This window comes from Humulus lupulus, chromosome 8 (genome assembly GCF_963169125.1).
Source record: "Humulus lupulus chromosome 8, drHumLupu1.1, whole genome shotgun sequence".
In the NCBI taxonomy this organism is placed as follows: domain Eukaryota; kingdom Viridiplantae; phylum Streptophyta; class Magnoliopsida; order Rosales; family Cannabaceae; genus Humulus; species Humulus lupulus.
This window is the reverse complement of record NC_084800.1, coordinates 520,030-592,118: the sequence shown is the minus strand read 5'-3', so window position 1 is coordinate 592,118 and position 72,089 is coordinate 520,030.

The following is a 72,089-nucleotide window of genomic DNA, read 5'->3' as shown; positions in this document are numbered from 1 at the left end:
AAAAAATTCCCCTTTTTTAGGGCAATTTTCACAAGTTTTTTCCTTATATTCGTACGTCTCTCAGTATTTTGACTGTATCACCCTATACACACCTCGGATTTGCACGAAATTTTATACATAGAACCCTAAGACATAGGTGTACAACTTTTGTGCCCATGACCCTCGCATATTCTTTAGTATTCACTATGAAAACAGTGCTCGAATCCATATTAGAGACATCGAAGATTTCTGAAAGGGGTACCCCTTTGGTGAATTGGAGATTTCACTAATTTCTCCGAATTGTATTACCCTCGTGTTCAACTCGTTCGATATTTTTCCACAAGAGATCTCATGGTTAAATGAATATATTGGAGTCGAAACGGAGCCTTAATGAAACATTTAAAAAAAAATTCCCCTTTTTTAGGGCAATTTTCACAAGTTTTTTCCTTATATTCGTACGTCTCTCAGTATTTTGACTGTATCACCCTATACACACCTCGGATTTGCACGAAATTTTATACATAGAACCCCAAGACATAGGTGTACAACTTTTGTGCCCATGACCCTCGCATATTCTTTAGTATTCACTATGAAAACAGTGCTCGAATCCATATTAGAGACATCGAAGATTTCTGAAAGGGGTACCCCTTTGGTGAATTGGAGATTTCACTAATTTCTCCGAATTGTATTACCCTCGTGTTCAACTCGTTCGATATTTTTGCCCAAGAGATCTCATGGCTAAATGAATATATTGGAGTCGAAACGGAGCCTTAATGAAACATTTAAAAAAAAATTCCCCTTTTTTAGGGCAATTTTCACAAGTTTTTTCCTTATATTCGTACGTCTCTCAGTATTTTGACTGTATCACCCTATACACACCTCGGATTTGCACGAAATTTTATACATAGAACCCTAAGACATAGGGTTACAACTTTTATGCCCATGACCCTCGCATATTCTTTAGTATTCACTATGAAAACAGTGCTCGAATCCATATTAGAGACATCGAAGATTTCTGAAAGGGGTACCCCTTTGGTGAATTGGAGATTTCACTAATTTCTCCGAATTGTATTACCCTCGTGTTCAACTCGTTCGATATTTTTCCACAAGAGATCTCATGGTTAAATGAATATATTGGAGTCGAAACGGAGCCTTAATGAAACATTTAAAAAAAAATTCCCCTTTTTTAGGGCAATTTTCACAAGTTTTTTCCTTATATTCGTACGTCTCTCAGTATTTTGACTGTATCACCCTATACACACCTCGGATTTGCACGAAATTTTATACATAGAACCCTAAGACATAGGTGTACAACTTTTGTGCCCATGACCCTCGCATATTCTTTAGTATTCACTATGAAAACAGTGCTCGAATCCATATTAGAGACATCGAAGATTTCTGAAAGGGGTACCCCTTTGGTGAATTGGAGATTTCACTAATTTCTCCGAATTGTATTACCCTCGTGTTCAACTCGTTCGATATTTTTCCCCAAGAGATCTCATGGGTAAATGAATATATTGGAGTCGAAACGGAGCCTTAATGAAACATTTAAAAAAAAATTCCTCTTTTTGAGGGAAATTTTCACAAGTTTTTTCCTTATATTCGTACATCTCTCAGTATTTTGACTGTATCACCCTATACACACCTCGGATTTTCACGAAATTTTATACATAGAACCCTAAGACATAGGGATACAACTTTTGTGCCCATGACCCTCGCATATTCTTTAGTATTCACTATGAAAACAGTGCTCGAATCCATATTAGAGACATCGAAGATTTCTGAAAGGGGTACCCCTTTGGTGAATTGGAGATTTCACTAATTTCTCCGAATTGTATTACCCTCGTGTTCAACTCGTTCGAAATTTTTCCCCAAGAGATCTCATGGTTAAATGAATATATTGGAGTCGAAACGGAGCCTTAATGAAACATTTAAAAAAAAATTCCCCTTTTTTAGGGCAATTTTCACAAGTTTTTTCCTTATATTCGTACGTCTCTCAGTATTTTGACTGTATCACCCTATACACACCTCGGATTTGCACGAAATTTTATACATAGAACCCTAAGACATAGGTGTACAACTTTTGTGCCCATGACCCTCGCATATTCTTTAGTATTCACTACGAAATCAGTGCACGAATCCATATTAGGGAAATCAAAGATTTCTGAAAGGGGTACCCCTTTGGTGAATTGGAGATTTCACTAATTTCTCCGAATTGTATTACCCTCGTGTTCAACTCGTTCGATATTTTTCCACAAGAGATCTCATGGTTAAATGAATATATTGGAGTCGAAACGGAGCCTTAATGAAACATTTAAAAAAAAATTCCCCTTTTTTAGGGCAATTTTCACAAGTTTTTTCCTTATATTCGTACGTCTCTCAGTATTTTGACTGTATCACCCTATACACACCTCGGATTTGCACGAAATTTTATACATAGAACCCCAAGACATAGGTGTACAACTTTTGTGCCCATGACCCTCGCATATTCTTTAGTATTCACTATGAAAACAGTGCTCGAATCCATATTAGAGACATCGAAGATTTCTGAAAGGGGTACCCCTTTGGTGAATTGGAGATTTCACTAATTTCTCCGAATTGTATTACCCTCGTGTTCAACTCGTTCGATATTTTTCCACAAGAGATCTCATGGTTAAATGAATATATTGGAGTCGAAACGGAGCCTTAATGAAACATTTAAAAAAAAATTCCCCTTTTTTAGGGCAATTTTCACAAGTTTTTTCCTTATATTCGTACGTCTCTCAGTATTTTGACTGTATCACCCTATACACACCTCGGATTTGCACGAAATTTTATACATAGAACCCCAAGACATAGGTGTACAACTTTTGTGCCCATGACCCTCGCATATTCTTTAGTATTCACTATGAAAACAGTGCTCGAATCCATATTAGAGACATCGAAGATTTCTGAAAGGGGTACCCCTTTGGTGAATTGGAGATTTCACTAATTTCTCCGAATTGTATTACCCTCGTGTTCAACTCGTTCGAAATTTTTCCCCAAGAGATCTCATGGTTAAATGAATATATTGGAGTCGAAACGGAGCCTTAATGAAACATTTAAAAAAAAATTCCCCTTTTTTAGGGCAATTTTCACAAGTTTTTTCCTTATATTCGTACGTCTCTCAGTATTTTGACTGTATCACCCTATACACACCTCGGATTTGCACGAAATTTTATACATAGAACCCTAAGACATAGGTGTACAACTTTTGTGCCCATGACCCTCGCATATTCTTTAGTATTCACTACGAAATCAGTGCACGAATCCATATTAGGGAAATCAAAGATTTCTGAAAGGGGTACCCCTTTGGTGAATTGGAGATTTCACTAATTTCTCCGAATTGTATTACCCTCGTGTTCAACTCGTTCGATATTTTTCCACAAGAGATCTCATGGTTAAATGAATATATTGGAGTCGAAACGGAGCCTTAATGAAACATTTAAAAAAAAATTCCCCTTTTTTAGGGCAATTTTCACAAGTTTTTTCCTTATATTCGTACGTCTCTCAGTATTTTGACTGTATCACCCTATACACACCTCGGATTTGCACGAAATTTTATACATAGAACCCCAAGACATAGGTGTACAACTTTTGTGCCCATGACCCTCGCATATTCTTTAGTATTCACTATGAAAACAGTGCTCGAATCCATATTAGAGACATCGAAGATTTCTGAAAGGGGTACCCCTTTGGTGAATTGGAGATTTCACTAATTTCTCCGAATTGTATTACCCTCGTGTTCAACTCGTTCGATATTTTTCCACAAGAGATCTCATGGTTAAATGAATATATTGGAGTCGAAACGGAGCCTTAATGAAACATTTAAAAAAAAATTCCCCTTTTTTAGGGCAATTTTCACAAGTTTTTTCCTTATATTCGTACGTCTCTCAGTATTTTGACTGTATCACCCTATACACACCTCGGATTTGCACGAAATTTTATACATAGAACCCCAAGACATAGGTGTACAACTTTTGTGCCCATGACCCTCGCATATTCTTTAGTATTCACTATGAAAACAGTGCTCGAATCCATATTAGAGACATCGAAGATTTCTGAAAGGGGTACCCCTTTGGTGAATTGGAGATTTCACTAATTTCTCCGAATTGTATTACCCTCGTGTTCAACTCGTTCGATATTTTTGCCCAAGAGATCTCATGGCTAAATGAATATATTGGAGTCGAAACGGAGCCTTAATGAAACATTTAAAAAAAAATTCCCCTTTTTTAGGGCAATTTTCACAAGTTTTTTCCTTATATTCGTACGTCTCTCAGTATTTTGACTGTATCACCCTATACACACCTCGGATTTGCACGAAATTTTATACATAGAACCCTAAGACATAGGGTTACAACTTTTGTGCCCATGACCCTCGCATATTCTTTAGTATTCACTATGAAAACAGTGCTCGAATCCATATTAGAGACATCGAAGATTTCTGAAAGGGGTACCCCTTTGGTGAATTGGAGATTTCACTAATTTCTCCGAATTGTATTACCCTCGTGTTCAACTCGTTCGATATTTTTCCACAAGAGATCTCATGGTTAAATGAATATATTGGAGTCGAAACGGAGCCTTAATGAAACATTTAAAAAAAAATTCCCCTTTTTTAGGGCAATTTTCACAAGTTTTTTCCTTATATTCGTACGTCTCTCAGTATTTTGACTGTATCACCCTATACACACCTCGGATTTGCACGAAATTTTATACATAGAACCCTAAGACATAGGTGTACAACTTTTGTGCCCATGACCCTCGCATATTCTTTAGTATTCACTATGAAAACAGTGCTCGAATCCATATTAGAGACATCGAAGATTTCTGAAAGGGGTACCCCTTTGGTGAATTGGAGATTTCACTAATTTCTCCGAATTGTATTACCCTCGTGTTCAACTCGTTCGATATTTTTCCCCAAGAGATCTCATGGGTAAATGAATATATTGGAGTCGAAACGGAGCCTTAATGAAACATTTAAAAAAAAATTCCTCTTTTTGAGGGAAATTTTCACAAGTTTTTTCCTTATATTCGTACATCTCTCAGTATTTTGACTGTATCACCCTATACACACCTCGGATTTTCACGAAATTTTATACATAGAACCCTAAGACATAGGGATACAACTTTTGTGCCCATGACCCTCGCATATTCTTTAGTATTCACTATGAAAACAGTGCTCGAATCCATATTAGAGACATCGAAGATTTCTGAAAGGGGTACCCCTTTGGTGAATTGGAGATTTCACTAATTTCTCCGAATTGTATTACCCTCGTGTTCAACTCGTTCGAAATTTTTCCCCAAGAGATCTCATGGTTAAATGAATATATTGGAGTCGAAACGGAGCCTTAATGAAACATTTAAAAAAAAATTCCCCTTTTTTAGGGCAATTTTCACAAGTTTTTTCCTTATATTCGTACGTCTCTCAGTATTTTGACTGTATCACCCTATACACACCTCGGATTTGCACGAAATTTTATACATAGAACCCTAAGACATAGGTGTACAACTTTTGTGCCCATGACCCTCGCATATTCTTTAGTATTCACTACGAAATCAGTGCACGAATCCATATTAGGGAAATCAAAGATTTCTGAAAGGGGTACCCCTTTGGTGAATTGGAGATTTCACTAATTTCTCCGAATTGTATTACCCTCGTGTTCAACTCGTTCGATATTTTTGCCCAAGAGATCTCATGGCTAAATGAATATATTGGAGTCGAAACGGAGCCTTAATGAAACATTTAAAAAAAAATTCCCCTTTTTTAGGGCCATTTTCACAAGTTTTTTCCTTATATTCGTACGTCTCTCAGTATTTTGACTGTATCACCCTATACACACCTCGGATTTTCACGAAATTTTATACATAGAACCCTAAGACATAGGGATACAACTTTTTTGCCCATGACCCTCGCATATTCTTTAGTATTCACTACGAAATCAGTGCACGAATCCATATTAGAGAAATCGAAGATTTCTGAAAGGGGTACCCCTTTGGTGAATTGGAGATTTCACTAATTTCTCCGAATTGTATTACCCTCGTGTTAAACTCGTTCGATATTATTCCCCAAGAGATCTCATGGGTAAATGAATATATTGGAGTCGAAACGGAGGCTTAATTCAACATTTAAAAAAAAATTCCCCTTTTTAGGGCAATTTTCACAAGTTTTTTCCTTATATTCGTACGTCTCTCAGTATTTTGACTGTATCACCCTATACACACCTCGGATTTTCACGAAATTTTATACATAGAACCCTAAGACATAGGGTTACAACTTTTATGCCCATGACCCTCGCATATTCTTTAGTATTCACTATGAAAACAGTGCTCGAATCCATATTAGAGACATCGAAGATTTCTGAAAGGGGTACCCCTTTCGTGAATTGGAGATTTCACTAATTTCTCCGAATTGTATTACCCTCGTGTTCAACTCGTTCGATATTTTTCCCCAAGAGATCTCATGGTTAAATGAATATATTGGAGTCGAAACGGAGCCTTAATGAAACATTTAAAAAAAAATTCCCCTTTTTTAGGGCAATTTTCACAAGTTTTTTCCTTATATTCCTACGTCTCTTAGTATTTTGACTGTATCACCCTATACACACCTCGGATTTGCACGAAATTTTATACATAGAACCCTAAGACATAGGGTTACAACTTTTGTGCCCATGACTCTCGCATATTCTTTAGTATTCACTATGAAAACAGTGCTCGAACCCATATTAGAGACATCGAAGATTTCTGAAAGGGGTACCCCTTTGGTGAATTGGAGATTTCACTAATTTCTCCGAATTATATTACCCTCATGTTCAACTCGTTCGATATTTTTCCCCAAGAGATCTCATGGCTAAATGAATATATTGGAGTCGAAACGGAGCCTTAATTCAACATTTATAAAAAAATTCCCCTTTTTTAGGGCCATTTTCACAAGTTTTTTCCTTATATTCGTACGTCTCTCAGTATTTTGACTGTATCACCCTATACACACCTCGGATTTGCACGAAATTTTATACATAGAACCCTAAGACATAGGGTTACAACTTTTATGCCCATGACCCTCGCATATTCTTTAGTATTCACTATGAAAACAGTGCTCGAATCCATATTAGAGACATCGAAGATTTCTGAAAGGGGTACCCCTTTGGTGAATTGGAGATTTCACTAATTTCTCCGAATTGTATTACCCTCGTGTTCAACTCGTTCGATATTTTTCCACAAGAGATCTCATGGTTAAATGAATATATTGGAGTCGAAACGGAGCCTTAATGAAACATTTAAAAAAAAATTCCCCTTTTTTAGGGCAATTTTCACAAGTTTTTTCCTTATATTCGTACGTCTCTCAGTATTTTGACTGTATCACCCTATACACACCTCGGATTTGCACGAAATTTTATACATAGAACCCTAAGACATAGGTGTACAACTTTTGTGCCCATGACCCTCGCATATTCTTTAGTATTCACTATGAAAACAGTGCTCGAATCCATATTAGAGACATCGAAGATTTCTGAAAGGGGTACCCCTTTGGTGAATTGGAGATTTCACTAATTTCTCCGAATTGTATTACCCTCGTGTTCAACTCGTTCGATATTTTTCCCCAAGAGATCTCATGGGTAAATGAATATATTGGAGTCGAAACGGAGCCTTAATGAAACATTTAAAAAAAAATTCCTCTTTTTGAGGGAAATTTTCACAAGTTTTTTCCTTATATTCGTACATCTCTCAGTATTTTGACTGTATCACCCTATACACACCTCGGATTTTCACGAAATTTTATACATAGAACCCTAAGACATAGGGATACAACTTTTGTGCCCATGACCCTCGCATATTCTTTAGTATTCACTATGAAAACAGTGCTCGAATCCATATTAGAGACATCGAAGATTTCTGAAAGGGGTACCCCTTTGGTGAATTGGAGATTTCACTAATTTCTCCGAATTGTATTACCCTCGTGTTCAACTCGTTCGAAATTTTTCCCCAAGAGATCTCATGGTTAAATGAATATATTGGAGTCGAAACGGAGCCTTAATGAAACATTTAAAAAAAAATTCCCCTTTTTTAGGGCAATTTTCACAAGTTTTTTCCTTATATTCGTACGTCTCTCAGTATTTTGACTGTATCACCCTATACACACCTCGGATTTGCACGAAATTTTATACATAGAACCCTAAGACATAGGTGTACAACTTTTGTGCCCATGACCCTCGCATATTCTTTAGTATTCACTACGAAATCAGTGCACGAATCCATATTAGGGAAATCAAAGATTTCTGAAAGGGGTACCCCTTTGGTGAATTGGAGATTTCACTAATTTCTCCGAATTGTATTACCCTCGTGTTCAACTCGTTCGATATTTTTGCCCAAGAGATCTCATGGCTAAATGAATATATTGGAGTCGAAACGGAGCCTTAATGAAACATTTAAAAAAAAATTCCCCTTTTTTAGGGCCATTTTCACAAGTTTTTTCCTTATATTCGTACGTCTCTCAGTATTTTGACTGTATCACCCTATACACACCTCGGATTTTCACGAAATTTTATACATAGAACCCTAAGACATAGGGATACAACTTTTTTGCCCATGACCCTCGCATATTCTTTAGTATTCACTACGAAATCAGTGCACGAATCCATATTAGAGAAATCGAAGATTTCTGAAAGGGGTACCCCTTTGGTGAATTGGAGATTTCACTAATTTCTCCGAATTGTATTACCCTCGTGTTAAACTCGTTCGATATTATTCCCCAAGAGATCTCATGGGTAAATGAATATATTGGAGTCGAAACGGAGGCTTAATTCAACATTTAAAAAAAAATTCCCCTTTTTAGGGCAATTTTCACAAGTTTTTTCCTTATATTCGTACGTCTCTCAGTATTTTGACTGTATCACCCTATACACACCTCGGATTTTCACGAAATTTTATACATAGAACCCTAAGACATAGGGTTACAACTTTTATGCCCATGACCCTCGCATATTCTTTAGTATTCACTATGAAAACAGTGCTCGAATCCATATTAGAGACATCGAAGATTTCTGAAAGGGGTACCCCTTTCGTGAATTGGAGATTTCACTAATTTCTCCGAATTGTATTACCCTCGTGTTCAACTCGTTCGATATTTTTCCCCAAGAGATCTCATGGTTAAATGAATATATTGGAGTCGAAACGGAGCCTTAATGAAACATTTAAAAAAAAATTCCCCTTTTTTAGGGCAATTTTCACAAGTTTTTTCCTTATATTTGTACGTCTCTCAGTATTTTGACTGGATCACCCTATACACACCTCGGATTTTCACGAAATTTTATACATAGAACCCTAAGACATAGGGATACAACTTTTGTGCCCATGACCCTCGCATATTCTTTAATATTCACTATGAAAACAGTGCTCGAATCCATATTAGAGACATCGAAGATTTCTGAAAGGGGTACCCCTTTGGTGAATTGGAGATTTCACTAATTTCTCCGAATTGTATTACCCTCGTGTTCAACTCGTTCGATATTTTTCCCCAAGAGATCTCATGGCTAAATGAATATATTGGAGTCGAAACGGAGCCTTAATTCAACATTTAAAAAAAAATTCCCCTTTTTTAGGGCAATTTTCACAAGTTTTTTCCTTATATTCGTACGTCTCTTAGTATTTTAACTGTATCACCCTATACACACCTCGGATTTGCACGAAATTTTATACATAGAACCCTAAGACATAGGGCTACAACTTTTGTGCCCATGACCCTCGCATATTCTTTAGTATTCACTATGAAATCAGTGCTCGAATTCATATTAGAGAAATCGAAGATTTCTGAAAGGGGTACCACTTTGGTGAATTGGAGATTTCACTAATTTCTCCGAATTGTATTACCCTCGTGTTCAACTCGTTCGATATTATTCCCCAAGAGATCTCATGGGTAAATGAATATATTGGAGTCGAAACGGAGCCTTAATGAAACATTTAAAAAAAAATTCCTCTTTTTGAGGGCAATTTTCACAAGTTTTTTCCTTATATTCGTACATCTCTCAGTATTTTGACTGTATCACCCTATACACACCTCGGATTTTCACGAAATTTTATACATAGAACCCTAAGACATAGGGATACAACTTTTGTGCCCATGACCCTCGCATATTCTTTAGTATTCACTACGAAATCAGTGCACGAATCCATATTAGAGACATCGAAGATTTCTGAAAGGGGTACCCCTTTGGTGAATTGGAGATTTCACTAATTTCTCCGAATTGTATTACCCTCGTGTTCAACTCGTTCGATATTATTCCCCAAGAGATCTCATGGGTAAATGAATATATTGGAGTCGAAACGGAGGCTTAATTCAACATTTAAAAAAAAATTCCCCTTTTTAGGGCAATTTTCACAAGTTTTTTCCTTATATTCGTACGTCTCTCAGTATTTTGACTGTATCACCCTATACACACCTCGGATTTTCACGAAATTTTATACATAGAACCCTAAGATATAGGGTTACAACTTTTATGCCCATGACCCTCGCATATTCTTTAGTATTCACTATGAAAACAGTGCTCGAATCCATATTAGAGACATCGAAGATTTCTGAAAGCGGTACCCCTTTCGTGAATTGGAGATTTCACTAATTTCTCCGAATTGTATTACCCTCATGTTCAACTCGTTCGATATTTTTCCCCAAGAGATCTCATGGTTAAATGAATATATTGGAGTCGAAACGGAGCCTTAATGAAACATTTAAAAAAAAATTCCCCTTTTTTAGGGCAATTTTCACAAGTTTTTTCCTTATATTCGTACGTCTCTCAGTATTTTGACTGTATCACCCTATACACACCTCGGATTTGCACGAAATTTTATACATAGAACCCTAAGACATAGGTGTACAACTTTTGTGCCCATGACCCTCGCATATTCTTTAGTATTCACTACGAAATCAGTGCACGAATCCATATTAGAGAAATCAAAGATTTCTGAAAGGGGTACCCCTTTGGTGAATTGGAGATTTCACTAATTTCTCCGAATTGTATTACCCTCGTGTTCAACTCGTTCGATATTTTTCCCCAAGAGATCTCATGGCTAAATGAATATATTGGAGTCGAAACGGAGCCTTAATTCAACATTTAAAAAAAAATTCCCCTTTTTTAGGGCAATTTTCACAAGTTTTTTCCTTATATTCGTACGTCTCTCAGTATTTTGACTGTATCACCCTATACACACCTCGGATTTGCACGAAATTTTATACATAGAACCCTAAGACATAGGGTTACAACTTTTATGCCCATGACCCTCGCATATTCTTTAGTATTCACTATGAAAACAGTGCTCGAATCCATATTAGAGACATCGAAGATTTCTAAAAGGGGTACCCCTTTGGTGAATTGGAGATTTCACTAATTTCTCCGAATTGTATTACCCTCGTGTTCAACTCGTTCGATATTTTTCCACAAGAGATCTCATGGTTAAATGAATATATTGGAGTCGAAACGGAGCCTTAATGAAACATTTAAAAAAAAATTCCCCTTTTTTAGGGCAATTTTCACAAGTTTTTTCCTTATATTCGTACGTCTCTCAGTATTTTGACTGTATCACCCTATACACACCTCGGATTTGCACGAAATTTTATACATAGAACCCCAAGACATAGGTGTACAACTTTTGTGCCCATGACCCTCGCATATTCTTTAGTATTCACTATGAAAACAGTGCTCGAATCCATAATAGAGACATCGAAGATTTCTGAAAGGGGTACCCCTTTGGTGAATTGGAGATTTCACTAATTTCTCCGAATTGTATTACCCTCGTGTTCAACTCGTTCGATATTTTTCCACAAGAGATCTCATGGTTAAATGAATATATTGGAGTCGAAACGGAGCCTTAATGAAACATTTAAAAAAAAATTCCCCTTTTTTAGGGCAATTTTCACAAGTTTTTTCCTTATATTCGTACGTCTCTCAGTATTTTGACTGTATCACCCTATACACACCTCGGATTTGCACGAAATTTTATACATAGAACCCCAAGACATAGGTGTACAACTTTTGTGCCCATGACCCTCGCATATTCTTTAGTATTCACTATGAAAACAGTGCTCGAATCCATATTAGAGACATCGAAGATTTCTGAAAGGGGTACCCCTTTGGTGAATTGGAGATTTCACTAATTTCTCCGAATTGTATTACCCTCGTGTTCAACTCGTTCGATATTTTTGCCCAAGAGATCTCATGGCTAAATGAATATATTGGAGTCGAAACGGAGCCTTAATGAAACATTTAAAAAAAAATTCCCCTTTTTTAGGGCAATTTTCACAAGTTTTTTCCTTATATTCGTACGTCTCTCAGTATTTTGACTGTATCACCCTATACACACCTCGGATTTGCACGAAATTTTATACATAGAACCCTAAGACATAGGGTTACAACTTTTATGCCCATGACCCTCGCATATTCTTTAGTATTCACTATGAAAACAGTGCTCGAATCCATATTAGAGACATCGAAGATTTCTGAAAGGGGTACCCCTTTGGTGAATTGGAGATTTCACTAATTTCTCCGAATTGTATTACCCTCGTGTTCAACTCGTTCGATATTTTTCCACAAGAGATCTCATGGTTAAATGAATATATTGGAGTCGAAACGGAGCCTTAATGAAACATTTAAAAAAAAATTCCCCTTTTTTAGGGCAATTTTCACAAGTTTTTTCCTTATATTCGTACGTCTCTCAGTATTTTGACTGTATCACCCTATACACACCTCGGATTTGCACGAAATTTTATACATAGAACCCTAAGACATAGGTGTACAACTTTTGTGCCCATGACCCTTGCATATTCTTTAGTATTCACTATGAAAACAGTGCTCGAATCCATATTAGAGACATCGAAGATTTCTGAAAGGGGTACCCCTTTGGTGAATTGGAGATTTCACTAATTTCTCCGAATTGTATTACCCTCGTGTTCAACTCGTTCGATATTTTTGCCCAAGAGATCTCATGGCTAAATGAATATATTGGAGTCGAAACGGAGCCTTAATGAAACATTTAAAAAAAAATTCCCCTTTTTTAGGGCAATTTTCACAAGTTTTTTCCTTATATTCGTACGTCTCTCAGTATTTTGACTGTATCACCCTATACACACCTCGGATTTTCACGAAATTTTATACATAGAACCCTAAGACATAGGGATACAACTTTTTTGCCCATGACCCTCGCATATTCTTTAGTATTCACTACGAAATCAGTGCACGAATCCATATTAGAGAAATCGAAGATTTCTGAAAGGGGTACCCCTTTGGTGAATTGGAGATTTCACTAATTTCTCCGAATTGTATTACCCTCGTGTTCAACTCGTTCGAAATTTTTCCCCAAGAGATCTCATGGTTAAATGAATATATTGGAGTCGAAACGGAGCCTTAATGAAACATTTAAAAAAAAATTCCCCTTTTTTAGGGCAATTTTCACAAGTTTTTTCCTTATATTCGTACGTCTCTCAGTATTTTGACTGTATCACCCTATACACACCTCGGATTTGCACGAAATTTTATACATAGAACCCTAAGACATAGGTGTACAACTTTTGTGCCCATGACCCTCGCATATTCTTTAGTATTCACTATGAAAACAGTGCTCGAATCCATATTAGAGACATCGAAGATTTCTGATAGGGGTACCCCTTTGGTGAATTGGAGATTTCACTAATTTCTCCGAATTGTATTACCCTCGTGTTCAACTCGTTCGATATTTTTGCCCAAGAGATCTCATGGCTAAATGAATATATTGGAGTCGAAACGGAGCCTTAATGAAACATTTAAAAAAAAATTCCCCTTTTTTAGGGCAATTTTCACAAGTTTTTTCCTTATATTCGTACGTCTCTCAGTATTTTGACTGTATCACCCTATACACACCTCGGATTTGCACGAAATTTTATACATAGAACCCTAAGACATAGGGTTACAACTTTTATGCCCATGACCCTCGCATATTCTTTAGTATTCACTATGAAAACAGTGCTCGAATCCATATTAGAGACATCGAAGATTTCTGAAAGGGGTACCCCTTTGGTGAATTGGAGATTTCACTAATTTCTCCGAATTGTATTACCCTCGTGTTCAACTCGTTCGATATTTTTCCACAAGAGATCTCATGGTTAAATGAATATATTGGAGTCGAAACGGAGCCTTAATGAAACATTTAAAAAAAAATTCCCCTTTTTTAGGGCAATTTTCACAAGTTTTTTCCTTATATTCGTACGTCTCTCAGTATTTTGACTGTATCACCCTATACACACCTCGGATTTGCACGAAATTTTATACATAGAACCCCAAGACATAGGTGTACAACTTTTGTGCCCATGACCCTCGCATATTCTTTAGTATTCACTATGAAAACAGTGCTCGAATCCATATTAGAGACATCGAAGATTTCTGATAGGGGTACCCCTTTGGTGAATTGGAGATTTCACTAATTTCTCCGAATTGTATTACCCTCGTGTTCAACTCGTTCGATATTATTCCCCAAGAGATCTCATGGCTAAATGAATATATTGGAGTCGAAGCGGAGCCTTAATTCAACATTTAAAAAAAAATTCCCCTTTTTTAGGGCAATTTTCACAAGTTTTTTCCTTATATTCCTACGTCTCTTAGTATTTTGACTGTATCACCCTATACACACCTCGGATTTGCACGAAATTTTATACATAGAACCCTAAGACATAGGGTTACAACTTTTGTGCCCATGACCCTCGCATATTCTTTAGTATTCACTATGAAAACAGTGCTCGAACCCATATTAGAGACATCGAAGATTTCTGAAAGGGGTACCCCTTTGGTGAATTGGAGATTTCACTAATTTCTCCGAATTATATTACCCTCATGTTCAACTCGTTCGATATTTTTCCCCAAGAGATCTCATGGCTAAATGAATATATTGGAGTCGAAACGGAGCCTTAATTCAACATTTATAAAAAAATTCCCCTTTTTTAGGGCAATTTTCACAAGTTTTTTCCTTATATTCGTACGTCTCTCAGTATTTTGACTGTATCACCCTATACACACCTCGGATTTTCACGAAATTTTATACATAGAACCCTAAGATATAGGGTTACAACTTTTATGCCCATGACCCTCGCATATTCTTTAGTATTCACTATGAAAACAGTGCTCGAATCCATATTAGAGACATCGAAGATTTCTGAAAGGGGTACCCCTTTGGTGAATTGGAGATTTCACTAATTTCTCCGAATTGTATTACCCTCGTGTTCAACTCGTTCGATATTTTTCCACAAGAGATCTCATGGTTAAATGAATATATTGGAGTCGAAACGGAGCCTTAATGAAACATTTAAAAAAAAATTCCCCTTTTTTAGGGCAATTTTCACAAGTTTTTTCCTTATATTCGTACGTCTCTCAGTATTTTGACTGTATCACCCTATACACACCTCGGATTTGCACGATATTTTATACATAGAACCCTAAGACATAGGTGTACAACTTTTGTGCCCATGACCCTCGCATATTCTTTAGTATTCACTATGAAAACAGTGCTCGAATCCATATTAGAGACATCGAAGATTTCTGAAAGGGGTACCCCTTTGGTGAATTGGAGATTTCACTAATTTCTCCGAATTGTATTACCCTCGTGTTCAACTCGTTCGATATTATTCCCCAAGAGATCTCATGGGTAAATGAATATATTGGAGTCGAAACGGAGCCTTAATGAAACATTTAAAAAAAAATTCCTCTTTTTGAGGGCAATTTTCACAAGTTTTTTCCTTATATTCGTACGTCTCTCAGTATTTTGACTGTATCACCCTATACACACCTCGGATTTGCACGAAATTTTATACATAGAACCCTAAGACATAGGTGTACAACTTTTGTGCCCATGACCCTCGCATATTCTTTAGTATTCACTATGAAAACAGTGCTCGAATCCATATTAGAGACATCGAAGATTTCTGAAAGGGGTACCCCTTTGGTGAATTGGAGATTTCACTAATTTCTCCGAATTGTATTACCCTCGTGTTCAACTCGTTCGATATTATTCCCCAAGAGATCTCATGGGTAAATGAATATATTGGAGTCGAAACGGAGCCTTAATGAAACATTTAAAAAAAAATTCCTCTTTTTGAGGGCAATTTTCACAAGTTTTTTCCTTATATTCGTACGTCTCTCAGTATTTTGACTGTATCACCCTATACACACCTCGGATTTGCACGAAATTTTATACATAGAACCCTAAGACATAGGTGTACAACTTTTGTGCCCATGACCCTCGCATATTCTTTAGTATTCACTATGAAAACAGTGCTCGAATCCATATTAGAGACATCGAAGATTTCTGATAGGGGTACCCCTTTGGTGAATTGGAGATTTCACTAATTTCTCCGAATTGTATTACCCTCGTGTTCAACTCGTTCGATATTTTTGCCCAAGAGATCTCATGGCTAAATGAATATATTGGAGTCGAAACGGAGCCTTAATGAAACATTTAAAAAAAAATTCCCCTTTTTTAGGGCAATTTTCACAAGTTTTTTCCTTATATTCGTACGTCTCTCAGTATTTTGACTGTATCACCCTATACACACCTCGGATTTGCACGAAATTTTATACATAGAACCCTAAGACATAGGGTTACAACTTTTATGCCCATGACCCTCGCATATTCTTTAGTATTCACTATGAAAACAGTGCTCGAATCCATATTAGAGACATCGAAGATTTCTGAAAGGGGTACCCCTTTGGTGAATTGGAGATTTCACTAATTTCTCCGAATTGTATTACCCTCGTGTTCAACTCGTTCGATATTATTCCCCAAGAGATCTCATGGGTAAATGAATATATTGGAGTCGAAACAGAGCCTTAATGAAACATTTAAAAAAAAATTCCTCTTTTTGAGGGCAATTTTCACAAGTTTTTTCCTTATATTCGTACGTCTCTCAGTATTTTGACTGTATCACCCTATACACACCTCGGATTTGCACGAAATTTTATACAAAGAACCCTAAGACATAGGTGTACAACTTTTGTGCCCATGACCCTCGCATATTCTTTAGTATTCACTATGAAAACAGTGCTCGAATCCATATTAGAGACATCGAAGATTTCTGAAAGGGGTACCCCTTTGGTGAATTGGAGATTTCACTAATTTCTCCGAATTGTATTACCCTCGTGTTCAACTCGTTCGATATTTTTGCCCAAGAGATCTCATGGCTAAATGAATATATTGGAGTCGAAACGGAGCCTTAATGAAACATTTAAAAAAAAATTCCCCTTTTTTAGGGCAATTTTCACAAGTTTTTTCCTTATATTCGTACGTCTCTCAGTATTTTGACTGTATCACCCTATACACACCTCGGATTTGCACGAAATTTTATACATAGAACCCTAAGACATAGGGTTACAACTTTTATGCCCATGACCCTCGCATATTCTTTAGTATTCACTATGAAAACAGTGCTCGAATCCATATTAGAGACATCGAAGATTTCTGAAAGGGGTACCCCTTTGGTGAATTGGAGATTTCACTAATTTCTCCGAATTGTATTACCCTCGTGTTCAACTCGTTCGATATTTTTCCACAAGAGATCTCATGGTTAAATGAATATATTGGAGTCGAAACGGAGCCTTAATGAAACATTTAAAAAAAAATTCCCCTTTTTTAGGGCAATTTTCACAAGTTTTTTCCTTATATTCGTACGTCTCTCAGTATTTTGACTGTATCACCCTATACACACCTCGGATTTGCACGAAATTTTATACATAGAACCCTAAGACATAGGTGTACAACTTTTGTGCCCATGACCCTCGCATATTCTTTAGTATTCACTATGAAAACAGTGCTCGAATCCATATTAGAGACATCGAAGATTTCTGAAAGGGGTACCCCTTTGGTGAATTGGAGATTTCACTAATTTCTCCGAATTGTATTACCCTCGTGTTCAACTCGTTCGATATTATTCCCCAAGAGATCTCATGGCTAAATGAATATATTGGAGTCGAAGCGGAGCCTTAATTCAACATTTTAAAAAAAATTCCCCTTTTTTAGGGCAATTTTCACAAGTTTTTTCCTTATATTCGTACGTCTCTCAGTATTTTGACTGTATCACCCTATACACACCTCGGATTTGCACGAAATTTTATACATAGAACCCTAAGACATAGGTGTACAACTTTTGTGCCCATGACCCTCGCATATTCTTTAGTATTCACTATGAAAACAGTGCTCGAATCCATATTAGAGACATCGAAGATTTCTGAAAGGGGTACCCCTTTGGTGAATTGGAGATTTCACTAATTTCTCCGAATTGTATTACCCTCGTGTTCAACTCGTTCGATATTATTCCCCAAGAGATCTCATGGGTAAATGAATATATTGGAGTCGAAACGGAGCCTTAATGAAACATTTAAAAAAAAATTCCTCTTTTTGAGGGCAATTTTCACAAGTTTTTTCCTTATATTCGTACGTCTCTCAGTATTTTGACTGTATCACCCTATACACACCTCGGATTTGCACGAAATTTTATACATAGAACCCTAAGACATAGGTGTACAACTTTTGTGCCCATGACCCTCGCATATTCTTTAGTATTCACTATGAAAACAGTGCTCGAATCCATATTAGAGACATCGAAGATTTCTGATAGGGGTACCCCTTTGGTGAATTGGAGATTTCACTAATTTCTCCGAATTGTATTACCCTCGTGTTCAACTCGTTCGATATTTTTGCCCAAGAGATCTCATGGCTAAATGAATATATTGGAGTCGAAACGGAGCCTTAATGAAACATTTAAAAAAAAATTCCCCTTTTTTAGGGCAATTTTCACAAGTTTTTTCCTTATATTCGTACGTCTCTTAGTATTTTGACTGTATCACCCTATACACACCTCGGATTTGCACGAAATTTTATACATAGAACCCTAAGACATAGGGTTACAACTTTTATGCCCATGACCCTCGCATATTCTTTAGTATTCACTATGAAAACAGTGCTCGAATCCATATTAGAGACATCGAAGATTTCTGAAAGGGGTACCCCTTTGGTGAATTGGAGATTTCACTAATTTCTCCGAATTGTATTACCCTCGTGTTCAACTCGTTCGATATTTTTCCACAAGAGATCTCATGGTTAAATGAATATATTGGAGTCGAAACGGAGCCTTAATGAAACATTTAAAAAAAAATTCCCCTTTTTTAGGGCAATTTTCACAAGTTTTTTCCTTATATTCGTACGTCTCTCAGTATTTTGACTGTATCACCCTATACACACCTCGGATTTGCACGAAATTTTATACATAGAACCCTAAGACATAGGTGTACAACTTTTGTGCCCATGACCCTCGCATATTCTTTAGTATTCACTATGAAAACAGTGCTCGAATCCATATTAGAGACATCGAAGATTTCTGAAAGGGGTACCCCTTTGGTGAATTGGAGATTTCACTAATTTCTCCGAATTGTATTACCCTCGTGTTCAACTCGTTCGATATTATTCCCCAAGAGATCTCATGGGTAAATGAATATATTGGAGTCGAAACAGAGCCTTAATGAAACATTTAAAAAAAAATTCCTCTTTTTGAGGGCAATTTTCACAAGTTTTTTCCTTATATTCGTACGTCTCTCAGTATTTTGACTGTATCACCCTATACACACCTCGGATTTGCACGAAATTTTATACAAAGAACCCTAAGACATAGGTGTACAACTTTTGTGCCCATGACCCTCGCATATTCTTTAGTATTCACTATGAAAACAGTGCTCGAATCCATATTAGAGACATCGAAGATTTCTGAAAGGGGTACCCCTTTGGTGAATTGGAGATTTCACTAATTTCTCCGAATAGTATTACCCTCGTGTTCAACTCGTTCGATATTTTTGCCCAAGAGATCTCATGGCTAAATGAATATATTGGAGTCGAAACGGAGCCTTAATGAAACATTTAAAAAAAAATTCCCCTTTTTTAGGGCAATTTTCACAAGTTTTTTCCTTATATTCGTACGTCTCTCAGTATTTTGACTGTATCACCCTATACACACCTCGGATTTGCACGAAATTTTATACATAGAACCCTAAGACATAGGGTTACAACTTTTATGCCCATGACCCTCGCATATTCTTTAGTATTCACTATGAAAACAGTGCTCGAATCCATATTAGAGACATCGAAGATTTCTGAAAGGGGTACCCCTTTGGTGAATTGGAGATTTCACTAATTTCTCCGAATTGTATTACCCTCGTGTTCAACTCGTTCGATATTTTTCCACAAGAGATCTCATGGTTAAATGAATATATTGGAGTCGAAACGGAGCCTTAATGAAACATTTAAAAAAAAATTCCCCTTTTTTAGGGCAATTTTCACAAGTTTTTTCCTTATATTCGTACGTCTCTCAGTATTTTGACTGTATCACCCTATACACACCTCGGATTTGCACGAAATTTTATACATAGAACCCTAAGACATAGGTGTACAACTTTTGTGCCCATGACCCTCGCATATTCTTTAGTATTCACTATGAAAACAGTGCTCGAATCCATATTAGAGACATCGAAGATTTCTGAAAGGGGTACCCCTTTGGTGAATTGGAGATTTCACTAATTTCTCCGAATTGTATTACCCTCGTGTTCAACTCGTTCGATATTATTCCCCAAGAGATCTCATGGCTAAATGAATATATTGGAGTCGAAGCGGAGCCTTAATTCAACATTTAAAAAAAAATTCCCCTTTTTTAGGGCAATTTTCACAAGTTTTTTCCTTATATTCCTACGTCTCTTAGTATTTTGACTGTATCACCCTATACACACCTCGGATTTGCACGAAATTTTATACATAGAACCCTAAGACATAGGGTTACAACTTTTGTGCCCATGACCCTCGCATATTCTTTAGTATTCACTATGAAAACAGTGCTCGAACCCATATTAGAGACATCGAAGATTTCTGAAAGGGGTACCCCTTTGGTGAATTGGAGATTTCACTAATTTCTCCGAATTATATTACCCTCATGTTCAACTCGTTCGATATTTTTCCCCAAGAGATCTCATGGCTAAATGAATATATTGGAGTCGAAACGGAGCCTTAATTCAACATTTATAAAAAAATTCCCCTTTTTTAGGGCCATTTTCACAAGTTTTTTCCTTATATTCGTACGTCTCTCAGTATTTTGACTGTATCACCCTATACACACCTCGGATTTGCACGAAATTTTATACATAGAACCCTAAGACATAGGGTTACAACTTTTATGCCCATGACCCTCGCATATTCTTTAGTATTCACTATGAAAACAGTGCTCGAATCCATATTAGAGACATCGAAGATTTCTGAAAGGGGTACCCCTTTGGTGAATTGGAGATTTCACTAATTTCTCCGAATTGTATTACCCTCGTGTTCAACTCGTTCGATATTTTTCCACAAGAGATCTCATGGTTAAATGAATATATTGGAGTCGAAACGGAGCCTTAATGAAACATTTAAAAAAAAATTCCCCTTTTTTAGGGCAATTTTCACAAGTTTTTTCCTTATATTCGTACGTCTCTCAGTATTTTGACTGTATCACCCTATACACACCTCGGATTTGCACGAAATTTTATACATAGAACCCTAAGACATAGGTGTACAACTTTTGTGCCCATGACCCTCGCATATTCTTTAGTATTCACTATGAAAACAGTGCTCGAATCCATATTAGAGACATCGAAGATTTCTGAAAGGGGTACCCCTTTGGTGAATTGGAGATTTCACTAATTTCTCCGAATTGTATTACCCTCGTGTTCAACTCGTTCGATATTATTCCCCAAGAGATCTCATGGGTAAATGAATATATTGGAGTCGAAACGGAGCCTTAATGAAACATTTAAAAAAAAATTCCTCTTTTTGAGGGCAATTTTCACAAGTTTTTTCCTTATATTCGTACGTCTCTCAGTATTTTGACTGTATCACCCTATACACACCTCGGATTTGCACGAAATTTTATACATAGAACCCTAAGACATAGGGTTACAACTTTTGTGCCCATGACCCTCGCATATTCTTTAGTATTCACTATGAAAACAGTGCTCGAATCCATATTAGAGACATCGAAGATTTCTGAAAGGGGTACCCCTTTGGTGAATTGGAGATTTCACTAATTTCTCCGAATTGTATTACCCTCGTGTTCAACTCGTTCGATATTTTTCCACAAGAGATCTCATGGTTAAATGAATATATTGGAGTCGAAACGGAGCCTTAATGAAACATTTAAAAAAAAATTCCCCTTTTTTAGGGCAATTTTCACAAGTTTTTTCCTTATATTCGTACGTCTCTCAGTATTTTGACTGTATCACCCTATACACACCTCGGATTTGCACGAAATTTTATACATAGAACCCTAAGACATAGGTGTACAACTTTTGTGCCCATGACCCTCGCATATTCTTTAGTATTCACTATGAAAACAGTGCTCGAATCCATATTAGAGACATCGAAGATTTCTGAAAGGGGTACCCCTTTGGTGAATTGGAGATTTCACTAATTTCTCCGAATTGTATTACCCTCGTGTTCAACTCGTTCGATATTATTCCCCAAGAGATCTCATGGGTAAATGAATATATTGGAGTCGAAACGGAGCCTTAATGAAACATTTAAAAAAAAATTCCTCTTTTTGAGGGCAATTTTCACAAGTTTTTTCCTTATATTCGTACGTCTCTCAGTATTTTGACTGTATCACCCTATACACACCTCGGATTTGCACGAAATTTTATACATAGAACCCTAAGACATAGGTGTACAACTTTTGTGCCCATGACCCTCGCATATTCTTTAGTATTCACTATGAAAACAGTGCTCGAATCCATATTAGAGACATCGAAGATTTCTGATAGGGGTACCCCTTTGGTGAATTGGAGATTTCACTAATTTCTCCGAATTGTATTACCCTCGTGTTCAACTCGTTCGATATTTTTGCCCAAGAGATCTCATGGCTAAATGAATATATTGGAGTCGAAACGGAGCCTTAATGAAACATTTAAAAAAAAATTCCCCTTTTTTAGGGCAATTTTCACAAGTTTTTTCCTTATATTCGTACGTCTCTCAGTATTTTGACTGTATCACCCTATACACACCTCGGATTTGCACGAAATTTTATACATAGAACCCTAAGACATAGGGTTACAACTTTTATGCCCATGACCCTCGCATATTCTTTAGTATTCACTATGAAAACAGTGCTCGAATCCATATTAGAGACATCGAAGATTTCTGAAAGGGGTACCCCTTTGGTGAATTGGAGATTTCACTAATTTCTCCGAATTGTATTACCCTCGTGTTCAACTCGTTCGATATTTTTCCACAAGAGATCTCATGGTTAAATGAATATATTGGAGTCGAAACGGAGCCTTAATGAAACATTTAAAAAAAAATTCCCCTTTTTTAGGGCAATTTTCACAAGTTTTTTCCTTATATTCGTACGTCTCTCAGTATTTTGACTGTATCACCCTATACACACCTCGGATTTGCACGAAATTTTATACATAGAACCCTAAGACATAGGTGTACAACTTTTGTGCCCATGACCCTCGCATATTCTTTAGTATTCACTATGAAAACAGTGCTCGAACCCATATTAGAGACATCGAAGATTTCTGAAAGGGGTACCCCTTTGGTGAATTGGAGATTTCACTAATTTCTCCGAATTATATTACCCTCATGTTCAACTCGTTCGATATTTTTCCCCAAGAGATCTCATGGCTAAATGAATATATTGGAGTCGAAACGGAGCCTTAATTCAACATTTATAAAAAAATTCCCCTTTTTTAGGGCCATTTTCACAAGTTTTTTCCTTATATTCGTACGTCTCTCAGTATTTTGACTGTATCACCCTATACACACCTCGGATTTGCACGAAATTTTATACATAGAACCCTAAGACATAGGGTTACAACTTTTATGCCCATGACCCTCGCATATTCTTTAGTATTCACTATGAAAACAGTGCTCGAATCCATATTAGAGACATCGAAGATTTCTGAAAGGGGTACCCCTTTGGTGAATTGGAGATTTCACTAATTTCTCCGAATTGTATTACCCTCGTGTTCAACTCGTTCGATATTTTTCCACAAGAGATCTCATGGTTAAATGAATATATTGGAGTCGAAACGGAGCCTTAATGAAACATTTAAAAAAAAATTCCCCTTTTTTAGGGCAATTTTCACAAGTTTTTTCCTTATATTCGTACGTCTCTCAGTATTTTGACTGTATCACCCTATACACACCTCGGATTTGCACGAAATTTTATACATAGAACCCTAAGACATAGGTGTACAACTTTTGTGCCCATGACCCTCGCATATTCTTTAGTATTCACTATGAAAACAGTGCTCGAATCCATATTAGAGACATCGAAGATTTCTGAAAGGGGTACCCCTTTGGTGAATTGGAGATTTCACTAATTTCTCCGAATTGTATTACCCTCGTGTTCAACTCGTTCGATATTATTCCCCAAGAGATCTCATGGGTAAATGAATATATTGGAGTCGAAACGGAGCCTTAATGAAACATTTAAAAAAAAATTCCTCTTTTTGAGGGCAATTTTCACAAGTTTTTTCCTTATATTCGTACGTCTCTCAGTATTTTGACTGTATCACCCTATACACACCTCGGATTTGCACGAAATTTTATACATAGAACCCTAAGACATAGGTGTACAACTTTTGTGCCCATGACCCTCGCATATTCTTTAGTATTCACTATGAAAACAGTGCTCGAATCCATATTAGAGACATCGAAGATTTCTGATAGGGGTACCCCTTTGGTGAATTGGAGATTTCACTAATTTCTCCGAATTGTATTACCCTCGTGTTCAACTCGTTCGATATTTTTGCCCAAGAGATCTCATGGCTAAATGAATATATTGGAGTCGAAACGGAGCCTTAATGAAACATTTAAAAAAAAATTCCCCTTTTTTAGGGCAATTTTCACAAGTTTTTTCCTTATATTCGTACGTCTCTCAGTATTTTGACTGTATCACCCTATACACACCTCGGATTTGCACGAAATTTTATACATAGAACCCTAAGACATAGGGTTACAACTTTTATGCCCATGACCCTCGCATATTCTTTAGTATTCACTATGAAAACAGTGCTCGAATCCATATTAGAGACATCGAAGATTTCTGAAAGGGGTACCCCTTTGGTGAATTGGAGATTTCACTAATTTCTCCGAATTGTATTACCCTCGTGTTCAACTCGTTCGATATTTTTCCACAAGAGATCTCATGGTTAAATGAATATATTGGAGTCGAAACGGAGCCTTAATGAAACATTTAAAAAAAAATTCCCCTTTTTTAGGGCAATTTTCACAAGTTTTTTCCTTATATTCGTACGTCTCTCAGTATTTTGACTGTATCACCCTATACACACCTCGGATTTGCACGAAATTTTATACATAGAACCCTAAGACATAGGTGTACAACTTTTGTGCCCATGACCCTCGCATATTCTTTAGTATTCACTATGAAAACAGTGCTCGAACCCATATTAGAGACATCGAAGATTTCTGAAAGGGGTACCCCTTTGGTGAATTGGAGATTTCACTAATTTCTCCGAATTATATTACCCTCATGTTCAACTCGTTCGATATTTTTCCCCAAGAGATCTCATGGCTAAATGAATATATTGGAGTCGAAACGGAGCCTTAATTCAACATTTATAAAAAAATTCCCCTTTTTTAGGGCCATTTTCACAAGTTTTTTCCTTATATTCGTACGTCTCTCAGTATTTTGACTGTATCACCCTATACACACCTCGGATTTGCACGAAATTTTATACATAGAACCCTAAGACATAGGGTTACAACTTTTATGCCCATGACCCTCGCATATTCTTTAGTATTCACTATGAAAACAGTGCTCGAATCCATATTAGAGACATCGAAGATTTCTGAAAGGGGTACCCCTTTGGTGAATTGGAGATTTCACTAATTTCTCCGAATTGTATTACCCTCGTGTTCAACTCGTTCGATATTTTTCCACAAGAGATCTCATGGTTAAATGAATATATTGGAGTCGAAACGGAGCCTTAATGAAACATTTAAAAAAAAATTCCCCTTTTTTAGGGCAATTTTCACAAGTTTTTTCCTTATATTCGTACGTCTCTCAGTATTTTGACTGTATCACCCTATACACACCTCGGATTTGCACGAAATTTTATACATAGAACCCTAAGACATAGGTGTACAACTTTTGTGCCCATGACCCTCGCATATTCTTTAGTATTCACTATGAAAACAGTGCTCGAATCCATATTAGAGACATCGAAGATTTCTGAAAGGGGTACCCCTTTGGTGAATTGGAGATTTCACTAATTTCTCCGAATTGTATTACCCTCGTGTTCAACTCGTTCGATATTATTCCCCAAGAGATCTCATGGGTAAATGAATATATTGGAGTCGAAACGGAGCCTTAATGAAACATTTAAAAAAAAATTCCTCTTTTTGAGGGCAATTTTCACAAGTTTTTTCCTTATATTCGTACGTCTCTCAGTATTTTGACTGTATCACCCTATACACACCTCGGATTTGCACGAAATTTTATACATAGAACCCTAAGACATAGGTGTACAACTTTTGTGCCCATGACCCTCGCATATTCTTTAGTATTCACTATGAAAACAGTGATCGAATCCATATTAGAGACATCGAAGATTTCTGATAGGGGTACCCCTTTGGTGAATTGGAGATTTCACTAATTTCTCCGAATTGTATTACCCTCGTGTTCAACTCGTTCGATATTTTTGCCCAAGAGATCTCATGGCTAAATGAATATATTGGAGTCGAAACGGAGCCTTAATGAAACATTTAAAAAAAAATTCCCCTTTTTTAGGGCAATTTTCACAAGTTTTTTCCTTATATTCGTACGTCTCTCAGTATTTTGACTGTATCACCCTATACACACCTCGGATTTGCACGAAATTTTATACATAGAACCCTAAGACATAGGGTTACAACTTTTATGCCCATGACCCTCGCATATTCTTTAGTATTCACTATGAAAACAGTGCTCGAATCCATATTAGAGACATCGAAGATTTCTGAAAGGGGTACCCCTTTGGTGAATTGGAGATTTCACTAATTTCTCCGAATTGTATTACCCTCGTGTTCAACTCGTTCGATATTTTTCCACAAGAGATCTCATGGTTAAATGAATATATTGGAGTCGAAACGGAGCCTTAATGAAACATTTAAAAAAAAATTCCCCTTTTTTAGGGCAATTTTCACAAGTTTTTTCCTTATATTCGTACGTCTCTCAGTATTTTGACTGTATCACCCTATACACACCTCGGATTTGCACGAAATTTTATACATAGAACCCTAAGACATAGGTGTACAACTTTTGTGCCCATGACCCTCGCATATTCTTTAGTATTCACTATGAAAACAGTGCTCGAATCCATATTAGAGACATCGAAGATTTCTGAAAGGGGTACCCCTTTGGTGAATTGGAGATTTCACTAATTTCTCCGAATTGTATTACCCTCGTGTTCAACTCGTTCGATATTATTCCCCAAGAGATCTCATGGGTAAATGAATATATTGGAGTCGAAACAGAGCCTTAATGAAACATTTAAAAAAAAATTCCTCTTTTTGAGGGCAATTTTCACAAGTTTTTTCCTTATATTCGTACGTCTCTCAGTATTTTGACTGTATCACCCTATACACACCTCGGATTTGCACGAAATTTTATACAAAGAACCCTAAGACATAGGGTTACAACTTTTATGCCCATGACCCTCGCATATTCTTTAGTATTCACTATGAAAACAGTGCTCGAATCCATATTAGAGACATCGAAGATTTCTGAAAGGGGTACCCCTTTGGTGAATTGGAGATTTCACTAATTTCTCCGAATTGTATTACCCTCGTGTTCAACTCGTTCGATATTTTTCCACAAGAGATCTCATGGTTAAATGAATATATTGGAGTCGAAACGGAGCCTTAATGAAACATTTAAAAAAAAATTCCCCTTTTTTAGGGCAATTTTCACAAGTTTTTTCCTTATATTCGTACGTCTCTCAGTATTTTGACTGTATCACCCTATACACACCTCGGATTTGCACGAAATTTTATACATAGAACCCTAAGACATAGGTGTACAACTTTTGTGCCCATGACCCTCGCATATTCTTTAGTATTCACTATGAAAACAGTGCTCGAATCCATATTAGAGACATCGAAGATTTCTGAAAGGGGTACCCCTTTGGTGAATTGGAGATTTCACTAATTTCTCCGAATTGTATTACCCTCGTGTTCAACTCGTTCGATATTATTCCCCAAGAGATCTCATGGGTAAATGAATATATTGGAGTCGAAACGGAGCCTTAATGAAACATTTAAAAAAAAATTCCTCTTTTTGAGGGCAATTTTCACAAGTTTTTTCCTTATATTCGTACGTCTCTCAGTATTTTGACTGTATCACCCTATACACACCTCGGATTTGCACGAAATTTTATACATAGAACCCTAAGACATAGGTGTACAACTTTTGTGCCCATGACCCTCGCATATTCTTTAGTATTCACTATGAAAACAGTGCTCGAATCCATATTAGAGACATCGAAGATTTCTGATAGGGGTACCCCTTTGGTGAATTGGAGATTTCACTAATTTCTCCGAATTGTATTACCCTCGTGTTCAACTCGTTCGATATTTTTGCCCAAGAGATCTCATGGCTAAATGAATATATTGGAGTCGAAACGGAGCCTTAATGAAACATTTAAAAAAAAATTCCCCTTTTTTAGGGCAATTTTCACAAGTTTTTTCCTTATATTCGTACGTCTCTCAGTATTTTGACTGTATCACCCTATACACACCTCGGATTTGCACGAAATTTTATACATAGAACCCTAAGACATAGGGTTACAACTTTTATGCCCATGACCCTCGCATATTCTTTAGTATTCACTATGAAAACAGTGCTCGAATCCATATTAGAGACATCGAAGATTTCTGAAAGGGGTACCCCTTTGGTGAATTGGAGATTTCACTAATTTCTCCGAATTGTATTACCCTCGTGTTCAACTCGTTCGATATTTTTCCACAAGAGATCTCATGGTTAAATGAATATATTGGAGTCGAAACGGAGCCTTAATGAAACATTTAAAAAAAAATTCCCCTTTTTTAGGGCAATTTTCACAAGTTTTTTCCTTATATTCGTACGTCTCTCAGTATTTTGACTGTATCACCCTATACACACCTCGGATTTGCACGAAATTTTATACATAGAACCCTAAGACATAGGTGTACAACTTTTGTGCCCATGACCCTCGCATATTCTTTAGTATTCACTATGAAAACAGTGCTCGAACCCATATTAGAGACATCGAAGATTTCTGAAAGGGGTACCCCTTTGGTGAATTGGAGATTTCACTAATTTCTCCGAATTATATTACCCTCATGTTCAACTCGTTCGATATTTTTCCCCAAGAGATCTCATGGCTAAATGAATATATTGGAGTCGAAACGGAGCCTTAATTCAACATTTATAAAAAAATTCCCCTTTTTTAGGGCCATTTTCACAAGTTTTTTCCTTATATTCGTACGTCTCTCAGTATTTTGACTGTATCACCCTATACACACCTCGGATTTGCACGAAATTTTATACATAGAACCCTAAGACATAGGGTTACAACTTTTATGCCCATGACCCTCGCATATTCTTTAGTATTCACTATGAAAACAGTGCTCGAATCCATATTAGAGACATCGAAGATTTCTGAAAGGGGTACCCCTTTGGTGAATTGGAGATTTCACTAATTTCTCCGAATTGTATTACCCTCGTGTTCAACTCGTTCGATATTTTTCCACAAGAGATCTCATGGTTAAATGAATATATTGGAGTCGAAACGGAGCCTTAATGAAACATTTAAAAAAAAATTCCCCTTTTTTAGGGCAATTTTCACAAGTTTTTTCCTTATATTCGTACGTCTCTCAGTATTTTGACTGTATCACCCTATACACACCTCGGATTTGCACGAAATTTTATACATAGAACCCTAAGACATAGGTGTACAACTTTTGTGCCCATGACCCTCGCATATTCTTTAGTATTCACTATGAAAACAGTGCTCGAATCCATATTAGAGACATCGAAGATTTCTGAAAGGGGTACCCCTTTGGTGAATTGGAGATTTCACTAATTTCTCCGAATTGTATTACCCTCGTGTTCAACTCGTTCGATATTATTCCCCAAGAGATCTCATGGGTAAATGAATATATTGGAGTCGAAACGGAGCCTTAATGAAACATTTAAAAAAAAATTCCTCTTTTTGAGGGCAATTTTCACAAGTTTTTTCCTTATATTCGTACGTCTCTCAGTATTTTGACTGTATCACCCTATACACACCTCGGATTTGCACGAAATTTTATACATAGAACCCTAAGACATAGGTGTACAACTTTTGTGCCCATGACCCTCGCATATTCTTTAGTATTCACTATGAAAACAGTGATCGAATCCATATTAGAGACATCGAAGATTTCTGATAGGGGTACCCCTTTGGTGAATTGGAGATTTCACTAATTTCTCCGAATTGTATTACCCTCGTGTTCAACTCGTTCGATATTTTTGCCCAAGAGATCTCATGGCTAAATGAATATATTGGAGTCGAAACGGAGCCTTAATGAAACATTTAAAAAAAAATTCCCCTTTTTTAGGGCAATTTTCACAAGTTTTTTCCTTATATTCGTACGTCTCTCAGTATTTTGACTGTATCACCCTATACACACCTCGGATTTGCACGAAATTTTATACATAGAACCCTAAGACATAGGGTTACAACTTTTATGCCCATGACCCTCGCATATTCTTTAGTATTCACTATGAAAACAGTGCTCGAATCCATATTAGAGACATCGAAGATTTCTGAAAGGGGTACCCCTTTGGTGAATTGGAGATTTCACTAATTTCTCCGAATTGTATTACCCTCGTGTTCAACTCGTTCGATATTTTTCCACAAGAGATCTCATGGTTAAATGAATATATTGGAGTCGAAACGGAGCCTTAATGAAACATTTAAAAAAAAATTCCCCTTTTTTAGGGCAATTTTCACAAGTTTTTTCCTTATATTCGTACGTCTCTCAGTATTTTGACTGTATCACCCTATACACACCTCGGATTTGCACGAAATTTTATACATAGAACCCTAAGACATAGGTGTACAACTTTTGTGCCCATGACCCTCGCATATTCTTTAGTATTCACTATGAAAACAGTGCTCGAATCCATATTAGAGACATCGAAGATTTCTGAAAGGGGTACCCCTTTGGTGAATTGGAGATTTCACTAATTTCTCCGAATTGTATTACCCTCGTGTTCAACTCGTTCGATATTATTCCCCAAGAGATCTCATGGGTAAATGAATATATTGGAGTCGAAACAGAGCCTTAATGAAACATTTAAAAAAAAATTCCTCTTTTTGAGGGCAATTTTCACAAGTTTTTTCCTTATATTCGTACGTCTCTCAGTATTTTGACTGTATCACCCTATACACACCTCGGATTTGCACGAAATTTTATACAAAGAACCCTAAGACATAGGTGTACAACTTTTGTGCCCATGACCCTCGCATATTCTTTAGTATTCACTATGAAAACAGTGCTCGAATCCATATTAGAGACATCGAAGATTTCTGAAAGGGGTACCCCTTTGGTGAATTGGAGATTTCACTAATTTCTCCGAATTGTATTACCCTCGTGTTCAACTCGTTCGATATTTTTGCCCAAGAGATCTCATGGCTAAATGAATATATTGGAGTCGAAACGGAGCCTTAATGAAACATTTAAAAAAAAATTCCCCTTTTTTAGGGCAATTTTCACAAGTTTTTTCCTTATATTCGTACGTCTCTCAGTATTTTGACTGTATCACCCTATACACACCTCGGATTTGCACGAAATTTTATACATAGAACCCTAAGACATAGGGTTACAACTTTTATGCCCATGACCCTCGCATATTCTTTAGTATTCACTATGAAAACAGTGCTCGAATCCATATTAGAGACATCGAAGATTTCTGAAAGGGGTACCCCTTTGGTGAATTGGAGATTTCACTAATTTCTCCGAATTGTATTACCCTCGTGTTCAACTCGTTCGATATTTTTCCACAAGAGATCTCATGGTTAAATGAATATATTGGAGTCGAAACGGAGCCTTAATGAAACATTTAAAAAAAAATTCCCCTTTTTTAGGGCAATTTTCACAAGTTTTTTCCTTATATTCGTACGTCTCTCAGTATTTTGACTGTATCACCCTATACACACCTCGCATTTGCACGAAATTTTATACATAGAACCCTAAGACATAGGTGTACAACTTTTGTGCCCATGACCCTCGCATATTCTTTAGTATTCACTATGAAAACAGTGCTCGAATCCATATTAGAGACATCGAAGATTTCTGAAAGGGGTACCCCTTTGGTGAATTGGAGATTTCACTAATTTCTCCGAATTGTATTACCCTCGTGTTCAACTCGTTCGATATTATTCCCCAAGAGATCTCATGGCTAAATGAATATATTGGAGTCGAAACGGAGCCTTAATGAAACATTTAAAAAAAAATTCCTCTTTTTGAGGGCAATTTTCACAAGTTTTTTCCTTATATTCGTACGTCTCTCAGTATTTTGACTGTATCACCCTATACACACCTCGGATTTGCACGAAATTTTATACATAGAACCCTAAGACATAGGTGTACAACTTTTGTGCCCATGACCCTCGCATATTCTTTAGTATTCACTATGAAAACAGTGCTCGAATCCATATTAGAGACATCGAAGATTTCTGATAGGGGTACCCCTTTGGTGAATTGGAGATTTCACTAATTTCTCCGAATTGTATTACCCTCGTGTTCAACTCGTTCGATATTTTTGCCCAAGAGATCTCATGGCTAAATGAATATATTGGAGTCGAAGCGGAGCCTTAATTCAACATTTAAAAAAAAATTCCCCTTTTTTAGGGCAATTTTCACAAGTTTTTTCCTTATATTCCTACGTCTCTTAGTATTTTGACTGTATCACCCTATACACACCTCGGATTTGCACGAAATTTTATACATAGAACCCTAAGACATAGGGTTACAACTTTTGTGCCCATGACCCTCGCATATTCTTTAGTATTCACTATGAAAACAGTGCTCGAACCCATATTAGAGACATCGAAGATTTCTGAAAGGGGTACCCCTTTGGTGAATTGGAGATTTCACTAATTTCTCCGAATTATATTACCCTCATGTTCAACTCGTTCGATATTTTTCCCCAAGAGATCTCATGGCTAAATGAATATATTGGAGTCGAAACGGAGCCTTAATTCAACATTTATAAAAAAATTCCCCTTTTTTAGGGCCATTTTCACAAGTTTTTTCCTTATATTCGTACGTCTCTCAGTATTTTGACTGTATCACCCTATACACACCTCGGATTTGCACGAAATTTTATACATAGAACCCTAAGACATAGGGTTACAACTTTTATGCCCATGACCCTCGCATATTCTTTAGTATTCACTATGAAAACAGTGCTCGAATCCATATTAGAGACATCGAAGATTTCTGAAAGGGGTACCCCTTTGGTGAATTGGAGATTTCACTAATTTCTCCGAATTGTATTACCCTCGTGTTCAACTCGTTCGATATTATTCCCCAAGAGATCTCATGGCTAAATGAATATATTGGAGTCAAAGCGGAGCCTTAATTCAACATTTAAAAAAAAATTCCCCTTTTTTAGGGCAATTTTCACAAGTTTTTTCCTTATATTCGTACGTCTCTTAGTATTTTGACTGTATCACCCTATACACACCTCGGATTTGCACGAAATTTTATACATAGAACCCTAAGACATAGGGTTACAACTTTTGTGCCCATGACCCTCGCATATTCTTTAGTATTCACTATGAAAACAGTGCTCGAACCCATATTAGAGACATCGAAGATTTCTGAAAGGGGTACCCCTTTGGTGAATTGGAGATTTCACTAATTTCTCCGAATTGTATTACCCTCATGTTCAACTCGTTCGATATTTTTCCCCAAGAGATCTCATGGCTAAATGAATATATTGGAGTCGAAACGGAGCCTTAATTCAACATTTAAAAAAAAATTCCCCTTTTTTAGGGCCATTTTCACAAGTTTTTTCCTTATATTCGTACGTCTCTCAGTATTTTGACTGTATCACCCTATACACACCTCGGATTTGCACGAAATTTTATACATAGAACCCTAAGACATAGGGTTACAACTTTTATGCCCATGACCCTCGCATATTCTTTAGTATTCACTATGAAAACAGTGCTCGAATCCATATTAAAGACATCGAAGATTTCTGAAAGGGGTACCCCTTTGGTGAATTGGAGATTTCACTAATTTCTCCGAATTGTATTACCCTCGTGTTCAACTCGTTCGATATTTTTCCCCAAGAGATCTCATGGTTAAATGAATATATTGGAGTCGAAACGGAGCCTTAATGAAACATTTAAAAAAAAATTCCCCTTTTTTAGGGCAATTTTCACAAGTTTTTTCCTTATATTCGTACGTCTCTCAGTATTTTGACTGTATCACCCTATACACACCTCGGATTTGCACGAAATTTTATACATAGAACCCTAAGACATAGGTGTACAACTTTTGTGCCCATGACCCTCGCATATTCTTTAGTATTCACTATGAAAACAGTGCTCGAATCCATATTAGAGACATCGAAGATTTCTGAAAGGGGTACCCCTTTGGTGAATTGGAGATTTCACTAATTTCTCCGAATTGTATTACCCTCGTGTTCAACTCGTTCGATTTTATTCCCCAAGAGATCTCATGGCTAAATGAATATATTGGAGTCGAAACAGAGCCTTAATGAAACATTTAAAAAAAAATTCCTCTTTTTGAGGGCAATTTTCACAAGTTTTTTCCTTATATTCGTACGTCTCTCAGTATTTTGACTGTATCACCCTATACACACCTCGGATTTGCACGAAATTTTATACAAAGAACCCTAAGACATAGGTGTACAACTTTTGTGCCCATGACCCTCGCATATTCTTTAGTATTCACTATGAAAACAGTGCTCGAATCCATATTAGAGACATCGAAGATTTCTGAAAGGGGTACCCCTTTGGTGAATTGGAGATTTCACTAATTTCTCCGAATTGTATTACCCTCGTGTTCAACTCGTTCGATATTTTTCCACAAGAGATCTCATGGTTAAATGAATATATTGGAGTCGAAACGGAGCCTTAATGAAACATTTAAAAAAAAATTCCCCTTTTTTAGGGCAATTTTCACAAGTTTTTTCCTTATATTCGTACGTCTCTCAGTATTTTGACTGTATCACCCTATACACACCTCGGATTTGCACGAAATTTTATACATAGAACCCTAAGACATAGGTGTACAACTTTTGTGCCCATGACCCTCGCATATTCTTTAGTATTCACTATGAAAACAGTGCTCGAATCCATATTAGAGACATCGAAGATTTCTGAAAGGGGTACCCCTTTGGTGAATTGGAGATTTCACTAATTTCTCCGAATTGTATTACCCTCGTGTTCAACTCGTTCGATATTTTTCCACAAGAGATCTCATGGTTAAATGAATATATTGGAGTCGAAACGGAGCCTTAATGAAACATTTAAAAAAAAATTCCCCTTTTTTAGGGCAATTTTCACAAGTTTTTTCCTTATATTCGTACGTCTCTCAGTATTTTGACTGTATCACCCTATACACACCTCGGATTTGCACGAAATTTTATACATAGAACCCTAAGACATAGGGTTACAACTTTTATGCCCATGACCCTCGCATATTCTTTAGTATTCACTATGAAAACAGTGCTCGAATCCATATTAAAGACATCGAAGATTTCTGAAAGGGGTACCCCTTTGGTGAATTGGAGATTTCACTAATTTCTCCGAATTGTATTACCCTCGTGTTCAACTCGTTCGATATTTTTCCCCAAGAGATCTCATGGTTAAATGAATATATTGGAGTCGAAACGGAGCCTTAATGAAACATTTAAAAAAAAATTCCCCTTTTTTAGGGCAATTTTCACAAGTTTTTTCCTTATATTCGTACGTCTCTCAGTATTTTGACTGTATCACCCTATACACACCTCGGATTTGCACGAAATTTTATACATAGAACCCTAAGACATAGGTGTACAACTTTTGTGCCCATGACCCTCGCATATTCTTTAGTATTCACTATGAAAACAGTGCTCGAATCCATATTAGAGACATCGAAGATTTCTGAAAGGGGTACCCCTTTGGTGAATTGGAGATTTCACTAATTTCTCCGAATTGTATTACCCTCGTGTTCAACTCGTTCGATATTATTCCCCAAGAGATCTCATGGCTAAATGAATATATTGGAGTCGAAACAGAGCCTTAATGAAACATTTAAAAAAAAATTCCTCTTTTTGAGGGCAATTTTCACAAGTTTTTTCCTTATATTCGTACGTCTCTCAGTATTTTGACTGTATCACCCTATACACACCTCGGATTTGCACGAAATTTTATACAAAGAACCCTAAGACATAGGTGTACAACTTTTGTGCCCATGACCCTCGCATATTCTTTAGTATTCACTATGAAAACAGTGCTCGAATCCATATTAGAGACATCGAAGATTTCTGAAAGGGGTACCCCTTTGGTGAATTGGAGATTTCACTAATTTCTCCGAATTGTATTACCCTCGTGTTCAACTCGTTCGATATTTTTCCACAAGAGATCTCATGGTTAAATGAATATATTGGAGTCGAAACGGAGCCTTAATGAAACATTTAAAAAAAAATTCCCCTTTTTTAGGGCAATTTTCACAAGTTTTTTCCTTATATTCGTACGTCTCTCAGTATTTTGACTGTATCACCCTATACACACCTCGGATTTGTACGAAATTTTATACATAGAACCCTAAGACATAGGTGTACAACTTTTGTGCCCATGACCCTCGCATATTCTTTAGTATTCACTATGAAAACAGTGCTCGAATCCATATTAGAGACATCGAAGATTTCTGAAAGGGGTACCCCTTTGGTGAATTGGAGATTTCACTAATTTCTCCGAATTGTATTACCCTCGTGTTCAACTCGTTCGATATTATTCCCCAAGAGATCTCATGGCTAAATGAATATATTGGAGTCGAAGCGGAGCCTTAATTCAACATTTAAAAAAAAATTCCCCTTTTTTAGGGCAATTTTCACAAGTTTTTTCCTTATATTCGTACGTCTCTCAGTATTTTGACTGTATCACCCTATACACACCTCGGATTTGCACGAAATTTTATACATAGAACCCTAAGACATAGGTGTACAACTTTTGTGCCCATGACCCTCGCATATTCTTTAGTATTCACTATGAAAACAGTGCTCGAATCCATATTAGAGACATCGAAGATTTCTGAAAGGGGTACCCCTTTGGTGAATTGGAGATTTCACTAATTTCTCCGAATTGTATTACCCTCGTGTTCAACTCGTTCGATATTTTTCCACAAGAGATCTCATGGTTAAATGAATATATTGGAGTCGAAACGGAGCCTTAATGAAACATTTAAAAAAAAATTCCCCTTTTTTAGGGCAATTTTCACAAGTTTTTTCCTTATATTCGTACGTCTCTCAGTATTTTGACTGTATCACCCTATACACACCTCGGATTTGCACGTAATTTTATACATAGAACCCTAAGACATAGGTGTACAACTTTTGTGCCCATGACCCTCGCATATTCTTTAGTATTCACTATGAAAACAGTGCTCGAATCCATATTAGAGACATCGAAGATTTCTGAAAGGGGTACCCCTTTGGTGAATTGGAGATTTCACTAATTTCTCCGAATTGTATTACCCTCGTGTTCAACTCGTTCGATATTATTCCCCAAGAGATCTCATGGGTAAATGAATATATTGGAGTCGAAACAGAGCCTTAATGAAACATTTAAAAAAAAATTCCTCTTTTTGAGGGCAATTTTCACAAGTTTTTTCCTTATATTCGTACGTCTCTCAGTATTTTGACTGTATCACCCTATACACACCTCGGATTTGCACGAAATTTTATACAAAGAACCCTAAGACATAGGTGTACAACTTTTGTGCCCATGACCCTCGCATATTCTTTAGTATTCACTATGAAAACAGTGCTCGAATCCATATTAGAGACATCGAAGATTTCTGAAAGGGGTACCCCTTTGGTGAATTGGAGATTTCACTAATTTCTCCGAATTGTATTACCCTCGTGTTCAACTCGTTCGATATTTTTCCACAAGAGATCTCATGGTTAAATGAATATATTGGAGTCGAAACGGAGCCTTAATGAAACATTTAAAAAAAAATTCCCCTTTTTTAGGGCAATTTTCACAAGTTTTTTCCTTATATTCGTACGTCTCTCAGTATTTTGACTGTATCACCCTATACACACCTCGGATTTGTACGAAATTTTATACATAGAACCCTAAGACATAGGTGTACAACTTTTGTGCCCATGACCCTCGCATATTCTTTAGTATTCACTATGAAAACAGTGCTCGAATCCATATTAGAGACATCGAAGATTTCTGAAAGGGGTACCCCTTTGGTGAATTGGAGATTTCACTAATTTCTCCGAATTGTATTACCCTCGTGTTCAACTCGTTCGATATTTTTCCACAAGAGATCTCATGGTTAAATGAATATATTGGAGTCGAAACGGAGCCTTAATGAAACATTTAAAAAAAAATTCCCCTTTTTTAGGGCAATTTTCACAAGTTTTTTCCTTATATTCGTACGTCTCTCAGTATTTTGACTGTATCACCCTATACACACCTCGGATTTGCACGAAATTTTATACATAGAACCCTAAGACATAGGTGTACAACTTTTGTGCCCATGACCCTCGCATATTCTTTAGTATTCACTATGAAAACAGTGCTCGAATCCATATTAGAGACATCGAAGATTTCTGAAAGGGGTACCCCTTTGGTGAATTGGAGATTTCACTAATTTCTCCGAATTGTATTACCCTCGTGTTCAACTCGTTCGATATTTTTCCACAAGAGATCTCATGGTTAAATGAATATATTGGAGTCGAAACGGAGCCTTAATGAAACATTTAAAAAAAAATTCCCCTTTTTTAGGGCAATTTTCACAAGTTTTTTCCTTATATTCGTACGTCTCTCAGTATTTTGACTGTATCACCCTATACACACCTCGGATTTGCACGAAATTTTATACATAGAACCCTAAGACATAGGTGTACAACTTTTGTGCCCATGACCCTCGCATATTCTTTAGTATTCACTATGAAAACAGTGCTCGAATCCATATTAGATACATCGAAGATTTCTGAAAGGGGTACCCCTTTGGTGAATTGGAGATTTCACTAATTTCTCCGAATTGTATTACCCTCGTGTTCAACTCGTTCGATATTATTCCCCAAGAGATCTCATGGGTAAATGAATATATTGGAGTCGAAACGGAGCCTTAATGAAACATTTAAAAAAAAATTCCTCTTTTTGAGGGCAATTTTCACAAGTTTTTTCCTTATATTCGTACGTCTCTCAGTATTTTGACTGTATCACCCTATACACACCTCGGATTTGCACGAAATTTTATACAAAGAACCCTAAGACATAGGTGTACAACTTTTGTGCCCATGACCCTCGCATATTCTTTAGTATTCACTATGAAAACAGTGCTCGAATCCATATTAGAGACATCGAAGATTTCTGAAAGGGGTACCCCTTTGGTGAATTGGAGATTTCACTAATTTCTCCGAATTGTATTACCCTCGTGTTCAACTCGTTCGATATTATTCCCCAAGAGATCTCATGGCTAAATGAATATATTGGAGTCGAAGCGGAGCCTTAATTCAACATTTAAAAAAAAATTCCCCTTTTTTAGGGCAATTTTCACAAGTTTTTTCCTTATATTCGTACGTCTCTCAGTATTTTGACTGTATCACCCTATACACACCTCGGATTTGCACGAAATTTTATACATAGAACCCTAAGACATAGGGTTACAACTTTTATGCCCATGACCCTCGCATATTCTTTAGTATTCACTATGAAAACAGTGCTCGAATCCATATTAGAGACATCGAAGATTTCTGAAAGGGGTACCCCTTTGGTGAATTGGAGATTTCACTAATTTCTCCGAATTGTATTACCCTCGTGTTCAACTCGTTCGATATTTTTCCACAAGAGATCTCATGGTTAAATGAATATATTGGAGTCGAAACGGAGCCTTAATGAAACATTTAAAAAAAAATTCCCCTTTTTTAGGGCAATTTTCACAAGTTTTTTCCTTATATTCGTACGTCTCTCAGTATTTTGACTGTATCACCCTATACACACCTCGGATTTGCACGAAATTTTATACATAGAACCCTAAGACATAGGTGTACAACTTTTGTGCCCATGACCCTCGCATATTCTATAGTATTCACTATGAAAACAGTGCTCGAATCCATATTAGAGACATCGAAGATTTCTGAAAGGGGTACCCCTTTGGTGAATTGGAGATTTCACTAATTTCTCCGAATTGTATTACCCTCGTGTTCAACTCGTTCGATATTTTTGCCCAAGAGATCTCATGGCTAAATGAATATATTGGAGTCGAAACGGAGCCTTAATGAAACATTTAAAAAAAAATTCCCCTTTTTTAGGGCAATTTTCACAAGTTTTTTCCTTATATTCGTACGTCTCTCAGTATTTTGACTGTATCACCCTATACACACCTCGGATTTGCACGAAATTTTATACATAGAACCCTAAGACATAGGGTTACAACTTTTATGCCCATGACCCTCGCATATTCTTTAGTATTCACTATGAAAACAGTGCTCGAATCCATATTAGAGACATCGAAGATTTCTGAAAGGGGTACCCCTTTGGTGAATTGGAGATTTCACTAATTTCTCCGAATTGTATTACCCTCGTGTTCAACTCGTTCGATATTTTTCCACAAGAGATCTCATGGTTAAATGAATATATTGGAGTCGAAACGGAGCCTTAATGAAACATTTAAAAAAAAATTCCCCTTTTTTAGGGCAATTTTCACAAGTTTTTTCCTTATATTCGTACGACTCTCAGTATTTTGACTGTATCACCCTATACACACCTCGGATTTGCACGAAATTTTATACATAGAACCCTAAGACATAGGTGTACAACTTTTGTGCCCATGACCCTCGCATATTCTTTAGTATTCACTATGAAAACAGTGCTCGAATCCATATTAGAGACATCGAAGATTTCTGAAAGGGGTTCCCCTTTGGTGAATTGGAGATTTCACTAATTTCTCCGAATTGTATTACCCTCGTGTTCAACTCGTTCGATATTTTTGCCCAAGAGATCTCATGGCTAAATGAATATATTGGAGTCGAAACGGAGCCTTAATGAAACATTTTAAAAAAAATTCCCCTTTTTTAGGGCAATTTTCACAAGTTTTTTCCTTATATTCGTACGTCTCTCAGTATTTTGACTGTATCACCCTATACACACCTCGGATTTGCACGAAATTTTATACGTAGAACCCTAAGACATAGGGTTACAACTTTTATGCCCATGACCCTCGCATATTCTTTAGTATTCACTATGAAAACAGTGCTCGAATCCATATTAGAGACATCGAAGATTTCTGAAAGGGGTACCCCTTTGGTGAATTGGAGATTTCACTAATTTCTCCGAATTGTATTACCCTCGTGTTCAACTCGTTCGATATTATTCCCCAAGAGATCTCATGGGTAAATGAATATATTGGAGTCGAAACGGAGCCTTAATGAAACATTTAAAAAAAAATTCCTCTTTTTGAGGGCAATTTTCACAAGTTTTTTCCTTATATTCGTACGTCTCTCAGTATTTTGACTGTATCACCCTATACACACCTCGGATTTGCACGAAATTTTATACATAGAACCCTAAGACATAGGGTTACAACTTTTATGCCCATGACCCTCGCATATTCTTTAGTATTCACTATGAAAACAGTGCTCGAATCCATATTAGAGACATCGAAGATTTCTGAAAGGGGTACCCCTTTGGTGAATTGGAGATTTCACTAATTTCTCCGAATTGTATTACCCTCGTGTTCAACTCGTTCGATATTTTTCCACAAGAGATCTCATGGTTAAATGAATATATTGGAGTCGAAACGGAGCCTTAATGAAACATTTAAAAAAAAATTCCCCTTTTTTAGGGCAATTTTCACAAGTTTTTTCCTTATATTCGTACGTCTCTCAGTATTTTGACTGTATCACCCTATACACACCTCGGATTTGTACGAAATTTTATACATAGAACCCTAAGACATAGGTGTACAACTTTTGTGCCCATGACCCTCGCATATTCTTTAGTATTCACTATGAAAACAGTGCTCGAATCCATATTAGAGACATCGAAGATTTCTGAAAGGGGTACCCCTTTGGTGAATTGGAGATTTCACTAATTTCTCCGAATTGTATTACCCTCGTGTTCAACTCGTTCGATATTTTTCCACAAGAGATCTCATGGTTAAATGAATATATTGGAGTCGAAACGGAGCCTTAATGAAACATTTAAAAAAAAATTCCCCTTTTTTAGGGCAATTTTCACAAGTTTTTTCCTTATATTCGTACGTCTCTCAGTATTTTGACTGTATCACCCTATACACACCTCGGATTTGTACGAAATTTTATACATAGAACCCTAAGACATAGGTGTACAACTTTTGTGCCCATGACCCTCGCATATTCTTTAGTATTCACTATGAAAACAGTGCTCGAATCCATATTAGAGACATCGAAGATTTCTGAAAGGGGTACCCCTTTGGTGAATTGGAGATTTCACTAATTTCTCCGAATTGTATTACCCTCGTGTTCAACTCGTTCGATATTTTTCCACAAGAGATCTCATGGTTAAATGAATATATTGGAGTCGAAACGGAGCCTTAATGAAACATTTAAAAAAAAATTCCCCTTTTTTAGGGCAATTTTCACAAGTTTTTTCCTTATATTCGTACGTCTCTCAGTATTTTGACTGTATCACCCTATACACACCTCGGATTTGCACGAAATTTTATACATAGAACCCTAAGACATAGGTGTACAACTTTTGTGCCCATGACCCTCGCATATTCTTTAGTATTCACTATGAAAACAGTGCTCGAATCCATATTAGAGACATCGAAGATTTCTGAAAGGGGTACCCCTTTGGTGAATTGGAGATTTCACTAATTTCTCCGAATTGTATTACCCTCGTGTTCAACTCGTTCGATATTTTTCCACAAGAGATCTCATGGTTAAATGAATATATTGGAGTCGAAACGGAGCCTTAATGAAACATTTAAAAAAAAATTCCCCTTTTTTAGGGCAATTTTCACAAGTTTTTTCCTTATATTCGTACGTCTCTCAGTATTTTGACTGTATCACCCTATACACACCTCGGATTTGCACGAAATTTTATACATAGAACCCTAAGACATAGGTGTACAACTTTTGTGCCCATGACCCTCGCATATTCTTTAGTATTCACTATGAAAACAGTGCTCGAATCCATATTAGATACATCGAAGATTTCTGAAAGGGGTACCCCTTTGGTGAATTGGAGATTTCACTAATTTCTCCGAATTGTATTACCCTCGTGTTCAACTCGTTCGATATTATTCCCCAAGAGATCTCATGGGTAAATGAATATATTGGAGTCGAAACGGAGCCTTAATGAAACATTTAAAAAAAAATTCCTCTTTTTGAGGGCAATTTTCACAAGTTTTTTCCTTATATTCGTACGTCTCTCAGTATTTTGACTGTATCACCCTATACACACCTCGGATTTGCACGAAATTTTATACAAAGAACCCTAAGACATAGGTGTACAACTTTTGTGCCCATGACCCTCGCATATTCTTTAGTATTCACTATGAAAACAGTGCTCGAATCCATATTAGAGACATCGAAGATTTCTGAAAGGGGTACCCCTTTGGTGAATTGGAGATTTCACTAATTTCTCCGAATTGTATTACCCTCGTGTTCAACTCGTTCGATATTATTCCCCAAGAGATCTCATGGCTAAATGAATATATTGGAGTCGAAGCGGAGCCTTAATTCAACATTTAAAAAAAAATTCCCCTTTTTTAGGGCAATTTTCACAAGTTTTTTCCTTATATTCGTACGTCTCTCAGTATTTTGACTGTATCACCCTATACACACCTCGGATTTGCACGAAATTTTATACATAGAACCCTAAGACATAGGGTTACAACTTTTATGCCCATGACCCTCGCATATTCTTTAGTATTCACTATGAAAACAGTGCTCGAATCCATATTAGAGACATCGAAGATTTCTGAAAGGGGTACCCCTTTGGTGAATTGGAGATTTCACTAATTTCTCCGAATTGTATTACCCTCGTGTTCAACTCGTTCGATATTTTTCCACAAGAGATCTCATGGTTAAATGAATATATTGGAGTCGAAACGGAGCCTTAATGAAACATTTAAAAAAAAATTCCCCTTTTTTAGGGCAATTTTCACAAGTTTTTTCCTTATATTCGTACGTCTCTCAGTATTTTGACTGTATCACCCTATACACACCTCGGATTTGCACGAAATTTTATACATAGAACCCTAAGACATAGGTGTACAACTTTTGTGCCCATGACCCTCGCATATTCTATAGTATTCACTATGAAAACAGTGCTCGAATCCATATTAGAGACATCGAAGATTTCTGAAAGGGGTACCCCTTTGGTGAATTGGAGATTTCACTAATTTCTCCGAATTGTATTACCCTCGTGTTCAACTCGTTCGATATTTTTGCCCAAGAGATCTCATGGCTAAATGAATATATTGGAGTCGAAACGGAGCCTTAATGAAACATTTAAAAAAAAATTCCCCTTTTTTAGGGCAATTTTCACAAGTTTTTTCCTTATATTCGTACGTCTCTCAGTATTTTGACTGTATCACCCTATACACACCTCGGATTTGCACGAAATTTTATACATAGAACCCTAAGACATAGGGTTACAACTTTTATGCCCATGACCCTCGCATATTCTTTAGTATTCACTATGAAAACAGTGCTCGAATCCATATTAGAGACATCGAAGATTTCTGAAAGGGGTACCCCTTTGGTGAATTGGAGATTTCACTAATTTCTCCGAATTGTATTACCCTCGTGTTCAACTCGTTCGATATTTTTCCACAAGAGATCTCATGGTTAAATGAATATATTGGAGTCGAAACGGAGCCTTAATGAAACATTTAAAAAAAAATTCCCCTTTTTTAGGGCAATTTTCACAAGTTTTTTCCTTATATTCGTACGACTCTCAGTATTTTGACTGTATCACCCTATACACACCTCGGATTTGCACGAAATTTTATACATAGAACCCTAAGACATAGGTGTACAACTTTTGTGCCCATGACCCTCGCATATTCTTTAGTATTCACTATGAAAACAGTGCTCGAATCCATATTAGAGACATCGAAGATTTCTGAAAGGGGTTCCCCTTTGGTGAATTGGAGATTTCACTAATTTCTCCGAATTGTATTACCCTCGTGTTCAACTCGTTCGATATTTTTGCCCAAGAGATCTCATGGCTAAATGAATATATTGGAGTCGAAACGGAGCCTTAATGAAACATTTTAAAAAAAATTCCCCTTTTTTAGGGCAATTTTCACAAGTTTTTTCCTTATATTCGTACGTCTCTCAGTATTTTGACTGTATCACCCTATACACACCTCGGATTTGCACGAAATTTTATACGTAGAACCCTAAGACATAGGGTTACAACTTTTATGCCCATGACCCTCGCATATTCTTTAGTATTCACTATGAAAACAGTGCTCGAATCCATATTAGAGACATCGAAGATTTCTGAAAGGGGTACCCCTTTGGTGAATTGGAGATTTCACTAATTTCTCCGAATTGTATTACCCTCGTGTTCAACTCGTTCGATATTATTCCCCAAGAGATCTCATGGGTAAATGAATATATTGGAGTCGAAACGGAGCCTTAATGAAACATTTAAAAAAAAATTCCTCTTTTTGAGGGCAATTTTCACAAGTTTTTTCCTTATATTCGTACGTCTCTCAGTATTTTGACTGTATCACCCTATACACACCTCGGATTTGCACGAAATTTTATACAAAGAACCCTAAGACATAGGTGTACAACTTTTGTGCCCATGACCCTCGCATATTCTTTAGTATTCACTATGAAAACAGTGCTCGAATCCATATTAGAGACATCGAAGATTTCTGAAAGGGGTACCCCTTTGGTGAATTGGAGATTTCACTAATTTCTCCGAATTGTATTACCCTCGTGTTCAACTCGTTCGATATTATTCCCCAAGAGATCTCATGGCTAAATGAATATATTGGAGTCGAAGCGGAGCCTTAATTCAACATTTAAAAAAAAATTCCCCTTTTTTAGGGCAATTTTCACAAGTTTTTTCCTTATATTCCTACGTCTCTTAGTATTTTGACTGTATCACCCTATACACACCTCGGATTTGCACGAAATTTTATACATAGAACCCTAAGACATAGGGTTACAACTTTTGTGCCCATGACCCTCGCATATTCTTTAGTATTCACTATGAAAACAGTGCTCGAACCCATATTAGAGACATCGAAGATTTCTGAAAGGGGTACCCCTTTGGTGAATTGGAGATTTCACTAATTTCTCCGAATTATATTACCCTCATGTTCAACTCGTTCGATATTTTTCCCCAAGAGATCTCATGGCTAAATGAATATATTGGAGTCGAAACGGAGCCTTAATTCAACATTTATAAAAAAATTCCCCTTTTTTAGGGCCATTTTCACAAGTTTTTTCCTTATATTCGTACGTCTCTCAGTATTTTGACTGTATCACCCTATACACACCTCGGATTTGCACGAAATTTTATACATAGAACCCTAAGACATAGGGTTACAACTTTTATGCCCATGACCCTCGCATATTCTTTAGTATTCACTATGAAAACAGTGCTCGAATCCATATTAGAGACATCGAAGATTTCTGAAAGGGGTACCCCTTTGGTGAATTGGAGATTTCACTAATTTCTCCGAATTGTATTACCCTCGTGTTCAACTCGTTCGATATTTTTCCACAAGAGATCTCATGGTTAAATGAATATATTGGAGTCGAAACGGAGCCTTAATGAAACATTTAAAAAAAAATTCCCCTTTTTAGGGCAATTTTCACAAGTTTTTTCCTTATATTCGTACGTCTCTCAGTATTTTGACTGTATCACCCTATACACACCTCGGATTTGCACGAAATTTTATACATAGAACCCTAAGACATAGGTGTACAACTTTTGTGCCCATGACCCTCGCATATTCTTTAGTATTCACTATGAAAACAGTGCTCGAATCCATATTAGAGACATCGAAGATTTCTGAAAGGGGTACCCCTTTGGTGAATTGGAGATTTCACTAATTTCTCCGAATTGTATTACCCTCGTGTTCAACTCGTTCGATATTATTCCCCAAGAGATCTCATGGGTAAATGAATATATTGGAGTCGAAACGGAGCCTTAATGAAACATTTAAAAAAAAATTCCTCTTTTTGAGGGCAATTTTCACAAGTTTTTTCCTTATATTCGTACGTCTCTCAGTATTTGGACTGTATCACCCTATACACACCTCGGATTTGCACGAAATTTTATACATAGAACCCTAAGACATAGGTGTACAACTTTTGTGCCCATGACCCTCGCATATTCTTTAGTATTCACTATGAAAACAGTGCTCGAATCCATATTAGAGACATCGAAGATTTCTGAAAGGGGTACCCCTTTGGTGAATTGGAGATTTCACTAATTTCTCCGAATTGTATTACCCTCGTGTTCAACTCGTTCGATATTATTCCCCAAGAGATCTCATGGCTAAATGAATATATTGGAGTCAAAGCGGAGCCTTAATTCAACATTTAAAAAAAAATTCCCCTTTTTTAGGGCAATTTTCACAAGTTTTTTCCTTATATTCGTACGTCTCTTAGTATTTTGACTGTATCACCCTATACACACCTCGGATTTGCACGAAATTTTATACATAGAACCCTAAGACATAGGGTTACAACTTTTGTGCCCATGACCCTCGCATATTCTTTAGTATTCACTATGAAAACAGTGCTCGAACCCATATTAGAGACATCGAAGATTTCTGAAAGGGGTACCCCTTTGGTGAATTGGAGATTTCACTAATTTCTCCGAATTGTATTACCCTCATGTTCAACTCGTTCGATATTTTTCCCCAAGAGATCTCATGGCTAAATGAATATATTGGAGTCGAAACGGAGCCTTAATTCAACATTTAAAAAAAAATTCCCCTTTTTTAGGGCCATTTTCACAAGTTTTTTCCTTATATTCGTACGTCTCTCAGTATTTTGACTGTATCACCCTATACACACCTCGGATTTGCACGAAATTTTATACATAGAACCCTAAGACATAGGGTTACAACTTTTATGCCCATGACCCTCGCATATTCTTTAGTATTCACTATGAAAACAGTGCTCGAATCCATATTAGAGACATCGAAGATTTCTGAAAGGGGTACCCCTTTGGTGAATTGGAGATTTCACTAATTTCTCCGAATTGTATTACCCTCGTGTTCAACTCGTTCGATATTTTTCCCCAAGAGATCTCATGGTTAAATGAATATATTGGAGTCGAAACGGAGCCTTAATGAAACATTTAAAAAAAAATTCCCCTTTTTTAGGGCAATTTTCACAAGTTTTTTCCTTATATTCGTACGTCTCTCAGTATTTTGACTGTATCACCCTATACACACCTCGGATTTGTACGAAATTTTATACATAGAACCCTAAGACATAGGTGTACAACTTTTGTGCCCATGACCCTCGCATATTCTTTAGTATTCACTATGAAAACCGTGCTCGAATCCATATTAGAGACATCGAAGATTTCTGAAAGGGGTACCCCTTTGGTGAATTGGAGATTTCACTAATTTCTCCGAATTGTATTACCCTCGTGTTCAACTCGTTCGATATTTTTCCACAAGAGATCTCATGGTTAAATGAATATATTGGAGTCGAAACGGAGCCTTAATGAAACATTTAAAAAAAAATTCCCCTTTTTTAGGGCAATTTTCACAAGTTTTTTCCTTATATTCGTACGTCTCTCAGTATTTTGACTGTATCACCCTATACACACCTCGGATTTGCACGAAATTTTATACATAGAACCCTAAGACATAGGTGTACAACTTTTGTGCCCATGACCCTCGCATATTCTTTAGTATTCACTATGAAAACAGTGCTCGAATCCATATTAGAGACATCGAAGATTTCTGAAAGGGGTTCCCCTTTGGTGAATTGGAGATTTCACTAATTTCTCCGAATTGTATTACCCTCGTGTTCAACTCGTTCGATATTTTTGCCCAAGAGATCTCATGGCTAAATGAATATATTGGAGTCGAAACGGAGCCTTAATGAAACATTTAAAAAAAAATTCCCCTTTTTTAGGGCAATTTTCACAAGTTTTTTCCTTATATTCGTACGTCTCTCAGTATTTTGACTGTATCACCCTATACACACCTCGGATTTGCAAGAAATTTTATACATAGAACCCTAAGACATAGGGTTACAACTTTTATGCCCATGACCCTCGCATATTCTTTAGTATTCACTATGAAAACAGTGCTCGAATCCATATTAGAGACATCGAAGATTTCTGAAAGGGGTACCCCTTTGGTGAATTGGAGATTTCACTAATTTCTCCGAATTGTATTACCCTCGTGTTCAACTCGTTCGATATTTTTCCCCAAGAGATCTCATGGTTAAATGAATATATTGGAGTCGAAACGGAGCCTTAATGAAACATTTAAAAAAAAATTCCCCTTTTTTAGGGCAATTTTCACAAGTTTTTTCCTTATATTCGTACGTCTCTCAGTATTTTGACTGTATCACCCTATACACACCTCGGATTTGTACGAAATTTTATACATAGAACCCTAAGACATAGGTGTACAACTTTTGTGCCCATGACCCTCGCATATTCTTTAGTATTCACTATGAAAACAGTGCTCGAATCCATATTAGAGACATCGAAGATTTCTGAAAGGGGTACCCCTTTGGTGAATTGGAGATTTCACTAATTTCTCCGAATTGTATTACCCTCGTGTTCAACTCGTTCGATATTTTTCCACAAGAGATCTCATGGTTAAATGAATATATTGGAGTCGAAACGGAGCCTTAATGAAACATTTAAAAAAAAATTCCCCTTTTTTAGGGCAATTTTCACAAGTTTTTTCCTTATATTCGTACGTCTCTCAGTATTTTGACTGTATCACCCTATACACACCTCGGATTTGCACGAAATTTTATACATAGAACCCTAAGACATAGGGTTACAACTTTTATGCCCATGACCCTCGCATATTCTTTAGTATTCACTATGAAAACAGTGCTCGAATCCATATTAGAGACATCGAAGATTTCTGAAAGGGGTACCCCTTTGGTGAATTGGAGATTTCACTAATTTCTCCGAATTGTATTACCCTCGTGTTCAACTCGTTCGATATTTTTCCACAAGAGATCTCATGGTTAAATGAATATATTGGAGTCGAAACGGAGCCTTAATGAAACATTTAAAAAAAAATTCCCCTTTTTTAGGGCAATTTTCACAAGTTTTTTCCTTATATTCGTACGTCTCTCAGTATTTTGACTGTATCACCCTATACACACCTCGGATTTGCACGAAATTTTATACATAGAACCCAAAGACATAGGTGTACAACTTTTGTGCCCATGACCCTCGCATATTCTTTAGTATTCACTATGAAAACAGTGCTCGAATCCATATTAGAGACATCGAAGATTTCTGAAAGGGGTACCCCTTTGGTGAATTGGAGATTTCACTAATTTCTCCGAATTGTATTACCCTCGTGTTCAACTCGTTCGATATTTTTGCCCAAGAGATCTCATGGCTAAATGAATATATTGGAGTCGAAACAAAGCCTTAATGAAACATTTAAAAAAAAATTCCCCTTTTTTAGGGCAATTTTCACAAGTTTTTTCCTTATATTCGTACGTCTCTCAGTATTTTGACTGTATCACCCTATACACACCTCGGATTTGCACGAAATTTTATACATAGAACCCTAAGACATAGGGTTACAACTTTTATGCCCATGACCCTCGCATATTCTTTAGTATTCACTATGAAAACAGTGCTCGAATCCATATTAGAGACATCGAAGATTTCTGAAAGGGGTACCCCTTTGGTGAATTGGAGATTTCACTAATTTCTCCGAATTGTATTACCCTCGTGTTCAACTCGTTCGATATTTTTCCCCAAGAGATCTCATGGTTAAATGAATATATTGGAGTCGAAACGGAGCCTTAATGAAACATTTAAAAAAAAATTCCCCTTTTTTAGGGCAATTTTCACAAGTTTTTTCCTTATATTCGTACGTCTCTCAGTATTTTGACTGTATCACCCTATACACACCTCGGATTTGTACGAAATTTTATACATAGAACCCTAAGACATAGGTGTACAACTTTTGTGCCCATGACCCTCGCATATTCTTTAGTATTCACTATGAAAACAGTGCTTGAATCCATATTAGAGACATCGAAGATTTCTGAAAGGGGTACCCCTTTGGTGAATTGGAGATTTCACTAATTTCTCCGAATTGTATTACCCTCGTGTTCAACTCGTTCGATATTTTTCCACAAGAGATCTCATGGTTAAATGAATATATTGGAGTCGAAACGGAGCCTTAATGAAACATTTAAAAAAAAATTCCCCTTTTTTAGGGCAATTTTCACAAGTTTTTTCCTTATATTCGTACGTCTCTCAGTATTTTGACTGTATCACCCTATACACACCTCGGATTTGCACGAAATTTTATACATAGAACCCTAAGACATAGGGTTACAACTTTTATGCCCATGACCCTCGCATATTCTTTAGTATTCACTATGAAAACAGTGCTCGAATCCATATTAGAGACATCGAAGATTTCTGAAAGGGGTACCCCTTTGGTGAATTGGAGATTTCACTAATTTCTCCGAATTGTATTACCCTCGTGTTCAACTCGTTCGATATTTTTCCACAAGAGATCTCATGGTTAAATGAATATATTGGAGTCGAAACGGAGCCTTAATGAAACATTTAAAAAAAAATTCCCCTTTTTTAGGGCAATTTTCACAAGTTTTTTCCTTATATTCGTACGTCTCTCAGTATTTTGACTGTATCACCCTATACACACCTCGGATTTGCACGAAATTTTATACATAGAACCCAAAGACATAGGTGTACAACTTTTGTGCCCATGACCCTCGCATATTCTTTAGTATTCACTATGAAAACAGTGCTCGAATCCATATTAGAGACATCGAAGATTTCTGAAAGGGGTACCCCTTTGGTGAATTGGAGATTTCACTAATTTCTCCGAATTGTATTACCCTCGTGTTCAACTCGTTCGATATTTTTGCCCAAGAGATCTCATGGCTAAATGAATATATTGGAGTCGAAACAAAGCCTTAATGAAACATTTAAAAAAAAATTCCCCTTTTTTAGGGCAATTTTCACAAGTTTTTTCCTTATATTCGTACGTCTCTCAGTATTTTGACTGTATCACCCTATACACACCTCGGATTTGTACGAAATTTTATACATAGAACCCTAAGACATAGGTGTACAACTTTTGTGCCCATGACCCTCGCATATTCTTTAGTATTCACTATGAAAACAGTGCTTGAATCCATATTAGAGACATCGAAGATTTCTGAAAGGGGTACCCCTTTGGTGAATTGGAGATTTCACTAATTTCTCCGAATTGTATTACCCTCGTGTTCAACTCGTTCGATATTTTTCCACAAGAGATCTCATGGTTAAATGAATATATTGGAGTCGAAACGGAGCCTTAATGAAACATTTAAAAAAAAATTCCCCTTTTTTAGGGCAATTTTCACAAGTTTTTTCCTTATATTCGTACGTCTCTCAGTATTTTGACTGTATCACCCTATACACACCTCGGATTTGCACGAAATTTTATACATAGAACCCAAAGACATAGGTGTACAACTTTTGTGCCCATGACCCTCGCATATTCTTTAGTATTCACTATGAAAACAGTGCTCGAATCCATATTAGAGACATCGAAGATTTCTGAAAGGGGTACCCCTTTGGTGAATTGGAGATTTCACTAATTTCTCCGAATTGTATTACCCTCGTGTTCAACTCGTTCGATATTTTTGCCCAAGAGATCTCATGGCTAAATGAATATATTGGAGTCGAAACAAAGCCTTAATGAAACATTTAAAAAAAAATTCCCCTTTTTTAGGGCAATTTTCACAAGTTTTTTCCTTATATTCGTACGTCTCTCAGTATTTTGACTGTATCACCCTATACACACCTCGGATTTGCACGAAATTTTATACATAGAACCCTAAGACATAGGGTTACAACTTTTATGCCCATGACCCTCGCATATTCTTTAGTATTCACTATGAAAACAGTGCTCGAATCCATATTAGAGACATCGAAGATTTCTGAAAGGGGTACCCCTTTGGTGAATTGGAGATTTCACTAATTTCTCCGAATTGTATTACCCTCGTGTTCAACTCGTTCGATATTTTTCCACAAGAGATCTCATGGTTAAATGAATATATTGGAGTCGAAACGGAGCCTTAATGAAACATTTAAAAAAAAATTCCCCTTTTTTAGGGCAATTTTCACAAGTTTTTTCCTTATATTCGTACGTCTCTCAGTATTTTGACTGTATCACCCTATACACACCTCGGATTTGCACGAAATTTTATACATAGAACCCTAAGACATAGGTGTACAACTTTTGTGCCCATGACCCTCGCATATTCTTTAGTATTCACTATGAAAACAGTGCTCGAATCCATATTAGAGACATCGAAGATTTCTGAAAGGGGTACCCCTTTAGTGAATTGGAGATTTCACTAATTTCTCCGAATTGTATTACCCTCGTGTTCAACTCGTTCGATATTATTCCCCAAGAGATCTCATGGCTAAATGAATATATTGGAGTCGAAGCGGAGCCTTAATTCAACATTTAAAAAAAAATTCCCCTTTTTTAGGGCAATTTTCACAAGTTTTTTCCTTATATTCGTACGTCTCTCAGTATTTTGACTGTATCACCCTATACACACCTCGGATTTGCACGAAATTTTATACATAGAACCCTAAGACATAGGGTTACAACTTTTATGCCCATGACCCTCGCATATTCTTTAGTATTCACTATGAAAACAGTGCTCGAATCCATATTAGAGACATCGAAGATTTCTGAAAGGGGTACCCCTTTGGTGAATTGGAGATTTCACTAATTTCTCCGAATTGTATTACCCTCATGTTCAACTCGTTCGATATTTTTCTCCAAGAGATCTCATGGCTAAATGAATATATTGGAGTCGAAACGGAGCCTTAATTCAACATTTAAAAAAAAATTCCCCTTTTTTAGGGCCATTTTCACAAGTTTTTTCCTTATATTCGTACGTCTCTCAGTATTTTGACTGTATCACCCTATACACACCTCGGATTTTCACGAAATTTTATACATAGAACCCTAAGACATAGGGTTACAACTTTTATGCCCATGACCCTCGCATATTCTTTAGTATTCACTATGAAAACAGTGCTCGAATCCATATTAGAGACATCGAAGATTTCTGAAAGGGGTACCCCTTTGGTGAATTGGAGATTTCACTAATTTCTCCGAATTGTATTACCCTCGTGTTCAACTCGTTCGATATTTTTCCCGAAGAGATCTCATGGTTAAATGAATATATTGGAGTCGAAACGGAGCCTTAATGAAACATTTAAAAAAAAATTCCCCTTTTTTAGGGCAATTTTCACAAGTTTTTTCCTTATATTCGTACGTCTCTCAGTATTTTGACTGTATCACCCTATACACACCTCGGATTTGCACGAAATTTTATACATAGAACCCTAAGACATAGGTGTACAACTTTTGTGCCCATGACCCTCGCATATTCTTTAGTATTCACTATGAAAACAGTGCTCGAATCCATATTAGAGACATCGAAGATTTCTGAAAGGGGTACCCCTTTGGTGAATTGGAGATTTCACTAATTTCTCCGAATTGGATTACCCTCGTGTTCAACTCGTTCGATATTTTTGCCCAAGAGATCTCATGGCTAAATGAATATATTGGAGTCGAAACGGAGCCTTAATGAAACATTTAAAAAAAAATTCCCCTTTTTTAGGGCAATTTTCACAAGTTTTTTCCTTATATTCGTACGTCTCTCAGTATTTTGACTGTATCACCCTATACACACCTCGGATTTGCACGAAATTTTATACATAGATCCCTAAGACATAGGGTTACAACTTTTATGCCCATGACCCTCGCATATTCTTTAGTATTCACTATGAAAACAGTGCTCGAATCCATATTAGAGACATCGAAGATTTCTGAAAGGGGTACCCCTTTGGTGAATTGGAGATTTCACTAATTTCTCCGAATTGTATTACCCTTGTGTTCAACTCGTTCGATATTTTTCCACAAGAGATCTCATGGTTAAATGAATATATTGGAGTCGAAACGGAGCCTTAATGAAACATTTAAAAAAAAATTCCCCTTTTTTAGGGCAATTTTCACAAGTTTTTTCCTTATATTCGTACGTCTCTCAGTATTTTGACTGTATCACCCTATACACACCTCGGATTTGTACGAAATTTTATACATAGAACCCTAAGACATAGGTGTACAACTTTTGTGCCCATGACCCTCGCATATTCTTTAGTATTCACTATGAAAACAGTGCTCGAATCCATATTAGAGACATCGAAGATTTCTGAAAGGGGTACCCCTTTAGTGAATTGGAGATTTCACTAATTTCTCCGAATTGTATTACCCTCGTGTTCAACTCGTTCGATATTATTCCCCAAGAGATCTCATGGCTAAATGAATATATTGGAGTCGAAGCGGAGCCTTAATTCAACATTTAAAAAAAAATTCCCCTTTTTTAGGGCAATTTTCACAAGTTTTTTCCTTATATTCGTACGTCTCTCAGTATTTTGACTGTATCACCCTATACACACCTCGGATTTGCACGAAATTTTATACATAGAACCCTAAGACATAGGGTTACAACTTTTATGCCCATGACCCTCGCATATTCTTTAGTATTCACTATGAAAACAGTGCTCGAATCCATATTAGAGACATCGAAGATTTCTGAAAGGGGTACCCCTTTGGTGAATTGGAGATTTCACTAATTTCTCCGAATTGTATTACCCTCGTGTTCAACTCGTTCGATATTTTTCCACAAGAGATCTCATGGTTAAATGAATATATTGGAGTCGAAACGGAGCCTTAATGAAACATTTAAAAAAAAATTCCCCTTTTTTAGGGCAATTTTCACAAGTTTTTTCCTTATATTCGTACGTCTCTCAGTATTTTGACTGTATCACCCTATACACACCTCGGATTTGCACGAAATTTTATACATAGAACCCTAAGACATAGGGTTACAACTTTTATGCCCATGACCCTCGCATATTCTTTAGTATTCACTATGAAAACAGTGCTCGAATCCATATTAGAGACATCGAAGATTTCTGAAAGGGGTACCCCTTTGGTGAATTGGAGATTTCACTAATTTCTCCGAATTGTATTACCCTCGTGTTCAACTCGTTCGATATTTTTCCACAAGAGATCTCATGGTTAAATGAATATATTGGAGTCGAAACGGAGCCTTAATGAAACATTTAAAAAAAAATTCCCCTTTTTTAGGGCAATTTTCACAAGTTTTTTCCTTATATTCGTACGTCTCTCAGTATTTTGACTGTATCACCCTATACACACCTCGGATTTGCACGAAATTTTATACATAGAACCCTAAGACATAGGTGTACAACTTTTGTGCCCATGACCCTCGCATATTCTTTAGTATTCACTATGAAAACAGTGCTCGAATCCATATTAGAGACATCGAAGATTTCTGAAAGGGGTACCCCTTTGGTGAATTGGAGATTTCACTAATTTCTCCGAATTGTATTACCCTCGTGTTCAACTCGTTCGATATTTTTGCCCAAGAGATCTCATGGCTAAATGAATATATTGGAGTCGAAACAAAGCCTTAATGAAACATTTAAAAAAAAATTCCCCTTTTTTAGGGCAATTTTCACAAGTTTTTTCCTTATATTCGTACGTCTCTCAGTATTTTGACTGTATCACCCTATACACACCTCGGATTTGCACGAAATTTTATACATAGAACCCTAAGACATAGGGTTACAACTTTTATGCCCATGACCCTCGCATATTCTTTAGTATTCACTATGAAAACAGTGCTCGAATCCATATTAGAGACATCGAAGATTTCTGAAAGGGGTACCCCTTTGGTGAATTGGAGATTTCACTAATTTCTCCGAATTGTATTACCCTCGTGTTCAACTCGTTCGATATTATTCCCCAAGAGATCTCATGGCTAAATGAATATATTGGAGTCAAAGCGGAGCCTTAATTCAACATTTAAAAAAAAATTCCCCTTTTTTAGGGCAATTTTCACAAGTTTTTTCCTTATATTCGTACGTCTCTCAGTATTTTGACTGTATCACCCTATACACACCTCGGATTTGCACGAAATTTTATACATAGAACCCTAAGACATAGGTGTACAACTTTTGTGCCCATGACCCTCGCATATTCTTTAGTATTCACTATGAAAACAGTGCTCGAATCCATATTAGAGACATCGAAGATTTCTGAAAGGGGTACCCCTTTGGTGAATTGGAGATTTCACTAATTTCTCCGAATTGTATTACCCTCGTGTTCAACTCGTTCGATATTTTTGCCCAAGAGATCTCATGGCTAAATGAATATATTGGAGTCGAAACAAAGCCTTAATGAAACATTTAAAAAAAAATTCCCCTTTTTTAGGGCAATTTTCACAAGTTTTTTCCTTATATTCGTACGTCTCTCAGTATTTTGACTGTATCAACCTATACACACCTCGGATTTGCACGAAATTTTATACATAGAACCCTAAGACATAGGGTTACAACTTTTATGCCCATGACCCTCGCATATTCTTTAGTATTCACTATGAAAACAGTGCTCGAATCCATATTAGAGACATCGAAGATTTCTGAAAGGGGTACCCCTTTGGTGAATTGGAGATTTCACTAATTTCTCCGAATTGTATTACCCTCGTGTTCAACTCGTTCGATATTTTTCCACAAGAGATCTCATGGTTAAATGAATATATTGGAGTCGAAACGGAGCCTTAATGAAACATTTAAAAAAAAATTCCCCTTTTTTAGGGCAATTTTCACAAGTTTTTTCCTTATATTCGTACGTCTCTCAGTATTTTGACTGTATCACCCTATACACACCTCGGATTTGCACGAAATTTTATACATAGAACCCTAAGACATAGGTGTACAACTTTTGTGCCCATGACCCTCGCATATTCTTTAGTATTCACTATGAAAACAGTGCTCGAATCCATATTAGAGGCATCGAAGATTTCTGAAAGGGGTACCCCTTTGGTGAATTGGAGATTTCACTAATTTCTCCGAATTGTATTACCCTCGTGTTCAACTCGTTCGATATTATTCCCCAAGAGATCTCATGGTTAAATGAATATATTGGAGTCGAAACGGAGCCTTAATGAAACATTTAAAAAAAAATTCCCCTTTTTTAGGGCAATTTTCACAAGTTTTTTCCTTATATTCGTACGTCTCTCAGTATTTTGACTGTATCACCCTATACACACCTCGGATTTGCACGAAATTTTATACATAGAACCCTAAGACATAGGGTTACAACTTTTATGCCCATGACCCTCGCATATTCTTTAGTATTCACTATGAAAACAGTGCTCGAATCCATATTAGAGACATCGAAGATTTCTGAAAGGGGTACCCCTTTGGTGAATTGGAGATTTCACTAATTTCTCCGAATTGTATTACCCTCGTGTTCAACTCGTTCGATATTTTTCCCCAAGAGATCTCATGGCTAAATGAATATATTGGAGTCGAAACGGAGCCTTAATGAAACATTTAAAAAAAAATTCCCCTTTTTTAGGGCAATTTTCCCAAGTTTTTTCCTTATATTCGTACGTCTCTCAGTATTTTGACTGTATCACCCTATACACACCTCGGATTTTCACGAAATTTTATACATAGAACCCTAAGACATAGGGATACAAATTTTATGCCCATGACCCTCGCATATTCTTTAGTATTCACTATGAAAACAGTGCTCGAATCCATATTAGAGACATCGAAGATTTCTGAAAGGGGTACCCCTTTGGTGAATTGGAGATTTCACTAATTTCTCCGAATTGTATTACCCTCGTGTTCAACTCGTTCGATATTTTTGCCCAAGAGATCTCATGGCTAAATGAATATATTGGAGTCGAAACAAAGCCTTAATGAAACATTTAAAAAAAAATTCCCCTTTTTTAGGGCAATTTTCACAAGTTTTTTCCTTATATTCGTACGTCTCTCAGTATTTTGACTGTATCACCCTATACACACCTCGGATTTGCACGAAATTTTATACATAGAACCCTAAGACATAGGTGTACAACTTTTGTGCCCATGACCCTCGCATATTCTTTAGTATTCACTATGAAAACAGTGCTCGAATCCATATTAGAGACATCGAAGATTTCTGAAAGGGGTACCCCTTTGGTGAATTGGAGATTTCACTAATTTCTCCGAATTGTATTACCCTCGTGTTCAACTCGTTCGATATTTTTGCCCAAGAGATCTCATGGCTAAATGAATATATTGGAGTCGAAACAAAGCCTTAATGAAACATTTAAAAAAAAATTCCCCTTTTTTAGGGCAATTTTCACAAGTTTTTTCCTTATATTCGTACGTCTCTCAGTATTTTGACTGTATCAACCTATACACACCTCGGATTTGCACGAAATTTTATACATAGAACCCTAAGACATAGGGTTACAACTTTTATGCCCATGACCCTCGCATATTCTTTAGTATTCACTATGAAAACAGTGCTCGAATCCATATTAGAGACATCGAAGATTTCTGAAAGGGGTACCCCTTTGGTGAATTGGAGATTTCACTAATTTCTCCGAATTGTATTACCCTCGTGTTCAACTCGTTCGATATTTTTCCACAAGAGATCTCATGGTTAAATGAATATATTGGAGTCGAAACGGAGCCTTAATGAAACATTTAAAAAAAAATTCCCCTTTTTTAGGGCAATTTTCACAAGTTTTTTCCTTATATTCGTACGTCTCTCAGTATTTTGACTGTATCACCCTATACACACCTCGGATTTGCACGAAATTTTATACATAGAACCCTAAGACATAGGTGTACAACTTTTGTGCCCATGACCCTCGCATATTCTTTAGTATTCACTATGAAAACAGTGCTCGAATCCATATTAGAGGCATCGAAGATTTCTGAAAGGGGTACCCCTTTGGTGAATTGGAGATTTCACTAATTTCTCCGAATTGTATTACCCTCGTGTTCAACTCGTTCGATATTATTCCCCAAAGATCTCATGGTTAAATGAATATATTGGAGTCGAAACGGAGCCTTAATGAAACATTTAAAAAAAAATTCCCCTTTTTTAGGGCAATTTTCACAAGTTTTTTCCTTATATTCGTACGTCTCTCAGTATTTTGACTGTATCACCCTATACACACCTCGGATTTGCACGAAATTTTATACATAGAACCCTAAGACATAGGGTTACAACTTTTATGCCCATGACCCTCGCATATTCTTTAGTATTCACTATGAAAACAGTGCTCGAATCCATATTAGAGACATCGAAGATTTCTGAAAGGGGTACCCCTTTGGTGAATTGGAGATTTCACTAATTTCTCCGAATTGTATTACCCTCGTGTTCAACTCGTTCGATATTTTTCCACAAGAGATCTCATGGCTAAATGAATATATTGGAGTCGAAACGGAGCCTTAATGAAACATTTAAAAAAAAATTCCCCTTTTTTAGGGCAATTTTCACAAGTTTTTTCCTTATATTCGTACGTCTCTCAGTATTTTGACTGTATCACCCTATACACACCTCGGATTTGCACGAAATTTTATACATAGAACCCTAAGACATAGGGCTACAACTTTTGTGCCCATGACCCTCGCATATTCTTTAGTATTCACTATGAAAACAGTGCTCGAATCCATATTAGAGACATCGAAGATTTCTGAAAGGGGTACCCCTTTGGTGAATTGGAGATTTCACTAATTTCTCCGAATTGTATTACCCTCGTGTTCAACTCGTTCGATATTTTTCCCCAAGAGATCTCATGGCTAAATGAATATATTGGAGTCGAAACGGAGCCTTAATGAAACATTTAAAAAAAAATTCCCCTTTTTTAGGGCAATTTTCACAAGTTTTTTCCTTATATTCGTACGTCTCTCAGTATTTTGACTGTATCACCCTATACACACCTCGGATTTGCACGAAATTTTATACATAGAACACTAAGACATAGGGCTACAACTTTTGTGCCCATGACCCTCGCATATTCTTTAGTATTCACTATGAAAACAGTGCTCGAATCCATATTAGAGACATCGAAGATTTCTGAAAGGGGTACCCCTTTGGTGAATTGGAGATTTCACTAATTTCTCCGAATTGTATTACCCTCGTGTTCAACTCGTTCGATATTTTTCCCCAAGAGATCTCATGGCTAAATGAATATATTGGAGTCGAAACGGAGCCTTAATGAAACATTTAAAAAAAAATTCCCCTTTTTTAGGGCAATTTTCACAAGTTTTTTCCTTATATTCGTACGTCTCTCAGTATTTTGACTGTATCACCCTATACACACCTCGGATTTTCACGAAATTTTATACATAGAACACTAAGACATAGGGTTACAACTTTTATGCCCATGACCCTCGCATATTCTTTAGTATTCACTATGAAAACAGTGCTCGAATCCATATTAGAGACATCGAAGATTTCTGAAAGGGGTACCCCTTTGGTGAATTGGAGATTTCACTAATTTCTCCGAATTGTATTACCCTCGTGTTCAACTCGTTCGATATTTTTCCCCAAGAGATCTCATGGCTAAATGAATATATTGGAGTCGAAACGGAGCCTTAATGAAACATTTAAAAAAAAATTCCCCTTTTTTAGGGCAATTTTCCCAAGTTTTTTCCTTATATTCGTACGTCTCTCAGTATTTTGACTGTATCACCCTATACACACCTCGGATTTTCACGAAATTTTATACATAGAACCCTAAGACATAGGGATACAAATTTTATGCCCATGACCCTCGCATATTCTTTAGTATTCACTATGAAAACAGTGCTCGAATCCATATTAGAGACATCGAAGATTTCTGAAAGGGGTACCCCTTTGGTGAATTGGAGATTTCACTAATTTCTCCGAATTGTATTACCCTCGTGTTCAACTCGTTCGATATTTTTCCCCAAGAGATCTCATGGTTAAATGAATATATTGGAGTCGAAACGGAGCCTTAATGAAACATTTAAAAAAAAATTCCCCTTTTTTAGGGCAATTTTCACAAGTTTTTTCCTTATATTCGTACGTCTCTCAGTATTTTGACTGTATCACCCTATACACACCTCGGATTTGCACGAAATTTTATACATAGAACCCTAAGACATAGGTGTACAACTTTTGTGCCCATGACCCTCGCATATTCTTTAGTATTCACTATGAAAACAGTGCTCGAATCCATATTAGAGAAATCGAAGATTTCTGAAAGGGGTACCCCTTTGGTGAATTGGAGATTTCACTAATTTCTCCGAATTGTATTACCCTCGTGTTCAACTCGTTCGATATTTTTGCCCAAGAGATCTCATGGGTAAATGAATATATTGGAGTCGAAACGGAGCCTTAATGAAACATTTAAAAAAAAATTCCTCTTTTTGAGGGCAATTTTCACAAGTTTTTTCCTTATATTCGTACGTCTCTCAGTATTTTGACTGTATCACCCTATACACACCTCGGATTTTCACGAAATTTTATACATAGAACACTAAGACATAGGGTTACAACTTTTATGCCCATGACCCTCGCATATTCTTTAGTATTCACTATGAAAACAGTGCTCGAATCCATATTAGAGACATCGAAGATTTCTGAAAGGGGTACCCCTTTGGTGAATTGGAGATTTCACTAATTTCTCCGAATTGTATTACCCTCGTGTTCAACTCGTTCGATATTTTTGCCCAAGAGATCTCATGGCTAAATGAATATATTGGAGTCGAAACGGAGCCTTAATGAAACATTTAAAAAAAAATTCCCCTTTTTTAGGGCAATTTTCACAAGTTTTTTCCTTATATTCGTACGTCTCTCAGTATTTTGACTGTATCACCCTATACACACCTCGGATTTGCACGAAATTTTATACATAGAACCCTAAGACATAGGTGTACAACTTTTGTGCCCATGACCCTCGCATATTCTTTAGTATTCACTATGAAATCAGTGCTCGAATCCATATTAGAGAAATCGAAGATTTCTGAAAGGGGTACCCCTTTGGTGAATTGGAGATTTCACTAATTTCTCCGAATTGTATTACCCTCGTGTTCAACTCGTTCGATATTATTCCCCAAGAGATCTCATGGGTAAATGAATATATTGGAGTCGAAACGGAGCCTTAATGAAACATTTAAAAAAAAATTCCTCTTTTTGAGGGCAATTTTCACAAGTTTTTTCCTTATATTCGTACGTCTCTCAGTATTTTGACTGTATCACCCTATACACACCTCGGATTTGCACGAAATTTTATACATAGAACCCTAAGACATAGGTGTACAACTTTTGTGCCCATGACCCTCGCATATTATTTAGTATTCACTATGAAATCAGTGCTCGAATCCATATTAGAGAAATCGAAGATTTCTGAAAGGGGTACCCCTTTGGTGAATTGGAGATTTCACTAATTTCTCCGAATTGTATTACCCTCGTGTTCAACTCGTTCGATATTATTCCCCAAGAGATCTCATGGGTAAATGAATATATTGGAGTCGAAACGGAGCCTTAATGAAACATTTAAAAAAAAATTCCTCTTTTTGAGGGCAATTTTCACAAGTTTTTTCCTTATATTCGTACGTCTCTCAGTATTTTGACTGTATCACCCTATACACACCTCGGATTTGCACGAAATTTTATACATAGAACCCTAAGACATAGGGCTACAACTTTTGTGCCCATGATCCTCGCATATTCTTTAGTATTCACTATGAAAACAGTGCTCGAATCCATATTAGAGACATCGAAGATTTCTGAAAGGGGTACCCCTTTGGTGAATTGGAGATTTCACTAATTTCTCCGAATTGTATTACCCTCGTGTTCAACTCGTTCGATATTTTTGCCCAAGAGATCTCATGGCTAAATGAATATATTGGAGTCGAAACGGAGCCTTAATGAAACATTTAAAAAAAAATTCCCCTTTTTTAGGGCAATTTTCACAAGTTTTTTCCTTATATTCGTACGTCTCTCAGTATTTTGACTGTATCACCCTATACACACCTCGGATTTTCACGAAATTTTATACATAGAACACTAAGACATAGGGTTACAACTTTTATGCCCATGACCCTCGCATATTCTTTAGTATTCACTATGAAAACAGTGCTCGAATCCATATTAGAGACATCGAAGATTTCTGAAAGGGGTACCCCTTTGGTGAATTGGAGATTTCACTAATTTCTCCGAATTGTATTACCCTCGTGTTCAACTCGTTCGATATTTTTGCCCAAGAGATCTCATGGCTAAATGAATATATTGGAGTCGAAACGGAGCCTTAATGAAACATTTAAAAAAAAATTCCCCTTTTTTAGGGCAATTTTCCCAAGTTTTTTCCTTATATTCGTACGTCTCTCAGTATTTTGACTGTATCACCCTATACACACCTCGGATTTTCACGAAATTTTATACATAGAACCCTAAGACATAGGGATACAATTTTTATGCCCATGACCCTCGCATATTCTTTAGTATTCACTATGAAAACAGTGCTCGAATCCATATTAGAGACATCGAAGATTTCTGAAAGGGGTACCCCTTTGGTGAATTGGAGATTTCACTAATTTCTCCGAATTGTATTACCCTCGTGTTCAACTCGTTCGATATTTTTCCCCAAGAGATCTCATGGCTAAATGAATATATTGGAGTCGAAACGGAGCCTTAATGAAACATTTAAAAAAAAATTCCCCTTTTTTAGGGCAATTTTCACAAGTTTTTTCCTTATATTCGTACGTCTCTCAGTATTTTGACTGTATCACCCTATACACACCTCGGATTTGCACGAAATTTTATACATAGAACCCTAAGACATAGGGATACAACTTTTATGCCCATGACCCTCGCATATTCTTTAGTATTCACTATGAAAACAGTGCTCGAATCCATATTAGAGACATCGAAGATTTCTGAAAGGGGTACCCCTTTGGTGAATTGGAGATTTCACTAATTTCTCCGAATTGTATTACCCTCGTGTTCAACTCGTTCGATATTTTTCCCCAAGAGATCTCATGGTTAAATGAATATATTGGAGTCGAAACGGAGCCTTAATGAAACATTTAAAAAAAAATTCCCCTTTTTTAGGGCAATTTTCACAAGTTTTTTCCTTATATTCGTACGTCTCTCAGTATTTTGACTGTATCACCCTATACACACCTCGGATTTGCACGAAATTTTATACATAGAACCCTAAGACATAGGTGTACAACTTTTGTGCCCATGACCCTCGCATATTCTTTAGTATTCACTATGAAAACAGTGCTCGAATCCATATTAGAGACATCGAAGATTTCTGAAAGGGGTACCACTTTGGTGAATTGGAGATTTCACTAATTTCTCCGAATTGTATTACCCTCGTGTTCAACTCGTTCGATATTTTTCCCCAAGAGATCTCATGGTTAAATGAATATATTGGAGTCGAAACGGAGCCTTAATGAAACATTTAAAAAAAAATTCCCCTTTTTTAGGGCAATTTTCACAAGTTTTTTCCTTATATTCGTACGTCTCTCAGTATTTTGACTGTATCACCCTATACACACCTCGGATTTGCACGAAATTTTATACATAGAACCCTAAGACATAGGTGTACAACTTTTGTGCCCATGACCCTCGCATATTCTTTAGTATTCACTATGAAATCAGTGCTCGAATCCATATTAGAGAAATCGAAGATTTCTAAAAGGGGTACCCCTTTGGTGAATTGGAGATTTCACTAATTTCTCCGAATTGTATTACCCTCGTGTTCAACTCGTTCGATATTATTCCCCAAGAGATCTCATGGGTAAATGAATATATTGGAGTCGAAACGGAGCCTTAATGAAACATTTAAAAAAAAATTCCTGTTTTTGAGGGCAATTTTCACAAGTTTTTTCCTTATATTCGTACGTCTCTCAGTATTTTGACTGTATCACCCTATACACACCTCGGATTTGCACGAAATTTTATACATAGAACCCTCAGACATAGGGATACAAATTTTATGCCCATGACCCTCGCATATTCTTTAGTATTCACTATGAAAACAGTGCTCGAATCCATATTAGAGACATCGAAGATTTCTGAAAGGGGTACCCCTTTGGTGAATTGGAGATTTCACTAATTTCTCCGAATTGTATTACCCTCGTGTTCAACTCGTTCGATATTTTTCCCCAAGAGATCTCATGGTTAAATGAATATATTGGAGTCGAAACGGAGCCTTAATGAAACATTTAAAAAAAAATTCCCCTTTTTTAGGGCAATTTTCACAAGTTTTTTCCTTATATTCGTACGTCTCTCAGTATTTTGACTGTATCACCCTATACACACCTCGGATTTGCACGAAATTTTATACATAGAACCCTAAGACATAGGTGTACAACTTTTGTGCCCATGACCCTCGCATATTCTTTAGTATTCACTATGAAATCAGTGCTCGAATCCATATTAGAGAAATCGAAGATTTCTGAAAGGGGTACCCCTTTGGTGAATTGGAGATTTCACTAATTTCTCCGAATTGTATTACCCTCGTGTTCAACTCGTTCGATATTATTCCCCAAGAGATCTCATGGGTAAATGAATATATTGGAGTCGAAACGGAGCCTTAATGAAACATTTAAAAAAAAATTCCTCTTTTTGAGGGCAATTTTCACAAGTTTTTTCCTTATATTCGTACGTCTCTCAGTATTTTGACTGTATCACCCTATACACACCTCGGATTTGCACGAAATTTTATACATAGAACCCTAAGACATAGGTGTACAACTTTTGTGCCCATGACCCTCGCATATTCTTTAGTATTCACTATGAAAACAGTGCTCGAATCCATATTAGAGACATCGAAGATTTCTGAAAGGGGTACCCCTTTGGTGAATTGGAGATTTCACTAATTTCTCCGAATTGTATTACCCTCATGTTCAACTCGTTCGATATTTTTGCCCAAGAGATCTCATGGCTAAATGAATATATTGGAGTCGAAACGGAGCCTTAATGAAACATTTAAAAAAAAATTCCCCTTTTTTAGGGCAATTTTCACAAGTTTTTTCCTTATATTCGTACGTCTCTCAGTATTTTGACTGTATCACCCTATACACACCTCGGATTTGCACGAAATTTTATACATAGAACCCTAAGACATAGGGCTACAACTTTTGTGCCCATGACCCTCGCATATTCTTTAGTATTCACTATGAAAACAGTGCTCGAATCCATATTAGAGACATCGAAGATTTCTGAAAGGGGTACCCCTTTGGTGAATTGGAGATTTCACTAATTTCTCCGAATTGTATTACCCTCGTGTTCAACTCGTTCGATATTTTTCCCCAAGAGATCTCATGGCTAAATGAATATATTGGAGTCGAAACGGAGCCTTAATGAAACATTTAAAAAAAAATTCCCCTTTTTTAGGGCAATTTTCACAAGTTTTTTCCTTATATTCGTACGTCTCTCAGTATTTTGACTGTATCACCCTATACACACCTCGGATTTTCACGAAATTTTATACATAGAACACTAAGACATAGGGTTACAACTTTTCTGCCCATGACCCTCGCATATTCTTTAGTATTCACTATGAAAACAGTGCTCGAATCCATATTAGAGACATCGAAGATTTCTGAAAGGGGTACCCCTTTGGTGAATTGGAGATTTCACTAATTTCTCCGAATTGTATTACCCTCGTGTTCAACTCGTTCGATATTTTTCCCCAAGAGATCTCATGGCTAAATGAATATATTGGAGTCGAAACGGAGCCTTAATGAAACATTTAAAAAAAAATTCCCCTTTTTTAGGGCAATTTTCCCAAGTTTTTTCCTTATATTCGTACGTCTCTCAGTATTTTGACTGTATCACCCTATACACACCTCGGATTTTCACGAAATTTTATACATAGAACCCTAAGACATAGGGATACAAATTTTATGCCCATGACCCTCGCATATTCTTTAGTATTCACTATGAAAACAGTGCTCGAATCCATATTAGAGACATCGAAGATTTCTGAAAGGGGTACCCCTTTGGTGAATTGGAGATTTCACTAATTTCTCCGAATTGTATTACCCTCGTGTTCAACTCGTTCGATATTTTTCCCCAAGAGATCTCATGGTTAAATGAATATATTGGAGTCGAAACGGAGCCTTAATGAAACATTTAAAAAAAAATTCCCCTTTTTTAGGGCAATTTTCACAAGTTTTTTCCTTATATTCGTACGTCTCTCAGTATTTTGACTGTATCACCCTATACACACCTCGGATTTGCACGAAATTTTATACATAGAACCCTAAGACATAGGTGTACAACTTTTGTGCCCATGACCCTCGCATATTCTTTAGTATTCACTATGAAAACAGTGCTCGAATCCATATTAGAGACATCGAAGATTTCTGAAAGGGGTACCCCTTTGGTGAATTGGAGATTTCACTAATTTCTCCGAATTGTATTACCCTCGTGTTCAACTCGTTCGATATTTTTCCCCAAGATATCTCATGGTTAAATGAATATATTGGAGTCGAAACGGAGCCTTAATGAAACATTTAAAAAAAAATTCCCCTTTTTTAGGGCAATTTTCACAAGTTTTTTCCTTATATTCGTACGTCTCTCAGTATTTTGACTGTATCACCCTATACACACCTCGGATTTGCACGAAATTTTATACATAGAACCCTAAGACATAGGTGTACAACTTTTGTGCCCATGACCCTCGCATATTCTTTAGTATTCACTATGAAAACAGTGCTCGAATCCATATTAGAGACATCGAAGATTTCTGAAAGGGGTACCCCTTTGGTGAATTGGAGATTTCACTAATTTCTCCGAATTGTATTACCCTCGTGTTCAACTCGTTCGATATTTTTGCCCAAGAGATCTCATGGCTAAATGAATATATTGGAGTCGAAACGGAGCCTTAATGAAACATTTAAAAAAAAATTCCCCTTTTTTAGGGCAATTTTCACAAGTTTTTTCCTTATATTCGTACGTCTCTCAGTATTTTGACTGTATCACCCTATACACACCTCGGATTTGCACGAAATTTTATACATAGAACCCTAAGACATAGGTGTACAACTTTTGTGCCCATGACCCTCGCATATTCTTTAGTATTCACTATGAAATCAGTGCTCGAATCCATATTAGAGAAATCGAAGATTTCTAAAAGGGGTACCCCTTTGGTGAATTGGAGATTTCACTAATTTCTCCGAATTGTATTACCCTCGTGTTCAACTCGTTCGATATTATTCCCCAAGAGATCTCATGGGTAAATGAATATATTGGAGTCGAAACGGAGCCTTAATGAAACATTTAAAAAAAAATTCCTCTTTTTGAGGGCAATTTTCACAAGTTTTTTCCTTATATTCGTACGTCTCTCAGTATTTTGACTGTATCACCCTATACACACCTCGGATTTGCACGAAATTTTATACATAGAACCCTAAGACATAGGTGTACAACTTTTGTGCCCATGACCCTCGCATATTCTTTAGTATTCACTATGAAAACAGTGCTCGAATCCATATTAGAGACATCGAAGATTTCTGAAAGGGGTACCCCTTTGGTGAATTGGAGATTTCACTAATTTCTCCGAATTGTATTACCCTCGTGTTCAACTCGTTCGATATTTTTCCCCAAGAGATCTCATGGCTAAATGAATATATTGGAGTCGAAACGGAGCCTTAATGAAACATTTAAAAAAAAATTCCCCTTTTTTAGGGCAATTTTCACAAGTTTTTTCCTTATATTCGTACGTCTCTAAGTATTTTGACTGTATCACCCTATACACACCTCGGATTTGCACGAAATTTTATACATAGAACCCTAAGACATAGGTGTACAACTTTTGTGCCCATGACCCTCGCATATTCTTTAGTATTCACTATGAAAACAGTGCTCGAATCCATATTAGAGACATCGAAGATTTCTGAAAGGGGTACCCCTTTGGTGAATTGGAGATTTCACTAATTTCTCCGAATTGTATTACCCTCGTGTTCAACTCGTTCGATATTTTTCCCCAAGATATCTCATGGTTAAATGAATATATTGGAGTCGAAACGGAGCCTTAATGAAACATTTAAAAAAAAATTCCCCTTTTTTAGGGCAATTTTCACAAGTTTTTTCCTTATATTCGTACGTCTCTCAGTATTTTGACTGTATCACCCTATACACACCTCGGATTTGTACGAAATTTTATACATAGAACCCTAAGACATAGGTGTACAACTTTTGTGCCCATGACCCTCGCATATTCTTTAGTATTCACTATGAAAACAGTGCTCGAATCCATATTAGAGACATCGAAGATTTCTGAAAGGGGTACCCCTTTGGTGAATTGGAGATTTCACTAATTTCTCCGAATTGTATTACCCTCGTGTTCAACTCGTTCGATATTTTTCCACAAGAGATCTCATGGTTAAATGAATATATTGGAGTCGAAACGGAGCCTTAATGAAACATTTAAAAAAAAATTCCCCTTTTTTAGGGCAATTTTCACAAGTTTTTTCCTTATATTCGTACGTCTCTCAGTATTTTGACTGTATCACCCTATACACACCTCGGATTTGCACGAAATTTTATACATAGAACCCTAAGACATAGGTGTACAACTTTTGTGCCCATGACCCTCGCATATTCTTTAGTATTCACTATGAAAACAGTGCTCGAATCCATATTAGAGACATCGAAGATTTCTGAAAGGGGTACCCCTTTGGTGAATTGGAGATTTCACTAATTTCTCCGAATTGTATTACCCTCGTGTTCAACTCGTTCGATATTTTTGCCCAAGAGATCTCATGGCTAAATGAATATATTGGAGTCGAAACGGAGCCTTAATGAAACATTTAAAAAAAAATTCCCCTTTTTTAGGGCAATTTTCACAAGTTTTTTCCTTATATTCGTACGTCTCTCAGTATTTTGACTGTATCACCCTATACACACCTCGGATTTGCACGAAATTTTATACATAGAACCCTAAGATATAGGTGTACAACTTTTGTGCCCATGACCCTCGCATATTCTTTAGTATTCACTATGAAATCAGTGCTCGAATCCATATTAGAGAAATCGAAGATTTCTAAAAGGGGTACCCCTTTGGTGAATTGGAGATTTCACTAATTTCTCCGAATTGTATTACCCTCGTGTTCAACTCGTTCGATATTATTCCCCAAGAGATCTCATGGGTAAATGAATATATTGGAGTCGAAACGGAGCCTTAATGAAACATTTAAAAAAAAATTCCTCTTTTTGAGGGCAATTTTCACAAGTTGTTTCCTTATATTCGTACGTCTCTCAGTATTTTGACTGTATCACCCTATACACACCTCGGATTTGCACGAAATTTTATACATAGAACCCTAAGACATAGGTGTACAACTTTTGTGCCCATGACCCTCGCATATTCTTTAGTATTCACTATGAAAACAGTGCTCGAATCCATATTAGAGACATCGAAGATTTCTGAAAGGGGTACCCCTTTGGTGAATTGGAGATTTCACTAATTTCTCCGAATTGTATTACCCTCGTGTTCAACTCGTTCGATATTTTTCCCCAAGAGATCTCATGGCTAAATGAATATATTGGAGTCGAAACGGAGCCTTAATGAAACATTTAAAAAAAAATTCCCCTTTTTTAGGGCAATTTTCACAAGTTTTTTCCTTATATTCGTACGTCTCTCAGTATTTTGACTGTATCACCCTATACAC